General features: G+C 34.8%; 5 protein-coding genes across 5 annotated transcripts; all 5 read left to right on the top strand.

Moving 5' to 3' along the window:
* Nucleotides 1-19,934: 19,934 nt before the first annotated feature.
* LOC111917587 (putative pentatricopeptide repeat-containing protein At3g01580) lies at nt 19,935-23,420 on the top strand. Its single transcript, XM_023913253.3, has 2 exons — nt 19,935-22,056; nt 22,812-23,420. The coding sequence occupies exons 1-2, from the start codon at nt 20,223-20,225 to the stop codon at nt 23,318-23,320; spliced, it is 2,343 nt and encodes a 780-aa protein (XP_023769021.1). The 5' UTR covers nt 19,935-20,222; the 3' UTR covers nt 23,321-23,420.
* A 3,392-nt stretch (nt 23,421-26,812) lies between these two features.
* LOC111917586 (uncharacterized) lies at nt 26,813-37,649 on the top strand. The gene is made up of 24 exons (XM_023913252.3): nt 26,813-27,348; nt 29,061-29,132; nt 29,600-29,643; nt 29,969-30,080; nt 30,194-30,265; nt 30,556-30,618; nt 30,872-30,949; nt 31,043-31,135; nt 31,226-31,345; nt 31,444-31,530; nt 31,618-31,827; nt 31,909-31,956; nt 32,029-32,256; nt 32,369-32,457; nt 32,612-32,856; nt 33,958-34,026; nt 34,121-34,185; nt 34,279-34,448; nt 35,466-35,544; nt 35,640-35,892; nt 36,003-36,048; nt 37,063-37,171; nt 37,257-37,319; nt 37,405-37,649. The coding sequence occupies exons 1-24, from the start codon at nt 27,028-27,030 to the stop codon at nt 37,483-37,485; spliced, it is 2,817 nt and encodes a 938-aa protein (XP_023769020.1). The 5' UTR covers nt 26,813-27,027; the 3' UTR covers nt 37,486-37,649.
* A 7,599-nt stretch (nt 37,650-45,248) lies between these two features.
* LOC111917558 (uncharacterized mitochondrial protein AtMg00810-like) lies at nt 45,249-45,569 on the top strand. Its single transcript, XM_023913230.1, has one exon. The coding sequence runs from the start codon at nt 45,249-45,251 to the stop codon at nt 45,567-45,569; it is 321 nt and encodes a 106-aa protein (XP_023768998.1).
* Nucleotides 45,570-50,795: 5,226 nt separating this feature from the next.
* LOC111917557 (uncharacterized) lies at nt 50,796-51,679 on the top strand. The gene is made up of 2 exons (XM_023913229.1): nt 50,796-51,165; nt 51,264-51,679. Exons 1-2 carry the CDS (start codon nt 50,796-50,798, stop codon nt 51,677-51,679), a joined length of 786 nt encoding a protein of 261 aa, XP_023768997.1.
* A 42-nt stretch (nt 51,680-51,721) lies between these two features.
* On the top strand, nt 51,722-53,046 carry LOC111917556 (uncharacterized). Its single transcript, XM_023913228.1, has 4 exons — nt 51,722-52,073; nt 52,150-52,267; nt 52,388-52,472; nt 52,591-53,046. The coding sequence occupies exons 1-4, from the start codon at nt 51,722-51,724 to the stop codon at nt 53,044-53,046; spliced, it is 1,011 nt and encodes a 336-aa protein (XP_023768996.1).
* Nucleotides 53,047-72,089: the final 19,043 nt, after the last annotated feature.

Below are 72,089 nucleotides of genomic sequence, written 5' to 3'. Positions count from 1 at the left end.
TTAAACATGGGGAGCCTTTCATAAAACCCATCCAAAAGAGGTCAAAAGAGAGATGAGCTAAAGGAATAGCTTAATACCTTCCAGGGAGTGACAACTGATGAACCTCTTAGCTCCCCATGAGTTCCTAGCCTTGATTTCCTTGCTTCCCCAAGTGTTTCCTTCTTCAAAGTTCCTCCTCCAAGCTTGAACACACCAAAAGAACACACACATACACGATTTAGGGCTTGAGAGGGACAAAGGGTAGTAAAGGGGAGGCTGGGGGAGGCCAATGATCCTTTAAATAGGGTGCAAAACCCCGAGATTTAGGGTTTCATCTGCCAACTCCTACTCGTCGAGTCCCTTCTTGAACTCGGCGAGTAGCTCATTAAAATACGTGGCCAACCCGCTGCTACTCGACGAGTAGGGCAATCAACTCGTCGAGTAGCCCTTGAAATCAAGAACTCACACACTAAGTCAATACCTGAGAATCGGGGCGTTACAAGCTTCTTGAGAGTTGTGATTAATTAGGGATAATTGTTGTATGTGTTAGGCGGAGGCTAGACCGGTGATTTGAGTTCAAGATTATCTGATTTCTTGTGAGGTGAGTCTTCTCACTATACTTACCATGAGTGGTATTTTTTGTGAACGAGATGTCTTATGTGCTTACCTGTGTATTGTGATATTCTTCATTATGTCTTTGTGATTTATGTTGAGTATTATTATTATGAGCTTACTGAGTTAGAACCGGGGGGTCCACCCAAGTTGTGGGACCGGAGGGTCTCCACTGAGACACATTGACCAGAGGGTCGATTGAGTTAGCCTTGAGTGGCTAATGTGATGTGTGTGGTAGTTTGGGGAACTCACTAACCTTCGTGCTTAGCGTGTTATGTGTTATGTGTTTCAGGTACCTCTCAGGATCACGGGAAGGCACCGACTTGATTGTACACACACCCGAGTTGGAGATATGTTTTTGGAGAATCCTAGATTTGTGTTATAAACAGTTTTGAGACATATGTTTTGATAACTTGATGTTTGTGTAATTTTGTGATTTTGAAATGATATTATTGGGTTTTTTAATGAAAACTTTTGTTTGAAAATTTACGGTGTTACATAAGAATAATCTTCAATATAACACCCAAAATGAAATATCAAGGCTAGGATCCAATTAAATAATTTACAACTTAGAAAAGGGATGTCATAATCTAATTGTAAATTATATAAAGGTAGGTAATTGACGATTTACCAATTTCACCATAAAAAAACGAAATTTGAACGAATTAGGTTTTTAATGAAATTCCTAAATCTTTAGAGATTCATTGAAACTCTTCAATGGAATGTTAAATCTCGATTATGCTCTTCCATTTGTGACTGAGATACCGAAGATCACAACCAAGATGTGAATAACCATGCAAATTAGTTTGGTACTCTCAATGTCATTTATCATCTCATTTTAATGTGTCGATTAACCACATGCGCTCCATTAATCAATGATAATTTTCGAGACACACATTACTACTCTTTATTAGTCCCTATTAGTGTGTCGGTTAACCACACATGCTCCAATAACGACTTATAAAGTGCAATGTGCAATTTCATGGGTTAGCATACAAATTCACATTTTTCCTAAAGTAACTAAGATTAGGATTTAAAATAAAATATTTAGTTACTTTTAATTGCATTATACTTATTAATGAGAATTAATTTGTCCTATCAAACCTATTAGGCTAATGACCCTCCACCAATCAAGCAAGCGGTAGGTGAGAGTGGACACTCATTCAACCACCATTTTATAGACAGTTTCCTTATGCCCTTATAGATTGGCTTCGTGAATGAGGCGTACTAACGGTTCGACTGAATTAATCTTATAAATATAGTAATAATTAAACATTTAATTCTACATATAGTATAAGGTGTATTTTTAAAACTTTTCAAAAAATACTAGTTCATATTTTAAATTTCAAAAGTTAAACTATTAATTTAAATTTAAAATTAAACCAAATAATATTTGACATTAATTATTAAGTTCAATTAATATGCAATTAAATTATTTATACACTTAAAAAATAATCATATTAATCAACAAATAATTAATCAAGTCAAATACTTATCTCCTAACTTCTAGGCTTTCATATTATCATGAGTATTCAGTAAAATCAGATTTCACAAGCAGATAATTATCATATGTAATCAGACTAGGCAGATAAGCATCAGATTTTTTGGATCTGACCGAGCTCACGTCATGAGCAGTGATTTTTCGAAAAAAAAAATAGTTTCTTTTGTTTGATCAATTCACCAATGTGCAGATACATGAAAGATAGCCATAAGGCTCTGGAAAAAAATAGTTTCTTTTGTTTGATCAAAACATTTGTCACTATTTTTCCATCTCATCTAATTGTATTTGATATCCCAAAACTACCCTTAATAAAACAATTAAAAAAGAAAAAAAATCACGGATCAATCCCCAATTCCCCATTACACTTTATCGTCTATATCCCTTCTTCTTATTCTTCTTCTTTTCATCTGATGTTCCCCACCTGCTGCAATCGACATCTCCCCACCGACTTCAATCGACATCTCTCCACCTGCTTTAGTCAACATCTCCAGCCGGTAGCCAACCACAGCCAACCACAGACCAACGACCATCGATACCTAACTAGCCACGCTACGCCATGACCAGACCATCGCCGATGGTCATCTCCAACAAGAATGTAGCAGGTATCAGCTGGAATCAGTTAGAAATTTATGTGGCAATCTTTCAAATTTCTTTTTGCTTGAAGAAGTTTATTTGGGTTTATTTAGTAGCAAATTGCAATAAGCTAACCTGAGTTTTTCCATTTCTGATATTTGCATAACCTGAGTTTTTCAGTAGCAATTTCCAAGAGCATTACTTGATTTTTCATAAGCAAATTTCAATTTTTTGAGAGAAAATAGAGCATACATTACCTATATTTTGTAAATTGGTTAAAATTTCCACATTTTCCAAAATCTACTATTAGAAATCCAGGGATCATATTGTAGTAGGTGTGTGTAATTACACAAAATTGAACTTCACATTGATCTTTGTTTCATGGTTCCTACTTCAGCTTTTTGAATCCCTTGGTGAATGAGGACTACCCAGAAATAGTGAAAAAAGAATGTAGGAACCCGAATTCCGACTTTTTTCAAACTTTAATCAGAATGGATCAAACATAAAGGGATATTTTGTTTGGTCCTTCTTGGATCTCTTTGAGGCTACTGGTGGCTTTACTTATGGTTTTGGTCGGTTGATCCGGATGATAAGGAGTTTACACGAAGGTGATAAGTTGGAAATCAATTCATAAGAAGACATGGGTAAAATGGTCAATTCGGATTAAGTTTGTTATGAGATGTAGTTATATGAAAAATGTTCTATTCTTATCTTCTGAACCTTGCAATAATCATTATTGAGATTGTTTGATCTTTTACAATGTACTTATATGAAAATGGTTTATATAGCAATGTAGTTTACTTTTGTAAACACTTTACATGAGTTGTATTTTTGCATCTAGAATCAAATGTCCATTAGTTTCATTTCTCATTTAGGACACAAATTCCCTTGAATTTGTTTTTTGTAAACATGGAAAAAAATGTACAAAGCTTCCATTTTGTAAATCTGGACAAAAATGCCCTTGAGTTAGAACGCGCATAACTCAGTCAACTGAAGTCGGATTTACTTGATTTTTTTAGCATGTAGTTTAGAGTTTGTGCTTCCTTTTAGACTGTACAAACACATCTTTTGGTTACATATTGAATCAGATATAGGCCTGGAAAGACTACGTATCAATGTCGTTTAATTTATGTTTCAGCACTTACTTTTTTTTTTGCAATCTGTCCCTTTACTCATCTTCTTGTAACATATATTGATCCTAAATAAAATAAAATCATAATTATTCAATAAATGACCAATGTACCCTTTATTTAGAAAGCAAGAAGTCCAATTCGTAACACTATCACAATGCCATTCGGTTCTTTCAAAATCATTAAATGAAAAATAAATGTAAATAAAAATTAATCTTTTGTCAAAAAAAAAACCTATTTTATACTATTTCCACTTACTCCTTGGTCTTTATCATTCAAACCGGTACATTAAGATCAAACTGGTAGTTTGGCTCGTTATTATAGGAATTTGCTCCATGCTCACGACTTGAATCAGTTTGATCTTGTTGTATGTTGTTCGTTTTTTCACGTACCTAAAAAAACTCGGTTATTATAAACTATATTAACCAAATTAAAAAAATAAAATATCTAAATAGATAAAATATTACATTTTTCTTTGTTTTCTTCTTCATAACTTATTCTACTCTAGATTCCTTTCTCTTTAATGATGGATGACCTTTACTACGCACTTGCAAGGGTGGTAACAACTTTTGTAGTCAAGTCTGAAACACAAACATCTTCAACTACCAAATTGATGTTACTACTACAACCCCAAACTGAATCATTATTTAACTTTTCTTTAGCCATATTTACACAACTTAGCAAGTATTCATACTTTTCGCGGGAAATAGCAATATGCGCAACCTCGTAAAAATTGGAACACAAGTGGTCAAATTGTTTAGCATTTTCACAACTCATCAAATCTTCATAACAATTTATCACTAAGTAGTGTCCATGCTTCACATCTTTCCTCCACCGAGACAAAATATATCGTGGATAGATTTATTTAACATCCTTCTTTATCAATATTTTCACCACATGCCTACGAATAATTCCTCGAAACTCAAACAAATGACAAGAACATTGTATATCCATTCAGTCTCATCATAACTAACGGTATAAACAACTCTTTTTTTAGAATCTCCATGTTTCCCTTCCACAATATCTGTGACATGAAATACATAGCGTGCACCATCCACTTTGACCAATGAAGAATTGCAAAACAACATACCTCGTAACTCATCTTGAAACAGCTTAAATATTGCATTTGTGTATGCTTCCTGAAAGTGTCTCTCAAAATAAAACCCAGTTAAAAGTAATATGAACAGTTAAGAGACTCAAAATCAGGCTTATTTTCTTTTTCAATCTTGCTTTTTAGTGCATTGTCATATTGTTCAACAAATTGTCGTAATGAGGTTTTAAAATTAACATACATATGCATGCTTTCACTTCTTTGCATAGTATACATCCTTGCCCAAAAGTTTTCTTTTACATATATTGGCACCCAACGCATTCAATCATTAAATAAAGAACTTAACCACTCATTTTTTTCAAGTGCGTAATTTTCAATCAGCTTGCACCGCCCATCTTCAAACTCTTGAGTGTCTGTAGACTCATATACAAGGGTTTTTAGAGTCTTCTTTATTACTTTATATTGAGGCAACCTACTTAACTTTTCAGGAATCTTTTTCATAATATGCCAAAGACAATGACGATGATGAGATTCAAGGAATATCTGGGCCACAACTCCTTGCATTGATCGACATTGATATGTTATTATTGCTTTTGGTGCCCGTCCATGCATGCATTCTAACCATAACTTGAATAATCATACATATTCTTATGTGTCCTCTTGTGAAAGAAAACCACATCCAAATAAGATAGATTTCCCATAGTGATTTACTCCAACAAAAGGCGCAAATGGCATATTGTATTTGTTAGTCAAATATGTGTTATCAAACGATATAACATCTCCGAATGACTCGTATGTTGCCCTTGACCTTGCATCTGCCCAAAATACATGCATCTGCCCAAAATACATTTCGCATACGACCTTTATCATACATATCAATCACATAGAAAAAATTTGAACTCCTTTTTTGCATACGGACAAAATAATTACGAAGTGCCTCGGCATCCCCAAGCCTAAGTCTTAGTTGTCTTACTTTTATGATGTAAGATCTACAATCTGTCTCACCAAAAGGCAATTGTCATACCCTTTCGCTTCAACAACTAACGAATGAAAATTTTTATTTAACGGAATTCCAGCATAATCAGTCAATTCAAGTCTTTTCTTAGCATATGAATCCATTTTCTTATGTGATCGTTGGAAACGAGATTTTTTGGGATTTAAAGCATGATTATGTTCAAGAAAAACACTAGAGATGACGCATCTTCCATCACCATATGCAATTACGCAAATTTTTGCCTTACAGTTTGTTTTAGTGGTCTTTTATATGGTTTGCTTGTTTTAGGAACGTATATCCCTCCTTTAGCACATCCAAGTGAATAGTATGTTTTAGCACTAGAATCTTTTGTTCTTGTACTAGACTTCTGTATACCAAATCCTGGAATGCATATGGTTTAAAGTAATGTAAGGCGGCGTTTGGTTTACAGAATGTTTTTGAAGGAATTGGAATCTGTTAAGGAATTTGAATTTGTCTTGAATTGGAATCTAATTCAATATTCTGTTTGGTTAGCAGTAAATGAAATTTGAATCCAATTTTATATTTTGTTTGGTTGGCGGAAAATGGAATTGGAATAGTGTAAAATGACATAACTACCCTTCTAGGTTTTTGCTTATTTTTACTTTGTTTTATAATTATATGTAAATATATATTATATAAATTATAAAAATAGTAAACGGTGGTGGTGGCGGCAGCGATGGTGGCAGAAGCGATGGTGGTGGTATTGGCGGCAGTGTGTGGTGGTGATGAAGGTGGAGGTAGTGGTAGTAGTGGCCTCATTAATGTTGGTGGCTGTGGCGGTGGGTGTTAGTGGCGGCGGTGGTGGTGGTGGATGTCGGTGGTGTTGGTGGTTGTGGGTGCGGGTGGCGGCGACATTGGTGGTCGTGGTGGTGGCAATAGAGGTAGTGGTAGTGATGATAGAGTTAGTAGTAACAACGATAGTGGTAGGGTTGTGGTGTAGGTGGTAACGGAGGTTATGGATGGTGGTGGTGGTGATAGTGACAGTGGTGGTGGTTGTGGTATCAGCGATGGTGATGGTGGTGGTGGTAGTAATGGAATTGGTGGTAGTGGCGGCGACATCAATGGTGACGGAGTGGTGGTGGTGGCGGTGGGTGGCGGAGATGGTGGTGGTGGTGGTGGGTGGTAGTGTAGATGGTGGGTGGTAGTGGTAATGGTGGGTAGTGGTGGCGAAAGTTGTGGTGGAGGTGGCCACGAGTAGTGACAGAGGTTTTTGATATTTAATGTTAAAAATGAAAAAGGTAATATGGTAATCTTCAATATTCCTACTTGAAGGAATTTAAATTTCCTTATCTTTTAGATGAAATTTATTTTCCCTCGATGGAAGGAAAGTTGGACACATTTAAGAATCTAATTTCTTCTCAAAACTTGAACCAAACATAGGAAAGTGATGGAATTAAATTCCAATTCCTTCTGATTCCTTCCAATTCCAGCGAACCAAATGACCCCTAAAGGTCTTCTTCTCAATCAAACTTCATTCCATCTTTAGGGATTTTTTGATCTTGAGGATTAAGAATTGTATTCCCTTCAACTGAATTTGTAGCCTCTTCAACTGAAATTGCAGCATTTTCTACTGAAACTGTAACATTTTCTGCTGAATTTGCAGCCTCTTCAACTGAATTTGAAGCCTCCATATTGATCAAATATCAAATATTTTATTAACAATAAACCAAAGATTTTATCAATAATAAAGCAGCATAACCTACTATAAATTATAATATTAATCAACAAATAAGAGTTATTTTATTAAAAATATAACTATACAGCTATATTATAAATGCAAATATGACAGCCAAATGACACCCAAAAAACACATGATTCACATTTTTTGTATGCTGATTACACACCAACATAAAATAAAGAAGAATTGATATCCAAACCTTTATGATGCAAATTGATTCTCAAGGGAAGACGATTCAGGTGTCCACACCATAACATTAACTTTAATGGGAAGTAGGGTAGTGATCAGACGACAAAGGCAAAGTACATACTTCATGATCAAGATAATCAAGATAATTGCAATAGCATTTTTCAATGATGATATAACACTTGAATAACTAAATATATTTCTATATATTACTTGTTTTCTCATATGATTATGTACAAAAACACCATTACTATGTAGTGCCTTCACATAATTCAAAGAAAAACTACCTGATTGTTGTTGATGGTTTGCCGTTTTGATTGTTGTTGTTGTTGTGATTGTTGATGTTGGCGTTGACTTTGCAATTGTTGTGGGCAACAGAGTAGACGAGAATAAGGGTTTAAAAAGGAATCGGTATCTGCGCACATTCATGTGATCATAGGACGTGATTTTTTTCTTTTTTCTCAATTACCTCATTAAGCGCATTATAGAATATCAAATTAAATTAGAAAAGATGGAATATTGATGACAAATGGCATAATTTTAGTTGGTAGGTATATTAGTAGGAAGAAATAGTAGGAGTAAATTTAATTTCTCTTTATTGCTTGCTATGGTGCATTTTGAAGTCGAGAAGTAATAAGTTGTTCAACAAAATTCACTCTTCCCCCGCTCATATTATGGAAATCGTCATCTCTCTATCGTAATTGTGGTGTAAATATAAAGGAGGATAGACCAATGTTCTTGGGCTTATAGGAATTGTTTCTTTTTCAAATCTATAATTGTCTGTGTAATTTGTACCTTTTTTTTTTTGGTCCCTGGCCTAGTTTCTTGCTAGTCAAGGTACCTTTTCATTTAATATTATTCGATTTCCCCAAAAAACAACATATGTTATAGTAATAAACTAATAACTAAACTCTCCAAATTTACCAAAATGACTTGATTAATATTGAAAACACAATGACCAAAACATGAATTAGTTGTAGTTGCCTATATATTACAATTAATATTAGACAATAATCTCATTCTTGTTTATCGTTGTTAACCATAGAAAGTGCATATGAGGTGGACATGTTGTTATCCATATTTAAAACAAGATACGGCAACCAATATTACGCGTCCACCCAGCTAGCTTCTCTTTATTGGTTTGTGTTAATTTAAAATATCATTAAAAAGATGATAAATCACACTGAACTAACTACGTCAATTCGTAAAAAGTCTAAGGTCAGTCATAGAACATTAACAATATTTGGAATGTGCCAATGTTTAAACATTGGACCTCTTGTGTGAAATTTCATTCCTCAATCGCTAAGTTTCCATCACGAGGACAATTTAAAATATCATATGTATTCAAAGTACTCGTTACAAGTAACAAATACCCAAGTACAAAGTCTTAAGTTGCTAAGGAATTTATCCATATCTATGGTTATTTTTAGGAATCTTATTATATCATATGAACTTTTAATGAACACTATATATCAAGTTGGCCTAGTATGATCATGTGGAAACTACATAATCTAATATAATAGGTTCAAATCTTAATCTTGATGTAGCCATCTAACCAAAAAGCTTACAAAAAAACAATCAAACTTGTATTTAAAGAGTTACAATAAAACATGATTAAGATGAGCATGTTTTCGTCCTAATTGTCATTTCCACCGTCTACTTAGGCTATACGGAGTGGAATCGGAAGGGAACTCGACGTGTCGACGTGGCCTCGGCGCACACCATGCCACAATCTCGAAAATGGTTGTTGGCATACTTCTATCGAGTCTCTCTCCTTCTTGACTTCCTTTCCCCCATTTCTTTTCCCCAACTTGGCAGTTGGCAAACCACCCTCTCTCTTTTTTCCGACCTTCCTCTTCCTTGTTGGAGATGAGGTGGAACTCGATAAGCTCAACACCACTCCTCTTAACCTTAGATAATTGAAGTTGTCGTTGTGTATACCATACATCTATGTTGATAAAAGTTAATTAATAACAATTAGTTATTAAGATATGGTGTTTATGAATTATTAAACGACATTAAAAATACATAAACATTTATTCATATGTAGAAACTAAGTTCCTATGATGGAAGACTTTCGTCATGGTGGTTGAGATGCAAAATTTCAATAAAAAGGTACATTCATAATTCAATACACCCAAAATATTAATAATGTTTTGCGTTTTACCCTATATATGATAAGCCTTGGGACGGATTTAGGTTGAGGTGGTCACATGTTAAAGTTTACCATTTTTATGATACTTAATAAAAATGAATAGATAGGTAAGTGATATGGCAGTGGAGGCATTTGGTTGTTTATTGTAGACATCTAATTGTTTCTCAAAAAGTTAAAATCTTGTATTCCATCACATTATTTTTTTATTATATTTAAGAAATAACAATATATTTTGATTCGTTTGTATATTTGTTATATCTTATATTTATTTTTTTCTATTATATCATTGTACTTCTGATAATTTTATCTTATTCAACATAAGAGACTTTCAAAACCATTACTTGGTGGCTAGCTTGGTAAGACTTTGTTATATCTAAGTTCAAAACTTGGAGGCTTCAATCAATGGTGTGCGAAAGAGGTAATACAACATCATTTGCAAAGCAAGAGATAGCATCATTATATCTTAAATTTTTTATCACATGATGGACCATCTTCGCGAGAGCCTGATCTAACCAGAAATACTTCCTTCTAAAAAAATCTTATTGAGACATAATAGTTTCAGAAGTCAACTCAATATAACATTATAATTCCAACTTTTTCTCTTCTCAACATAATAAATGAAAAATATATCAAATTATAATAGTAAAAAGTTTTTTTTAACAACATTATTTTGTTTTGATAGATTTTTTAAGATACAATGCTGTAACGAAATAAAAGCAAACTGCAATACTAAATACATCAATAAAAATGTATTACTATTTTATAAATCTAAACTTTTTGATTTTGTGGAAAATACATGCCACTAAACAAAGGACCACAAAACCAACAGTTGAGGTAGGCGTGGATTTATGCTCCATGCATGTTACTATGTTAACATATATGGTTGATGTGACCATAAAAAACACGATTAGCACAACCCATTTTTGATGGAATGTTTCCCTGCCAAGAGGCATTTTGTGAAAAATGAAATTACTCTATTGCAGTACAGCTTAACTAGGGCATAATTATCCATTCATAGAATGAAAAGAACTTAAAAAGTTCTGAAAGACAAACTTTAATTTGAAAAAAAAAAGCAAAAGAAGTATTTTTCTTTACATTATATTTAATTGAAACTATAATAATTTTTCTAACTTTCAACTAATTAATCAATATAATTCAAAAGTTTTTTTAACTTATATCTTAAATCATTATTAAATTGAAGAAAAAAAAACTAAATTGCATGAAAGTTTTATTTAAATACTAAAATTCTTCAACTTTCAACCAGTTAATCACTACAACTTAATAATTTTTTAAATTAACGTACTTAATTGTTATTTAGTACACCTAATTGGATAATAGAGATATATATAGTTCATATAAATAGATTATGTTGCTAAAGTTTGGAAAATAATATGAAAAGAAATATGACTTGAAAACACATAAATATATACTTTGGGGTGCATTTAGGTTCATGTATTCGGTTGCGGAGCTAGGTTTTTTGATGTGAAGGTACAAATATAATTGAAATTCAAAATGATGTTTGCACAAAAATGTTTACTATTTAAAATTGTAGATCTCAATAGCATATTGTAAACAAAAATTACAATAAGTCAATCCAGTATTTATTTGTTGAAATTGATCAATTATATCATCACAGAAAACTTATAAAAACACATGATTCTCAAGGAAAATGACCTAACAATCATTTAATTATAAAAGTGAAATTACTTTCATTCATTTTATTTTTTCATTTATAAGTTTTATTTATGTTATTGGATATGCACGATACAATTTAAAATTAAAAAATACCCTGATTATTTTACTTACAAAAAAATAAAGTTATGAACCAAAATTGAATAAACATGCTTTAGTTTAATATAGAAATTTTTGTCTCACTTTCTTTTTTTTTCTTTTTGCATATTTTCTACCGATGTAATAAAATTATCATCAATGAATAAATGATAATGTTCATATATTATGTAACGTGTTTTAATAGGGCTTTCAAAAAAGAGAAACCAATTTTCGTGTGGAATTGACTCCGTGTCTTGGACTGGTGACAGAAAAAGAAATAATGCCGTATACAACTTGATGAGTTAAATGCATGAAACCTTTGTTTTTGGATGCACCGGTGCCCCAAATTAGAGGTGCAGAATACAAACCGGATTTTTAAGATAGAGAAAATTAAAATTAAAATAATTGAATTGGTTAGAACAATTCTGTTAGTTTGGAACCGAATTTTATAAAAATTGAGAATCGTTTTTTTTTTCTAGTGTTTTTACCGTTCTTCTTAAAAAACAAAACCAAACCGGTTAAAAAAATTGAAATAACCAAACCAATTATAACTAAACCGATTGTCCAATAATCATTTTTGAATTGGAACTGGTTTAAAACCGGGGTTTGTGCACCTCTACTACCATAGGGGACGTTGAGTGATGGCAAAGTGGGCAGCTACACAAGGCTTAATTTCTTTTAGGGTCCAATTATATATATATATATATATATATATATATATATATATATATATATATATATATATATATATATATAACGATAAAAGCCTTTTTTTAGCTTGTCCAGGGCATTTGATGATGTTTATATTCGGCGCTTTCTACTACTAATGCACATGTTGCATATGCCACTACATCTATATATATTGAATGAAATCAGAAGATACCGATTTTAGAAGATGTCAATTATTAATCTAAGGGGGGGTTTGTTTTTTCTCTGCAGATCTGTGTGGTCTTTTCTGTCTGCGCGGTGCAGATCACACGTAGACTTAGAGATCTGCAATGCGTTTGTTTTTCTGAAGTGCGCAGACATAAAAACATATGTGCGAGGTCTTCACCACACAGACGTGGGTCAGCGAAGCGATTTTAACCTAAAAAAACGCGTTTCTTTCTTTTGTTTGCGCCTCCATCGTCAAAACATCCCACACTTCCCAACCGATAGAACCTTGACCACTCCATCTTCAATCCATTGTCGACCAACCTCCGATTAGCACTGTCGGTCGCCGCCTTCGATCGTCCAGGCGAGCAGGCGACACATCCGACCAAGCCATCAGCGACCAACAGCGAACAGCAGTGAACAGGTTTGTTTCCTTCAGTTTCTTTATTTATTTATTTTTTTCAATTCCAACATGAAATTGAGGATTATTATTGCTGGAAAACTCACTAATGCACTAATTTGTTGATAAATTGTTGTTAATTGAGGATTATTCTTGCTTCAAATTAGTGCTTCAAATTGTTGGATTATTGTTAATTGTTGATAAATGTTGCTGAAAATTTTAGTGCTTCAATTTGTTGTTAATTGTTGTTAAATGTTATTGAAATTTGTTTCAAATTGTTCAAATTGCTTCAATTTGTTGTTAAATGTTGATGAAAATTGTTATTTGCTAAAATTATCGTTTGATTTTTTTTTTTTTTGCTTAAATGGTTATAAATGTTGCTGAAAGTAATATTTTTTTGCTGAAATTGTTGTTAGAATGTGTTGAATATGTTAAAAATTGTTTCAAATTGTTGAAATAAGAGGCTGGAATTGATAATCAGTTGATGCATAATATATATTGAATTGTTTTAAATGAAATTGTTATTGCAAAACCAAATTTTTACAATTGTATGACTAATTTTATTGCATGAATTTTATTTCCAATGTTATATGACTATTATTATTAAATTTTGGTGTTGACAAATCTTTTTAAATTTGTAAAATCATTTTATTTAAAATTCAGTTTTATTTTAGCAGCCTGCATACGTTAAAAAACAAACAGTCTTCTTATTGCAGACTGCAGACGTTTGGTCCAGTTCTGCTACAGATGCTTGCAGATGTGGTCCGCAGACTACAAACATTTTGACTTCAGAAAAACAAAGAGCACCTAAATCTTTTGTTAATAGTGTGTATTATTGTTAGCGTGTCTTATGATGAAGACTATGACTTCAATAAATGTATTTCTCTTTGTTGTATGAAATATGTAATGTAAAACATGAATATTTTAAATGTAAGCTATTGGTTCATATATCTATTCTTTTGTTAAGAAAAAAAATACAAGTTGAATATGTTTTATTTTCTTTGGTAGATAAATAAATTGTCTTCGTACGCATTAATTTGGCTTTTTAAAATATTAAACTTATTTATAATTCTATTTGTAATACTAACATTTAATCTTTTAACGTAATATATTTAATATATTAATTGAGATATGTTATTACATATAAAATATTATCAACTTTATTTCATTAAGTTTTGAATATTAGATATATTATAGTTCATCTATTAACAAAAATATAATGTTGAAAAAGAAACTTAAATAAAAGTATCAACTAAACTTAAAAGAAAAAAAAACTATTGGGGATTTGATATAAAACATAATTCTAATGTCATTTTAACTAAAAATTGTTCAAAAATTATTTTTTGTGATAATGAAAACATTTTTAGAAAGTATAAAAATAACTAACAATAACTATAATTAAAAGTAACATTAAATCAAAATTATATTGTTATCTTAAAAATAAAAATAAATGTTTGATAATAGAAATAATAAAAAAAGTTGACAAATAAATACAAAAAATGTTTGATGATAGAAATATTAAAATTGATTATTTGTTTGTTAAAATAAGTTATTTCTAAGTTAATTGACAATTACTTAAAATTAACATCAAAACAAATATGATATTTAATTTTATTTACATACAACCTATATTTATAAGCCATTAAGATGATTTGGTTATAATATGTCTATAGAAATTACTTAATCATACCAATGATTAAAAATAACAATATATCGAATATTATATTTTGTTTATTTTCACATCTAACTATAAGGTCGGACGGAATGGAGCTGCGGGGAGGGTGTGGGACGTTTCCCGCATGCAGGAACACCGCACCGTCGATGCGGGATGCGAAGCACGGGAAGAGAGTGAGGGTGGGGGTGAGGATGCCACGTTCTCACTCTTCACCTCATTCGTCCATTATTTTTTTTCTTCTTTGTTTTTTCTTTTTTTGATTCAAACGGCTATATAGCCATTAATATATATTTGTTTTGTTTTTCCTTTTTTTTAAAACTATAAATACCACAACATCAAACCATTTTTTTTAACTCATACCTTATACTTCTCTCCAAAAAATATTAATCAAAATGTCATCATCTTTATCATCCGATTCGACGGCTGTAGAGGTGGCTAAGTTTATCGATTCTGTCATGACGAAAACGGTTGCATACTATCAAAACCGACTAGGCAAAACATCACGTGCACGATCTAAACCAAGAAATCCGCAGTTGCGTAGAAATCACGAAGCCGTACACGATCCTCTTATTGAAGATTACTTTGCAGATGAGACCATCTACATTGTAAAGTTTCGACGTCGGTTCCGGATGAGGAAGAAACTATTCTTATGTATTGTTGGCGATTTGGAAGGCTCTTTCCATATTTCCAATGGAAAATGGATGCAAGGCAGATAAAAGGTTTCTCTCTCATTCAAAAATGCATGGTTGCAATTCGTCAGTTAGCATACGACATGGGCGTAGACAAATGGGACGAGTACTTTAGGATGTTAGAGTGTACCGTGTGGTAGTGTGTGTAGAAGTTCTGCAAAGCGATTTGTTTGGTTTACAGGCAACGATATTTGCGCAAACCAACTATCAACGGTATCCACCAATTGTACATGGTGCATGAAGGCAAGCATGGATTGCCTGGAATGCTTGGTAGTATCGATTGCATGCACTGGGGTTGGTCATTATGCCCCAATGCATGGCGTGGTCAGTACATGAGAGGCGACCACAAAGAGCCGACGATCGTTCTAGAGGCTATCGCATCACATGATCTTTGGATATGACATGCATTGGTCTAGCTGGTGCAAACAATGACATCAATGTGCTAGACCAGTCGCTGGTATTCAACGATATCTACCTTGGAAAGTTGCACGATGCACCTTTTCAAGCAAATGGGGTAGCATATAAAGTGTGGCTACTATCTTACTGATGGTATATATCCTCCCTTGTCTGTTTTTGTGAAATCGTTTACATGTCCTAACAACCCGAAAAGGAAAAAGTTTAAAGAGGCGCAAGAGTCAGCTAGGAAGGATGTGGATCGAACATTTGGTGTACTTAAGAGACGTTGGCAAGTACTAGCAATCGGGACAAGGTCATATGAAGTGAAAATGTTACAGCACGTAATGTATGCATGTATCATATTGCATAATACGATTCTTCAAGACGAATGAAGAATGATAGGTCGGTACAACGAAAATGAAGTTTTGCCAAATGCCGAAGGAGTAGCCGTTGGTACACAAGAGTATAGGGCGAATAGAAGAGAAGTACACAATCGCGACATTCATCACGCCCTTCGTGCTGATTTGGTGGAGCATATTTATAGGGCTCGTATTCAGCTCCCGATAGAGTTCTCTCACGATGATTTGTTTGACGAATCAGACGAGGATTCTGATATGTTCTTCGAGAGCGAAGATTCCGATGACGAGAGTGACATTCGGGAAAATGAGGAAGAATATGAGGTCGATGACGAGGACGATGATTCCGAGTGACGTATTTTAATTTTTTGTTTGATTTTTTTGTGTTTTTTTTTATTTTCTACTTATTTAAATAGTAGGTATAATGTAATTTTTATTTTAATTAATGAAATGTTTTTTTATTTTTAATTAAATTATATGATTAGTATTAATTTAAAAATTATAAATCATAAAAAAAATTTATTTTATTTAAAAAAAATAATGAGGGATTCTCTTCTCACCCATTCCTGGGGTTTTAGGTGAGGGAAAGGAAAGTGAAGGAAAGTGAAGGAAAGTGTGATATAACCCACAAAAAGTGAGGGAAGTTTCCCTTCTATACCCTCCGGTCTAAATAGAGGCGAATAAGATTATATGATCTTAAAATAAATGCAACGTTTTATATCAACTTAGAATAAAAATATTATGTAAAATTAATACATGGTACTTTTAAATTATATATATATATATATATATATATATATATATATATATATATATATATATATATATATATATATATATATATATGTATGCGTGTGTGGGGTTAAATTTAGATCGAATAAATAAAAATACGGTAAAAATAAGAAGAAATTTTGACCATTGGACGGAAAAATCAACGAATTAGACTATTCAGGTGCGTTTATAGTTGGTGACCAAGCGGTTAGCCCCCCTACCAATTACAATAGTCTCAGTGCCGAAAAAAATTTGAGACCAAATCAGTCTTAAAATGATACGGGACAAATTAAGAGAGGTCTAGAAAAAAATTGGACCAAGACCGACAACGATCTATCTTGAAAAAAAAAATCTAGATCATTCTAAGATCAGTCCTAAAATATATCGGACCGGTCTAATACCGGACTCGAGTCCGGAATGAAAAAAAGATCAAAAGCCAAAGTTTATATACATATCATTTTTGTGTTTATTACACATTTGTTAATCACAGGTTATCCAACTTTTTTCTTTTATTTTTTATTAAATTTTAATATATCATTTTTAGTAAATTTAAGTATATTATTTTGATGTTGATTGTATATTTGTTAATAGAAAGACTCAGAATCAAAACCTAAAAACCGAAAAATGCTAAAATCAAACCAAAAAAACATAAAAATAAACCAAAACGTTGCCCAACAACCAAGGGATTAGACCAAAAAAAAATAATAATCCTTTCTCATAAATAAAGGTTTTTTTTGTCACTTGTCAATCTCTCATGAGTTTTGACACTTGTCATCTTGTGGTATTTTTGAAAAAAAAAAATATTATCCGGTTGTCAATTTCTGATTTGTTTCAATTTTTAAAATTAAAGTCATAATTTATATATATAAAATATTAAATATAATATATATAAAATTAAATTGCAATGAATATGTTTCTTTATTTTATATTAAAAATATACGGGTCTTACAACTAGTAATAAATAAATCATTGATCGCGGATGCAAAAAAAAAGGGATAAATAAACAGACGGAGACCAAGGGCTAAACCTGTTGGGCCAGCTCGCTTGGTGGGTTGTCCGCATTTGAGCCTTGCCAGTTGCTGCAAAGTGGGCCACTGAGCCTGACAACTTACAAATAAATGTGACATGGAATCATAACATTTTACAAGCCCACATTTTAAAAACTCATATGACACTTAAAAACTCGTTGAGACATGCTAACATGCTACAACAAGTCAACAACAAAAAAAGAATTTTATGGCCTTCTTAGCTTTACTCTATACTTGGAGCTTCAAAGTTCAACCTACCAAAATATCTAAATAGTATGCTAGAAATACCTAAGCTAATGCTTTGGGGGATTGAAGGTCTTTTTTTTTTTTTTTCTAACAATGTCCTTAAAAATGATATTTGGGGAAACATATGCATTACATGCTTACAATTTTTTATAAATATATTTGCTTTTCAAATATACCTTTCATTAACAATGGTTTTTATGCAACTTTTCTGAGCATCATATGCTTTTAGAAGGCTCTGCAAAACAATATGCATGTTTGACGTTTTTCTTTTTCAAAAAATTTGTTTGCATATGATATGCAACAACGGAGTTAGTAAGGGGGCTGCCGGATGCTTGGCCCCCCTCAACGATTTTGTAAACTTTGTATATATTAATAATATAGTTACCAAGCCCACATGGGATGTATGTATAAACATTATAACCCCCTCTATTTTTATTTATATTCAATGTGTATCCTATAATTCACTTAAAAGTTTTACTAATGATTTAACTTTTACTTATTTATTACACCACTCCCGTAAATTCCCATAAATACATGATCATATTCAATTAGAAATCAGCGATAACATCTTCGCTACAGTTTCCATTTCAAGTCTACATTAATAATGTTATTTCTTATTGTTATTTTACTTTTAACAATTTCTTAATTTATAATTAATTATATTATTACGATTGACAATTTGGTTTTTTTATAATCATATAGTAAATCATTAGTAAAAAAACATATTATCCAACTTCATCTTTTCAAACGAATTGAAAATATGATTTGGATAATATGAATCAATGTTTATAGTCGGTTAAATTTTGTTGATCGATTAATATAATGATCGATGTAGATTCTATTAGATGAGTTTTTCCTTGTTAATTTCTATTTTAAAATTTTAGACCCTATGACTTTTATTCAGGTATAATATTATATTTTCATATATTATTATGGTGTAAGACTCTCGGCCCCCCTTATTCTTAAATTCTGACTCTGTCCCTGATGATGTGCAATTTGTCACGCAAGATACATCCATGAGTGCTCAATATTCTATAAAGTAACTTCATATACTATCCAAAAATAAAATATTTTCACTCTCCTTGATATAGAGCTTTCAATAAAACTTCTTGCTTTAAGGTTTAAACCACATCAATAAAATCTAACACAATCATGCCTATTGCTTCTAACACAACCTGACAACATTGTAAAATCTAGGGGTGGTAAATTTGACAGTAGTGTCGTGTTTTTAGCCAACACGATAATTTTTATATAACGCGAACACGACACGACACAGTGTCGTATTTTAATTTACTAACACGACATACATGAAAACGATAAAATAAAATAAACTTTTAGTTTCTTTTGTTAAAATATAATCTTACAAAACACGACTAACACGATAAACATGACAAAGATAAAATAAAATAAACCTTTAGTTCGTTTTATTAAAATTAATTTTACAAAACACGACTAATACAATAAACATGACAAATATATGTTAATTTCATGTGGAATCTTCAATATATGTTAATTTCATGCACCCTAATTTTAAACTTGCTTACACGACTCAATCATAACTAATAATGCCCTATTATAAAAATTGAGTATAACCACGGATTTATCAAACATATATAGGCCATTAATTGTTTTTAAAAAAATTTAAAAAATTTAAAAAATAAAAAAAAAAACAAATAACTCTCAATTAACAACGACGGATATAATACAATTCTCAAACTTCTTATGAAATATACATTTCCATTGTTTATTTAACAAAGATAAAGCAAATAAGAATCCATTTTTAAGAACTTTTTACATAAAATGAGCTAACATATTCATCTAGGGTTTATACCTACACTAGTTTCTTTCTTGTTTTATTTATTTACAAAAGATTAAACAAATAAAATAATTACGTATTTTTTTTGTTCTATCGCTATGGATAATATATTTAGTTATAATAATGTCTTTATATATTTTTTACTTATAATAACAAAGTATTTATATTTAGTTGTGGATAATATCACTATATTATTATTCTCTGTCGCGGACAAGAAAAAACTGAAGATTACTGTCCATGGCAATTTCCGACGTACCTTAACGGATTTTGATGGTTAGATTTTTCCCGCCACTTCCGACTCCAAAGAAACCCCATCACATGAATGAACCTCCTAATCAAATCTTTCTGCCAAAGCCGCCGATACTTACAATCCCTTTTTCTTTACAAGAAACTCCTATCCATTTCAAAACCCGAAATTTCTACGTTTTCTTCAATTCTCAAATCATGTTCTTCTCTGCCATCTCTTGATTCCGGACTCGTGAATCATGGGTACTTGATCAAATGCGGTGTTTTAGATAGCTGTGTTGATGTTGGGAATGATCTAGTGTTGATGTATTTGAAGCTTGGAGAATTTCGTGACGCTCATAAGGTGTTCGATGAAATGCCAATGAGAAGCAACAAGGACGTGTTTGATCATATGATACATGATCTTGGAAGCAACCACGCGTATAATGATGTAGTGATTGCTTTTGAGAACATGGTGGAGTTTTCTATCTTCCCAAATGTACATTCTCTATGTCACGTAATCAAAGCTTGTAGCAATTTAAACAGTATCAAAAAAGGGAATTTTGTACACGATTTCATCAAACAAAATGGGTTCGAAAATCATCTCCTCATAATGAATTCCTTGATATCAATGTACGCCAAAATGGGGAGACTGGATCTTGCTCAAAACGTTTTCAACAATATGATTCATAAAGATATAGTCTCATGGAACTCATTGATTACAGGATTCTCACAAAACCACAACTCTCCAAAAGTCTTTAACCTTTTTAAATCCCTAAAACAAGCCAAAAATCCAATCCCAAATGTTGTCACATTCTTAGCTTTACTTTCAAGTGTCAGAGAAGTTACTATTGGAACAACTATTCACAGCCACTTGATCACTATTGGTTTATACTCCAATCTCCAATTAGGAACTGCTATTTTCAACATGTATGCAAAATGTGAAAGGCTTGATTATGCCCTAATTGTATTTGAACAAATAAACAAGACTTTAGTATCATGGAACACTTTAATTTCAGCCTACAAACAAAAAGGGTATGCACAAGAAGCTGTAGATATCTATGAACACATGTTAATGGAACCCGATATGAAACCAGATTCTTTCTCATTTGCTAATGTGCTTCCTGCTTATGCGAGTCTTGGAAACCTTAAAAGAATCAAATTGATCCATTCGATGATTATCAAACAGGGTGTAAACATAGATCAAGATGTTGTTTTATGTACTTCAATCTTGGATGCATATGGAAAGTGTTCAGATGTGAAAGCAGCCGAGTTTTTATTTTTATTCCATTGCATTCAGAAACCAAATACTGCATCATGGAATGCAATGATATCTGTATATAATTCAAACAACAAAATCAAGAACTCAATGGTTGTTTTTCAAGAAATGATTTGTAGTAAAGTGTTAATGGATTGTATAACAATGGTGACAATCTTTCAATCATGTGGACAAATGGGATTAGTAAAAGAAGGTAATATGATCCATAAATTTAGTCTCATGAAAGGGTTTTGTTCATATCTTATTGTTGGGAATGCTTTGATAGATATGTATATGAGATGTGGAAGCATAAAAAGCGCTGAAATTTTCTTTGATTTGATGTCTTTAAGGAATATTGTGACATGGAATACTATGATTTATGGTTATATGAAAGGTGGATGTTTTTCCATGGGTGTTAGATTCTTTCATCATATGCAATTAGAGTATAAGCCGGATTCTGTAACGATTATTTCTTTACTTCAGGGTAACTCGGGTAGTTTTCTTGAGATGTTTCATGGTTATATATTGAAACTTGGGTTGGATTTTGAGACACAAATTATCAACATTTTGATTGATTCATATGCAAAGATTGGAAATGTAGACAAGGCTCAAGAATTGTTTGAAAGAAATGATTTCAAGCGAGATCAAACCTCATGGAACATTATGATTGCAGGTTTGTTATTGTTATTGTTATTGTTATTGTATATATTATACTTCGAAAAATCCACCTATTTATAGCAATCAAAATTGCTTTGTATATGGATGATATTGCTATAGTTAGGTAGATATAATTTTTTTAGTAAGAAAAAAAATCAAATTGCAATGCTATAATTGGGTAGTGTTTTCAAAGTATAATGCTCTAATAAGAAAAAAAGTGGAAGTGCAATGCTATAATTGGGTAAAGTTTTTAAATTACAATGCTTTAATAAGAAAAAGAAAACTATAAGTACAATGTTGTGATCGAAAGAATTGATAGTAGCATGTTATAATTCAGACAACTATGTAAATCTTAGGGTTTTTTCGAAAAAAAAAAACTTAAAAAGCTAAGTTTTTCCCGGAAACAGTTAGAAGGTTGAAGGTTTTTTCGGAAAAAAAAAAAAAATTACAAAGTTGAGAGTTTTTTCAGAAAAAATGAAAAAAAAAATACAAGGTTTTTTTCACGAAAAAAATAAAGTTTGAGGTTTAACCCAGAAAAAGCACAAAATATAAGGTTTTGTATCTAAAAAATCCACCCAACTATAGCAGTAAAAATCGACATTGCTATCATAAACTAGATTTTCTCAAAATACAATGTTGTAAAATAGAAAGAAATGAAAGTAAGATACTATAATAAACAAACAATCAAAACTACATTGCTATTTCTTTCATTTTACCCTCATTGTAATTCTAACTCCAACTTTAACTATTTAATGATTGCAACGATTGCAGCATATGGAATGAATGGTCAAGGGATCGAATCTTGTAAACTTTTCACCAAAATGCACGAAAACGGATACAGACCGGATACAATTACATTCACCTCTCTCCTCTCAGCTTGCAGTCACTCTGGACTAATTGAAGAGGGGTGTAAGTTTTTTGACCTAATGGTCACCAAATACAAGATTCAACCAAGCATGGAACATTTGACTTGCGTTATAGACATGTTAGGACGCGCTAATAGTTTAAAAGAAGCGTATGATTTAATGAAAAATATGAATTATCAAAAACCCGTATTGGGAGCTCTCTTGAGTGCGTGTAGAACTAACATGAACATAGAGGTTGGGGAGCTTGTGGGGAGGAAATTGTTGGAAATGGAGTCGGATAGTTTTGAGTATCACTCATTGCTTTCGAATTTGTACTCGTTGAATGATAAATGGGATGAAGTAGTGGAAATTCGGAGGGTTTTTGGAAATGGGAAAGTGGTGAAGAAGTTGGGGTTGAGTAGTTTGAATAGTTGATGGAATTGGGAATTTGTAGAATCGATTGTAAAATATTGATTGGATTTGACATATAGATTTTTAGATATTTCAAAAAAACATATCGAGTTGTTCTTGGAAACGAGCTTCACATATTTTCTTGACATGAAGTATAGTATAACGAGGAAGTACAAAAGAAGCACGTGCTTGCTTTCGTCATTTTATTGATTTAGTTATTTAACTATTTTTTCCGTGATGGAAGTATTATTATATTAAGAGTAAATTACAAATTTGGTCCCTATGCTTTACTCAAAATCTCAATTTCGGTCAAAAAGTTGAAATTGTCCCAATGGCTTCCTTAATTTTCTTATTTCGTTGCGTATATGGTCTTATAGTTTACTTAAAATCGCAAGTTTAGTCTAAATTTTGAAGACCATTATCTGCAACAAAATGAATATTTAAGGACAGCAATGGGACATTTTCAAAATTTAGATTGAACTTGTGATTCTAGGTAAAATACAATGACAAAATGCTATGAATTTATGTATTTTTTCCCCCTTAGTTACTTAAATTGTGGTCTATTTTTTTTTTCAGAAAATTCAAAAATTTTGAAATCAGAAAATTAATAACCACATATGACATGTGTAGGACTAACGGATATATTGATAAATTTCTTAAAATAATAATAGGAATAATTTTCAAAATCGAGTAATGGAAAGTTTGTAGTGTATATAAAACAAACAATAAGGTCAATACTTTGGATATTTGGAATAAATGAATTGGAATTTATATGTAAAAGATAATTGGTTTAATTGATAATTGTAAATAGTTGGACGGCCAATTAAATTAGAGAAGAATCTAAATAGTTGTTGCTTGCTACAAGTTAAAAATATTCTCTCTTAATTAATAAAATCAAATGAAAAAATAAATTATACTTTATGAAAATTCAAAATTATCCAAATTACTTTTTGTGTTCATTAATATTTGGACTTAGGCTATACTGTTTTATAATAGTTTAAATTAATCTACACAGCTTAATTACTTGTAAACCCTGAATTTGATTCAGTTTTCATGTGTATTTAGTAACTTCTTTTTACTAAATATTTTTTTATTTGATTATTAATTATGAAAACTTATATTACACTATATATGGACATATGGATTTACTTTAATTTTAAAAAATGGGGAGTATGTGTTTTGAGATCAGATGGATGAAAATTTTATATTTAGTAACTACCAAAAAAAGTTCGAGGATTATTTTGTTGGTTTGTTTTTTTAACAGCTACAATTTTATAATATCCATTAACAAGAGGTTAGAGGAAAAAAATTACAGAAAGAAAGAAAGCAATAGGTTTTATAACCATAAAGTCCAAGTTACACTAACTCTATTGTTCTTATTCGAAAACCAATCAAAATAATTAATGACAATATTTTTAAAAATATTGTTTCTTGAGCTGACTGATTACTGAAAAATGACATTGTTTCTATACCGCTAAAACATCCATATCTTGGTCAAAACAATGAGCTCAAGAACTCTTATCCTTGTCACCACAACTCTAATCGTGCCTAAGCTAAAAGATTAGCAACACTCGAAAAAGGAGGAAATGACAAATCTAACTTCACAATCTTCAACAAAATATGAGCAGTTACTGCGCACGCCACAAACAGATGACTTGAGTCTTCCAGATGCAAAAGGTAAGTAGGCATGTCAATGCCACTATCCACCAACTTCACCTAGGGCATGTAAAATGTTTACCTTCATTGGGACCAACTTACACCATTTAATACCATTGTCGTCCGAACATAAAATTAAGGAAACATCATCAATGTAGCATCTAGCACTACTAACTGTAATCAGAATCTTTACTCCCCTTCCCATTTGTCATTATCAACACCAAATTGCACTTGATCGAGCATATAATCAAAGTTGAGAGTTGCTCTTGCTCAACATTAGCACCTCCCCAAATTTATCTATTCTAGTTTCAGCTCCAAACTCTATCTCTCCATTTATCCTTAATAAGAATATATTTTTTTTCCATTTCTAATGCATAAAACATAGGAAACTGGTTCAACTTGCCCAACCACACTTCATCCCAAAAACGATTATGACTATCATTCTCTATTCTTTTATACAAAAACGAATGATGAATAATATGTTTGTCATACAAATTATCAAAAACATTCACTAACGTCGACCACACACACCCTCCCTTCAGTTTGGACCCAAAACCTCCCACGTCCCATCTAAGCCATAAATATTTTTTGATAACTTTCAATCTTTCATACAAATCGAATGTGACATTCATCCTTTTATAAAATAATAATTACTATAGGTTTAAAAATATTTTCCCATTTTAAACATAGTTATCAACATGCGATTTCAGAAAAACCTAGATATTTTGCTTTAGTTTCAAAACAACTACACGTGTACAACTGATAATTCACAAAACTCTTCAATATATATACAAAAGAAACTAAGTTCATTCCCTTCAAAATCTTGTTGCTAGTCTGCCTACTTCTGTGTACCCTGCGATACATGGCATTAAATAAAACATACATAAGACAATAATGTCTCGTGAGTCATATGTGTTTAGACCCAAAGCTCATGCAACATTTGATAACAAAATCATTTCATAAACTTTAGAACTACTTCGAGGCTATGTAATGAATGTCCTCACACAAATGCAAGCTTACAGACCATCCGTAATCTTTCATCATTTCTTTAACTCACGGCTACATGTCAAATTTGGTGTCCAAAAGGACCTAACTCATGACAATATGTCAAATATGTCTTACCATGATAGAAAAACAAATCAATCTATCATAATATCTAATTTCTAGACAACTACTTTGTAATGGGAGGTACCACGCCGATAATGTTTTCCTAATCTGGTCTGGGAAATTGTGGCTAACATGGTATTCATTTACTATGCACAAACATATTGTTAAACCTTTTCACATTAGGAACATACAATTCAAATTACTTTTTAAACTCATATCATAATCAAATATCACATATCACATATCACATATGAACATTCTTATCTTAAGATACCTTTAAGTAAATTCTTAATTATTAAGCCATGTATCCCTATTGAAAAGCTCCTTACAACTCACCTTAATAGTTAGTGAATACTAACTAAAACCTTGGCTTTAACTCTTGATTTTGTATGCTTGTAAGTGTTTAACCATTAAATTTATATATAGTGTTCAAAAAGTAAAGTATGACTAGTAGATTTCCGACGACCAATAAACTTAGGAGGGTAATGAAGTTTTGTAATTGTCACATTTAGTCATTTTTTCTGTATGTATTTCACCAATAAACTTAACAATTTTTAAACATTTAAGTAAGTTTAACCTTTAATAATAGTTATAATAATACTTTTTAAACACTTTAAATAAATTTATTGGTCAAACATATAAAAAAATACTAAAAATAAACAAAAATAACAATTAGTTATTCTTGTAATAAGCTATTTTATGGCATTGATAAAGAGATAAAAATGCGTAAATAAGCATTTAACTAATGAATAGAAGAAGACCCAACAACAAATGACAACAGAAAGCGAACGAAGAAGACGCAACAAATGACAACTGAAAGCGAATCACTTCGTTCTTCTCTGAAAATCCAAAATGGATTCTTCCTTTTCCCTGGCCGGCCACCACCGCATAAATACATCACTTCCATCATCTCCACCACCTGCTTTTATTATTCTTACTCATCAGAAACATAACTTCTCTCACTCCAAATGCGTACTTCTTCTACTCTCTCAAGTAAACCTCGATTTGATTCTTCTTCTATCTTCCCCAGAATTCAGTCCCCGGATATTATCTTACCTGCCAGTGTAGCTGTCAATAGGATGAGTTCAGGACAAAATAGGTTTCGTGGAATTGGAGTTGTTCATTCGAGCAGTGAAGTGGTAGCCATTGATGATCGGGAAGTGGAGGGAGTTGGTGAGAAGAAGAGAGAAAAACCGAGGGTTTTAAAAGTCGGGTTAATTTGCGGAGGCCCATCTGCTGAGCGAGGGATTTCGCTTAATTCCGCGAGATCAGTGCTTGATCATATTCAGGTATGAATATTGGTAAAGTAATTCAATCAGCTCAATTAGTGAATCTGTGTTTCTCATTTCAGAGTTCAAATTACTTTCTATGATTTCCCGTAACTGCAACGATTGAAAATTTACTGCGTTCCTTGTCAACCGCCATATGCTTTTATGCTCATGAACTATCAGATTCTTACAGATAAATCTTGCCATGGAATCTTCCAACTCTTGTGTTTACACGCAGTTCATGCCATGGCTCAATATATTAAGGAAACAGACAAATCTTAATATCAGAAACCATTTGGAAATCAGTTGCTCTATTGTCAAGGATATTTCTTTTTTATGATACATGAATATTCCCTTTTGACATTCAACCACCACAATACCTAGGAAGCATTTGAGACTTCCTAGACCTTTCATCTAAAATTATTATTGAATGAATAACTTCAAATCTACATTCTTCTATATCAATGGGGGTATGTATATGAATACAAGACTAGTTTGATTCCCATGCTTCTTATTACAGAAAAAATATATAGGAATGATTATGTGCTCTCATATGAGAGTTATCCTTAGTTACTAGACAAGCTCTAAGATCTGACCAATTTACATCCAACAATGTCTTTCATAATGGAAGGATAAACAAGACTTCAAAATCTCATTGTTGTATATCACAAACATTTCCTATGCATACTTTTCTCCTATTACCATTAGGATGAGCTAGAATCTTTGATACTTTTGGAGGAATAAGATAACTACTCTAATACAAAGGCATAATGACTTAAGAAAAGTTGAGGGTAGTTACATCCATAAAAATGGATTAACACATGTGATCAATAGGCTAACCAAAACACATGTTCTTAGATTTCTTTGAGCACACGATACGGAAAAAAGATACCAAAAAAACTGACTAAAAAAGGAAGGGGTATAATTGGAAAGCTTTATGTAAAACCAAGGGGGTAAAATACTAAACATAATACATATTTTTTATTATGTGTTTATAGTTGATTAAGTTTAATATATTGAAATGAGTAAGGGTATATAACAGAAACTGAAAAAAGAAGGGGTATGATTGGAAAGCTTTATGTAAAACCAAGGGGGTAAAATGAAACTTCAAATTGAATTTAAATGATGCATGAAGTTGGGTTTTAAAAAACTTGGATAGCTTCATGCCAGTTGACTTTGAACCTAGACTCTGCTATACTATTTAGTAACATCAAATTTGGTGTTAAAGTTTCCTTTGTACAAATTAGTCCTTCAACTTTGAATTTATGCATTTTTAGTTTCTTATTTGTATAATAATATTCTGTATGTACTATTTGTATCTTGTGATGTAATATCATAAATTAAATTGACATTAATTCATTATGTATATTAAAATATAATTTTTTTTACATCAAACTTATTTAAAGTTTTAGACTTTTTCAATAAAATATCTGTTAGTCTATTACTGATGAAGTTATATTGTAAAAAGTCAATAAAAACAAGGGTTGTCTTCATTTCTTTTAATATGCACTCATCTATGATATGACTTGTAGAATTTATGTATGTATGTTTCTTTTCTTTTATTAATTTGTTTCATACTACACTTGCAAGCAGCTTTAAAAACATGACATGTGTCCATTCATGTGCTAATTTAATTTAGTAAATGTAATTCTTTACAAATCTTTCAAACACACATATAAATACATTATACATATACATACATACTCAAATTTTGTGTGTTTTGTTTGTATCAGGGGGATGACCTTCATGTTAGCTGCTATTACATTGATCCAAATCTCAATGCATATGCAATATCATCTGCCCAGGTTTGACAGTTTATTTTACTTGTTTGACTGATAATAAAATGCCTAAAATGCCCTCGAATAACGACAACTTAATGGAATCTTGTGGACCAAAATGAAAAGCTTTAATAAGTAGCAATGATTGCAATGTGTAAATACATAACTTTAGCTTTAATGTTGTATTTTATGCAACAAATTTACTCTTTTCTTAACAATCTATGCAACTGACACGAATTTTGCTCCTAAAATGAATTCTTGTTGCATAATTCGTATAAAAACAATTTTGTTGAATAAATTGGCAAAAAAGTGACATGTTGTATAAATATGCATTTTAACCCTTTGTAAAAGTACAATTTCTAACAAATTCCTGTCGTTAGTTTATTGCTTCATCATCATATAGAGTCACCTACATTCTTTTTTAAGCTAAAAAGAAAAATGAAATTGTTAATTCATTTAACCCTTTTGTTCTCAATCTATTTTCTATTTTTCAGGTTTATTCAAATACTCCTGCTGATTTTGACTTCAAACTTGAGAGGTAAATAAATTGTCAGTGAGAATTCTAATTTCTCTCTTTCAAATTTCATTCTTTAGGGTACACTAAAGTTTCATAACACAACAATAAAAATATAAATCATGAAGAAGATATTTTGATAAAGTTTCACAATATAATTCTAAAAATTTACATCAAACAACACATTACACAACTAACTTAGAGCTCAATATGGAAACTAGAAATATCTTATCTTAAATAATTAATCAAGTAAGGAACTTATATATGTTACAAAAACAGGATTGTATTAACTATTAACATAAGATAACTAACCTTAAATTTTCATTTTTTATTTTTTAAAAATTGCCAGTCTGGCACAAGGATTCGAGACTTTAACTGACTTTGCAGAACACCTGGCTGCTTATGTGGACATAGTTTTCCCTGTTATACATGGTCGATTTGGTGAAGATGGAGGCATTCAGGTTAAAAGTTAAAACCATTGTTGCTAAATGTTTTATCATATAAATATTTGGAATCATTTTTTTTTTGTGGTTATAAACTTATAATTATATTTTGCTCTTTATCAACTCTTCAGGAGCTTCTAGAAAAATCAAATGTTCCATTTATTGGCACAAGATCAAAAGAATGTCGAACTGCATTTGACAAGGTAAGATTATTTTTCAATGTACTTTCATTTTTTTTTTTTTACTATTATACCATTTTACTTTGAAAAAGCTATCCAATTATAGCATATTTTTTACTATTAAAGTATAATGTCTAAATAAGAAAAAAGTAAAAGTACCATGGTATAATTAGATTGAGTTTTTCAAAGTACAATGTCTTAAGTCTTAACAAGAAAAGAAAATTGAAAGCACAAATAATATAAATAAATGAACTTATATATTATGATGATTAGTGCTCACTTTTTATTTTTTTTTGTTCCATTTTCATTTGCAGTATGATGCTTCCTTGGAGCTTAAGAGACAAGGATTCATAACAGTTCCCAATTTTGTACTTCAGGTATTTTTCCTTGAATTCAATAATCATTATTAGCTTTCTCAAAACTTCATTACTTTCTCTATATTAAGAATATCTTACACATTTGACCAATAGTCAAAAGTCAAAACACTTCCCATAAACTATATTTCAAGTCATATGTTTATAGCTTCATAACCTCCACTCCATATGGAAGAAAAGAATCCAATGTTTTCACTTAAGATATTATGAAAACATTTTTTTTTGTTTGTGTTAATTGTTTAGAAATCTATTTCAGGGAAATGAATTGGATGAATCTGGTTTATCAAGATGGTTTTCCAACAATCAACTAGATGCTAACTCAGGGAAAGTTGTGGTATATATCTATTACCCCTTCACTTTATTTTTTAATACAAGGAGGGCATTTATGTCTTTTTCACATACAAGAGATCAATATTTGTTTACTCAGGTGAAACCAACAAGAGCAGGATCAAGTATTGGAGTTACAGTTGCATATGGTGTTGATGATTCTCTAACCAAAGTTAGAGAAATCATGTCTGAGGTTCTTTTCATCTTTTACACCATGGTTTCTCTTTCATTTCTCTTTAAGTTAAAACTTATTCCTTAAGTTTTTATTTCTTTTACTTTTAAGGGGATTGATGATAAGGTTATAGTTGAAATTTTTCTTGGAGGAGGAAAAGAGTTTACAGCTATTGTTCTTGATGTTGGTTCTGATTCTATCCAACAACCAGTTGTTTTTCTTCCAACTGAGGTAATAATTAACATCTAAACTCCTGATATTTTTATATGTTTCTCTTCATTCTCCATTTTGTGGGTCCCATATTCATTTATAACATAATTTCTAATCAGGTGGAGCTTCAAACAAGCAACAGTGGTGACATAAGTGAGAAAGATGCAATATTTAACTACAGGAGGAAGTATCTTCCCACTCAACAGGTACTAATTCTTTTTAACACAAAAGGGTAAATTTAAATTACACCAAATTATACTTTTTTTTTTTTTTTTTTTTTTTTCTTTTTTCAGGTTGTTTATCACACTCCACCTCGTTTTCCATTAGATGTAATTAACAAAATTCGAGAAGGGGCTTCTATTTTATTCAAAAAGCTTGGTTTAAGGGATTTTGCAAGAATTGATGGTTGGTTTTTACCTCCTTCTGCTGCCATGTCAGCATCAGAAGCAAATGATTTTGGGAAAACAGAATCAGGAACTGTTATATTTACTGATATTAACTTGGTAGTAATTTTATTTATTCCTTTTTATAACTAGTGTACTTTTTGCTCTATTATATTAACATATCATTGTTTTTTTTTTTAGATTAGTGGAATGGAGCAAACAAGTTTCCTATTTCAACAAGCTTCAAAGGTAACTATTTTTTGTTGTTCAAATTTTCTTTCACTATGCTTCTAATAACATAGAAATTTTGTTGTTTTCTAGGTTGGATTTTCACACTCCAATATCCTAAGAACAATCATTCAGCATGCTTGTATTCAGTTCCCAAATCTTGCTTCATTTTGTAATAAATCATCATCAAGAACATCAAATCCTTCAAAACATGAAGGTTTACAAAAGGTGTTTGTAATATTTGGTGGAGATACTTCTGAACGCCAGGTGTCCCTTATGAGTGGGACTAATGTTTGGCTCAATCTTCAAGTATCTGGTGATGTGAGCTTTCTTCTTTACACCTCTTATTTCATGGTTTAAGCTTTAAAAACATAAACACTTTTAAGCCCCACATAATATAATTAAATAATTTTGGATTGTTTTCACTTTTCAGCTTGAAGTAACTCCTTGTTTGCTTGCTCCTGGAAATGATGATTCACCAGAGGCGACTGATGTTGGCTCAAGGGCAGTTTGGTCATTACCGTAAGTGTAGTTTGATATTATATAACACATTTTTATGTCTCATAAAATACAAATCAATGCACTCTAAAGCTAATTCTTGTTATTAAAAAGTTAATTATGCAACAATGTTTCATGTTTTTAGAAATAAAATGGTTTTGTTTTTTATCCCATATAGTTACTCTCTTGTTCTGAGACATACAACAGAAGAAGTTCTTGATGCATGCACAGAGGCACTTGACCCTACACGTGCTGAATTGACTTCCAAATTGAGAAAAAAAGTGATGGATGAAATAGAAAATGGTTTAAAGAAACACAATTGGTTCACAGGTTTTGATATATCAGATCAACAACCAATCAAATTCACACTAAATAAATGGATAAAGTTAGCCAAAAAAGTTCAAGCAACTGTTTTCATTGCAGGTTTGCATATTTTTCACCCCTTGATAAATTCTTTTGGGATAATTCATAATATATAACTTTGAAATTAATAAATATGTGGAAAGTTTTAGATAAATCAAGTTAGATATAAGTAATTTGTCATATACTTATAAATGGATAATTGGATCAAAATTTCAAAGTACAATGCTCTAACAAGAAAAAGATTGAAAGTTTGATGTTGTAACTGAGTAGATTTTTCAAAGTACAATGTTTTTTTTAATAAGAAAAAAAAAAGGGTTTTAATCTCATAAAAGACCTTATATTTTGTGTTTTTTCTGGATTAAATCTCAAAAAAGACCTTGTACTTTTTCATTTTTTCCGAAAAACCCTCAACTTTGTTTTTTTTTTTTTTTTTTTTTTTTTTTTTTTCTGAAAAAAACCCTCAACCTTCTAACTGCTTCGAAATAAACTCTCAAATTTTTTTGTTTTTCTCGAAAGGGTTAATCTCATAAAAGACCTTATATTTTGTATTTTCTCTGGATTAAACCTAAAATTTAATTTTTGCCTGAAGAAGACTTTGTATTTTTTTCATTTTTACCGATCTGGCCCTTTTAGTCCTTTTTCCAAAAAAAAAACTGTAAAATGTGAGAGTTTTTTCGAGTAAACTAAAAAAGTTGAGGGTTTATTTGAAAGCAGTTAGAAGGTTGAGGGGGTTTTCGGAAAAATAGACAAAGTTGAGGGTTTTTTTCGGAAAAAAAAATACAAGGTATTTTTTAGATAAAAAGTTAAAGTTGAGGTTTATTCCTAAAAAAAACACAAAATATAAGCTCTTTTATGAGATTAACCCTTCTCGAAAAAACCCTCACTTTTTACAATTTTATTTTTTGGAAAAAAAAAACTAAAAAGGGCCGGATCGGAAAAAATGAAAAAAAATACAAGGTCTTTTTCAGGCAAAAAACAAATTTGAGGTTTAATCGGAGAAAAACACAAACTATAAGGTCTTTTATGAGATTAAAACTGAAAATATGATGTAATAGGAAAAAAAATAAAAAACCAAAATTAAGATGCTATAAATATAATAAACAAATAAATGTAAGTACATTGCTATTTCCACAATTTGATTTTCATTGACATGGACAACAGTGCATGGAGGCATAGGTGAAGATGGAACACTTCAGTCATTGCTGGAAGCTGAAAAAGTACCTTACACAGGTGGCATTTAATATTTTTAACCAATATTATTAAAAAAGAAAAAAAAAGTTATATTTTTAATTTTTTATTCAGTTGAATCCATTTATTTATACAGGTCCTGGATTTTCAGCTTCAAAGATATGTATGGACAAAGTTGCAACTTCTCTCTCAGTTAATCATGTATGTCAAAGTTCACAGACAAAATTGTAATTTTTTTTTTGTCTTGTATGTGGAAAAGACGTAAATACCCTCGTCCTGATGTTTTGTGAACAGCTTACTAGCTTTGGGGTTCTTACAATAAATAAAGATGTTAGGAGAAAAGAAGATCTTTTGAATTCATCTTGTTTTGATGTTTGGGGTGAAGTGACATCAAAGCTGAAATGTGAAACTTTGTGTATTAAACCAGCAAGAGATGGATGCTCCACTGGAGTTGCAAGAATCTGGTAACTATAAAATATAAAATGCAACAAATAGCAACCTACTTTCACTTTCTTTTATTTCTTCATTATATTTTATAGCATAAAAGACATCATATATTGTTGTTGTTGTTGTTTTTTCGAATTTTAGCCTCCACTTTGTTTTTGTTTCCTGAAAAAGACTTTGTATTTTTTATTTTTTCGGGAAAAAAAATCCTTAACTTTTTTTTTTTTTTTTTTCCGAGAAAGGCCTCATATTTGACAAGTTTTTTTTCATAAAAAAAAAACTCCTAAAAGGGCCAAATCGAAAAAAAGGGTTAATCTCATGAAAGAGCTTGTATTTTGTGTTTTTTCTGGATGAAAAACCTCAAATTTATTATTATTATTTTTTTTTTCCTGAAAAAGACCTTGGATTTTTTCATTTTTTCGATCTGGCCCTTGTAGTCTTTTTTTTTTTCCGAAAAAACTTGTAAAATGTGATGGTTTTTTTCGGAAAAAACTAAAAAGTTTTAGGACTTTTCCAGAAAGAGTCAGAAGGTTGAGGGTTATTTTTGGAAAAAATGAAAAAAATACAAGGTCTTTTTCAGGAAAAAAAATTGAGGTTTAATCTGGAAAAAACACAAAATATAAAGTCTTTTATGAGATTAACCCTAAAAAAATTGCTAAAAGGACCAATCCAAAAAAAAAGGAAAAATATAAGGTATTTTTCAAGAAAAAAATAAAATTGAGGTTTAATCCTGAAAAAAAAACATAATATATAAAGTCTTTTATGATATTAACCTTTCTTTTTTTTTTTTACTAAAATACTTCCAAAGATATTATTGTACTTTGAAAAAACTGCATATTTAAATTTTATACTACCATTGTACTTTCAAATTTATGTTATTAGAGCATATTGTATGTTGAAATATCTACCCTATTATAGCAGTTGAAAATTTGCTATAATTGGCTCTATTTTGCAAATTACGATAGTGTAATTGGAAGAAATGAAAGTAGGATACTATAATAAACTTTTTTTTTTTTTTTTTTCTTTTGAATACTCAGCTGTGCTAGTGACCTTGGTGTTTATGTAAAAGCATTAGAAGATTGTCTTCCTCGAATTCCTCCAAATAGTTTGAATAAGGTACATTAAAATATCATATAAGTTTCCAAAATAAAAAAAATGCATTTTATTGAAATGGTTATAATTTATGAATGTTTGTTATTAACTTTTGATAGGCACATGGTGTGATTGAGATGCCAGTTCCTCCACCCGAGTTTTTAATCTTTGAACCTTTTATTGAAACGGATGAAATTACAATTATACCCAAATCAAAAACCAAAAACGAAGGGCTTTTATGGAAAGGAAAAAGTCGATGGGTTGAAATAACAGTTGGAGTAATTGGGAAACGAGGCTCCATGCGTTCTTTAATGCCTAGTGTCACTGTTAAAGAAAGTGGTGACATTTTATCACTTGAAGAGAAATTTCAAGGTACTGAAAGCAAAGGTCAAAGATGTAATTTCACTTTTCATAAAAGGAAAAGCAAGAAGTTGAATTTACTTTCGTATCTTTTAATGTATCAAGCAATTAATTCATTGCAGGTGGAACAGGGATTAATCTTACCCCACCCCCACTCTCAATAATGAGGTTACTTATATATTATATAATATACTATTTATTTGTTATTTTCTTTTTGATAACTCATATTATGTGCTAAATATACTCGAAACTAATTTCTATAAATAAAATTTCGACAAAATTCTTATACAATGTACTTTTACCATTTTATTCATTTAGCCACTTGACTATTTTCTATATATTTTTTGGGTTAATCTCATAAAAAACCTTATATTCTGTATTTTTATCCGGATTAAACCTCAAATTTATTTTATTTTCCTGTATTTTTTTCATTTTTTCCGATTTGACCCTTTTAGTCATTTTTTTCCAAAAAAAAATTGTAAAATGTGAGGGTTTTTTCCAGAAAAAATAAAAAAGTTGAGGGTTTATTTGGATGCGGTTAGAAGTGAGGGTTTTTTTTGGAAAAAAATACAAAGTTGAGGGTTTCTTCGGAAAAATGAAAAAATACAAGGTCTTTTTCAGGCAAAAAATAAAGTTGAGGTTTAATCTGAAAAAAAACACAAAATATAAGGTCTTTTATGAGATTAACTTTTATATATATATATATATATATATATATATATATATATATATATATATATATATATATATATATATATATATATATATATATATATATATATATTCACTACTTGAAAAACCTTTTTTGATAAAGTCAAAATAAACTACTTTTACCATTTTATCAATTTAGCCACTGAATCATTATAATTTGTGATTATTATATATTAATTCAGTGGATAACGTATGCTTTGTGGTATTTTTTTTTTTTTGAAAGAGAGCTTTGTTGTACTTTGTCATGGGAAAAATGGTTTTTTTAAAAAGCAAAAAATATAAAGGTTTAATCACTTTAGAAAATAGTCAAGTTGCTAAAATCAATAAAACGGTGGAAGTACAACTTTACAAGAGCTTTTTTTTTTTTTTTTTTTTTTTCATTTTCTACAACTGAGTTACCATTAAAGTTGTCTTTTTGGAATTTCTTTTTCTTTACCATTTTCTTGTTTTATTTAATTACTCATGAATTAGCACCGAGGCATTGATGAAATGTAAAGAACGCATTGAGCTAATAGCCAACACCCTGGAGCTTGAAGGATTTTCTCGTATTGATGCATTTGTTAATGTTGATAATGGCGAGGTAAATTTACCTATTTACCCTTGGGCTTAGGTTATCATTTTAAGATCTAAATGCATGCAACTTATGTTATGACTTATGACTGCAGGTTTTAGTTATTGAAGTGAATACTGTGCCCGGAATGACGCCTTCAACTGTCTTGATTCATCAGGTATTTATTATTTCCAACTTATTTTGTGTTTATTGAATTTTTGAAAGGGTGTTTTGGTAATTTTAACATTTGTGAAATGTTGTAGGCGCTTGCAGAGGAGCCTCCGGTGTACCCTCATGTGTTTTTCCGTACACTATTGGATTTGGGTTCCCAAAGATTCATGTAAATGTAAATCTCAAGAGAATATTAATATCTTCTTCTTGCGAGTTGATATTTTGTTAAACACGTTAAATCTTTAATGCTTTTGTTTTCTATATTTATTTATGTAATTTTCATAAATATGCTTCCGCAATTAAGTAAAGGGATGATTCAACTTGTTAACGTCATAAATGGTTGATGAACTATTTTTTTTTTTCATAAAATATTATTAAAAAATAAAGGTATATTGTGAACGCAAAGTTCCCAATTGCTTACCTTCTCATACAACTTTTATTATTATTATTATTATTATTATTATTATTATTATTATTATTATTATTATTATTATTATTATTTTAATAATGGTGTTTTATGAAAAACAAACTAGTTCATTACCCATTTTTGGCATTAGCCTTGTTTTTAAAGGTATGATGATGAGGATGAAGTTGGTATTTATGTCTTTCACATGAGTTTTTGTCTCACATTGTTTTATTTTGGGTTTGACAAAAAATCATTAGTTTATCTTATTGACCATCATATTCTAAGGTTATTTTCAATATGGAGGGCATTTTTTTCTTTATGCAAGAAAACGTTTCTTTCCACTTGTTTCATCTAGTTGGATGTAATAAAAAAAATTAATTTTTGTCTTGTTGACATTAATCATATTCTATGCTATGTTGAAAACAGTATGAATTATAAAATATTCATATTTGTTTTGACTAACAATCTCTGTCGGGTTATTTTTTTATATAGAGGGTGAGGTTTTTTTTTTATTTATGTATTTTACACATTCTTAAGTTGTTCCATTTTTTTGGTTGGACAAAAATTATAATTGTCATATTGGTAGTAATCAAATACATATCAAATGAATATAAAATATAAAATCAACATGTTTTATTCCATTTTATTATGCCAATAATCATAAACAAGAATGAATAGTGTTGGTCGGTGATAATAATGAAGCTAAATGCCCCAATAATCATCGATATATGCATCATGTGCATCAATAATTAATCACCTTATATTTTAATAAAGTCATTAACATAATTAAAATGATGAATCAACAAATTAATCAACAACTCTATGATCAGGTTTAGAATGATCAAATACACATGATTTTATAATAAAACATCTCATCTTGTTTGCGGGGTATTGTATGGGTCTAGGGCTTTTTGGATCAACAAAGTTGATGTGAAATTTAATCTCGTCTCTCCTTGTCGTAAAAAATAACAATTTAATATAACAATTTAATTATTTTTGTATGCTACATGAAAACATAAAAAGAAAATGTATATAAAATACTAAAAAATGATAAGTTGATAAATCAATAAATTAATCAATGAGACCCATGTACTATACAGATATAAAAAAACATGGATTTTTTCAAAAAAATAAAAATAAATATAAAAATCTAAATATTTAGAAAGTTTGAATTTATAAAGAAAAAGAGAGCAAAAATATTTAACTATTAAAATTGAAATGCTCATTTCTCTTTTAAATTTAAACAAATAATTTAAATAAATAAACAATTAAAATAATTAGATTCAACTTAGAAATTTAGAAATTATAAGAAAAGTTGCATTAATGAAAATTGATATGCATTTATTATTATTACTTTTACCATATTTAAATATGATATGAAATTTAATAAATTAGAAAAAAAAAAAAAAAAAGAACTCACAAAAAGACATATGGATATAATTTAATCTAAATTTACTACAAAATGAAATGTGATATAATGAATGAGAGTACTACAAGTGACAAATGATTTTTATTTATTAGAGTAAATAATATTACAATAACGTTTACCCCGATCAACTTCACATGCAATTTTTCCATTTTTATTATAGAACAACTCACATTGTTTGCAGGAGATTATGTTAGTCCAATGTTTTTTTAGGTCAACAAAGTTGATATGAAATTTACTTTTGTTTGTTGTAATTGAAAGTATAACATTTCAATGTAACACACTAACTATTGTTTAATACTTATGTATGTTACATAAAAATAACAGCTCATGTGGTTTGCAAGGTATTGTGTCTGAGAAAAAAAAAAATTCTGGATCAACAAAAGTTGATGTGAAGTTACTCTCGTCCCTTGTTATCGCAAATATAACAATGCAACGTAACAAACTAAATATTGTTTAATATCCCGTTTATATGTTACATAAAAAGATGACAAAATGTATGCGAAGGTTACTCTCGTCCCTCATTATCGTAAATACTATAATAATTCAATGTAACCAACTAACTATTGTTGGCTATTTTTATGTTACATAAAAGATATAAAAATGTGTAATACTAAACAATGATAAGTTGATAAATTAATAAATTAATCAACAACATACTAATAAAGCAACTTCACGTACAATTTTGCCATTTTTATTATTAAATAGTTCCGCGGTTTGTAGAATATTATATGGGTTCAAGATTTTTTTAGATCAACAAAGTTAAAGTAAAATTTATTTTCATAAAAAGATGAAAAGATATAAAAAAAAAATAATAATAATAATTCAATATAACAAACTGACTATTTTATATTTTATGTATGTTCCATAAAAAAGATAAAAAAAATTGTATATGAAATGCTAAAAAGGATAAGTTTATCACTTGGGTAAGTTTTACATAAAATGTTTAAAATGGTAGTCTCCTACTTTCCTACCACTTTCATGATATTTTCTATGACTTGATCCATTTCACATACATATATTTCTTATGTATTGGTAAATTATCACCTCTAGTCATTAATAAAGTTTGCATTTTATGAATTTTGCATTGCATCATTTGCCATCTTTTAAACATTTGCACGTTAGTTGTGTAGGAGATTAAATTAAGGGGATAAGATTCCTACGGGATTTAAGCTTTTCAAAAAGTTGCACAAAAAGAGGTAAAGGCAACGAATAAAGAAAATACATAAAACACAAACAAATAATATAGATAATGATGCATAAACAGATACAAATAGCAGACGAACTTAAGATTCCAACTAAGAAAAACGAATTTTTGTATGATAGTAGCATTCAACAATATGCGATGTCTAAAAGACATATTTTTTTTCTGATATGAGAGGATACAACTATCAGTCAAATATAAACTTGAATAAAATATTTAAATAAAATGTCTTCACGATGAAGCAAAGGAAAAACATGAATAAGAAATTAGAATATGGAGTGAATTATGTTAACCAAAAATCTGTAAAATGAAGTGGTATCTGTAAGCTCTTATTGACAGTATATTGTTATAACCCAAAATCTGAATTAATTAATTACAATTTAAGTTCAAAATTAAATTAAAAATATATTAATCACCTCTATGGTGAATTGACGTGCATCGGTATGTTAATGATATTGATATGGAATATGAGTATTAACGATATGGAACATGTTCTATTTCAATAGATTTATGTTAGCAAAGAACATTTTGTTGCTAATTCCCCTTTCTCCTGTAAATACATAATTAAGTGGGTGTTTGACATTGCTTTTTAAACAACTTTTAGACTTTTTATTTTTACAAAAACTCAAAAAAATCTAAAAGTTATTTGGGAAGTTATAAAATATCTTTTGAAGTGACTTTTGGCAAAGAACAAAATTTTTCTCTTTCAAAAGTCATGTAAACTGACTTTTGAAATAAATAGAAAGTAAATTACATTAATATCTTTTTGTGACTTTTGAAATAAATAGAAAGTAAATTACATTAATACCTTTAAACTTACCAATCATTAAACAATTAATACCTTTAAACTTACCAATCATTAAACACTCTCTCCACTCAACAACAATAAATATCATTTTTGCCTCTCAAAAGCTAATCCAAACATAATTTAAAAAACTTCTTTTAGCAAAAGTCCTTTTACAAAAAGAACTTTTGAAGCTAAAAAGTAATCCCAAACACCCTCTAACTATCATTTTATTTTAACATTCTATTCATTTCGCCTTCAATATTTTAAATATATTATCACATACAAATGTCATCATTTTCTCCGTTATCTTCGGTCTTCTTCATCAGATGATTGCGCAAAGAAGGCAACAATCTTTGTTGCAACAATGGTAAAGAAAACCGATATTTTGGTTGATAAAACTGAAAATTCACGTAGGAGAATGAGAAAATCTTATTTACATAGAAATCGTGAAGTTCCATACACTCGGTACGTACATGACTACTTTGTCGAGAATGTCATATATGAAGCGTACTAGTTTCAACAACGGATCCAGATAAGCAAACAATTATTCGTTTGTTGATGATATATAGAGAATGTTTCCATTTTTCCAAACAAAATGGGATTTGAGAATATTAGTCGATATATAATTAGAAGGTTTAGAGTGTATATATATATATATATATATATATATATATATATATATATATATATATATATATATATATATATATATATATATATTGTAATCGCGACTTATCATAACCAATACAATTACCAAGTTTCACTTAGTATCAGAGCCTAACCCTAATTCTCATATTGCTGCCACAACTCAGTCGATCTCCCTCTCTTCATCTTTTTTCTTCTTCTTCTTTTTTAGATAATAGCCACACATGACACCTATTACTGCATTTCTTACAACCGAGAAAACATCCCACAATTCACACAAGTTTGGTTTCACTCTGTCTCCTACAAATTATGGGTATTGGAAGACGATGCTACAACCGTTCCTGATTACAAACAACTTGTTTTTCTATGTTGACAACACAATCCCATGTCCTCCGACCATAATTGTTTCCACTACCACATCAGGTAAAGATGGTCAAGAAGTTACTGCTACTCAACCAAATCCAGAAAATGAAGCATGGGTTACCAACGATGCTCACGTCCGAATGCTAATCTTATCTACTATCTTTGAAGCATCGTTCCATCATGTCCAGGGCAATACCTCTCGTGAACTTTGGCTATCTCTTGAACCTACCTACACTCCCCACACCTCCTCACGAGAATACATACTTAAAACACAACTCTTAAAAATATCAATGAAAGGTGATGAATCTTCTTCTGCATATTTGACTCGTGCTCAAGAATACTCCGATGCTTTAGCCAACATCGGTGAACCTACCAAGGAAAAAGATATTGTTATGCTTGTTATCTCAGGCCTACAGGATGGATACAATGGACTAAAATCCACTATTCTCTATTGGCTGATCATGACTTCATGGTCAAGAAAACATCCACCGATGTACCACCAGCTCAATCCTTTTTGGCTACCTCCTCCCCTCATACATCTACCTTAGCACCCACTGATACCCTTCACGCCATTCCACAACTTGCCCAACAATTGGGGTTTCAACTACAACCACTGGGAAATCCACCAATGACTCAAGCACACTTTACATAGAGATTAGGTAATAATCAAGAACGTAATTTCAATAACAAGTCAAGTCGTGCGTTGGGTAATCGACAAAAAAGGAGGGGGAGGAGGCACTCGAGCTCAATTCAGTTGGATATCCAACCAAAACACAATATATGGCACTTGCAACACTATGTGTTATTGGTCATGTCCCGTCTTAATGCCCTAACCGTGACCCATCAACCATATACCGTGACCCATCAACCATATGCACAAAACCTCAGCCCATTACAAACTTTGCTGATTTTCGATCACATACATCCAATTCTTGGCTGCCAGGCAATAGTTCCAGTCATCATGTTGCTCCAGATCTATCGAGTTTTTTTAGTATGAAGCGTATCATGGCGAAGATAACATCTACGTTGGAAGCGGTAAAGGTTTACCCATCATTCATATTGGTTCTTCCAAACTTTACTATCCGAATATATCTTTTTCTCTCAAAAATATTCTTCATGTTCCAGAAATTAAACAAAATCTTCTCTATGTTCAAATTTTTTTTGTCAAGACAACAATATCTATTTTAAATCTCACTCTTCTTTCTTTACCATGAAGGACGAAGTTACTCACACTATCCTCCTCATGGGTCCAAGTAATGGCGGTCTTTACTCCTTTTAGCTTCCGCAGATAGAACCTGTTTCCAAAGTTGCTTTCTCTGCTACCCATGCTTCTTCCATCACTTGGCATCAACATTTGGGACATCCTCATTCTCAGTTATTGAAGTCAATTCTCTCTAAATATCATTTACCTTTATCATATACTTTTAATGTTTCTAGTTGTGATTCCTATTCTATAGGAAAGTTATAAACACTTCATTTGTTACCTTCTTTTTATAAAAGTATAGCCTTTTAGATCTATTGTTTTGTGATGTTTGGGGACTTTCCCCTGTTAGTTCTTTTGATAGTCATCGATATTTCTTGTTATGTGTTGATCATTTTTCAAGATACATGTGGTTCTTTCCTTTAAAATCTAAATCTGATGTTTATGACACATTCAAATCATTCATGGTTACAGTTGAATGCCAATTCCAAACTCAAATCAAATATATTCAAACTGACTGGGGGGAGAATTCAGTAATCATTCTTAGTTTTTTTCACAGCTTGGTATAACTCATCAGCTCTCATGTCCACACACAAGTGAACAAAACAGTTTTCTTGAGCGTCGTCACCATCATGTGGTTGAAATTGGTCTCACTTTGATTGCTCAATGTCATGCCCCACAACATTTTTGGCATTTTGATTTTGATACGACTGTCTATCTTATCAACCGTATGCCATCTTGATCAAACTCCAACACCTCTCCCTTCGAAATCGTTTTTAAACATACCCCAAATTTCTCAGTTCTTTGGGTTTTTGGTTGTATATGTTATCCACATCTTTGTCCTTACAACAGACATAAAATGGATTTCAGATCCATACCTTGTGTGTTTTTTGGCTATAGCATTTCTCACCACGGGTATCACTGTTATGACCCTCAGTCTGAAAAAATCTACATTGCTAGACATGTCCGCTTCCATGAGCAATCTTTCCCATACCACATTATGCCTTCTCCCACACCACCCATACCAACATATAACCCTTATGTCTCATCTTAGCCTACACCACCACTCAATACGGATAACCCAAATACCATAACCCCGCCTACATTGACACAACAACCATCTACCCACACTGAGACCGCCCCATCCTTGGATCCGTCAACACCTCCTCCAAGGCCACCTTTGCTTCACACATATCAACCACCTTTCATACAGACTCCACTTTACCCAGTTCCCCACCTCCTCATTCTCGTCCGTCAAACCTACGCCCTAATCCTAAACCAAATCCAAAATTCCACACAACTACAAATCACACCCATTCCACTATTGAAACCAAACATGCTACCTTCAAAGTTGCTCACGCTGATCTAAAATGGAAATCTGCCATGGTTGACAAATACTCAACTCTAGTTCAAAATGGAAACTGGACACTAGTACCACTTCCACCTAATTCCAATATCATTGTTTGCAAATGGGTTTACAAACTCAAACGAGATCAAACATGGAAGTTAATAAGGTATAAATCACGTCTGGTTGCCAAGGGGTTTTGACAACAACATGGGATCAATTATCAAGAAACTTTTAGTCCCGTGGTAAATTCAACTACCATTTGTGTCATTTATCTCTCACTGTCACACAACAGTGGCAACTACACCATCTTGATATACAAAATGCTTTTCTGCATGGTGACTTTCATGAAATTTTTTATCTGTGTCGACTAGAGGATTTTGTTGATCCTGCTAAACTAGACCATGTATGCCTCCTTCATAAATCCCTTTATGGATTAAAGCAATTTCCACGCGTATGGTTTCACTGGCTCTCTACTGCCCTACAAACCCTTGGTTTTCATGCATCCAAGACCGATCCATCATTGTTTATTTACTCTTCCAAGGGTATCCTTGTATACATGTTGGTATACGTGGATGATATTATTCTTATGGGAAATAGTTCCAGTGCTATCGAGAATGTCGTTCATACTCTTAGCCATACTTTTGCACTTCAAGATAAGGGTCCTCTATCGTATTTTTTAGGGATTGAAATTGTCAAACAAGGGCATGATCTTCTTCTATCTCAAAAGAAGTACATTCTTGAAATATTACAGCGATCAGGATTATCTCATGCCAAACCAGTTCTAAACCCGATCACCACAACTACAAATCAATCTCTTGGTGACAGTCCAGAGTTTGATAATCCAGTTAAATATCGCCAAATTGTCGAAACTCTTTAGTATGTGACCCTATCACATCCAGATCTTACTTTTGCTGTTAACAAGGCCAGCAAATTCATGAATTCTCCAACTAAAAACCATTGGTCAGCTGTCAAGCGTATTTTAAAATATCTTCAAGGAACTATTTCTCATGGATTTTTGATCAAGCATGACTCTGCCACACTTTTGCATGCCTATACAGATGCAACCTACACTCGTTTGACAACCTTCTCTGATGCTGATTAGGCAAGTTGCCCGGATGACTGTCGATCCACAGGGGGATATGCCATTTATCTTGGCTCTAATCTTGCTTCCTGGTATGCTCGTAAACAAAAGACTGCAACAACAATTTGTCAAACAACATCTAACGATGCCTCCGATTTATGGGATGAGTATTTGAATATGTCTTCGCAGACTGCACGTGAAAGTTTTTATAAGTTTTATAAAGGTTTCGTTAAGATTTATGATAAATGATATTTACATAAACCTATGTTCAATGACATCCGCTAATTGTATGTGACACATATATACATACATGACTTTCTTGTAGTGCCAGGAAGCATTGATTGTATGCATTGGATGTGATAATACTAAAAGCAGTGGTGTCAAATGATATATGGTTTTGGAATGCATTTTTTTTAGTTTTTTTCGAGTCCAACAATGACATTAATGTTCTTGAATAGTCATCGATATTCAACAACACTTGTCTTGGAATAGCATGTGAGTGTATGATGAAGTGAATGGAGCACAATACAAACATGTGTATTATCTTGCTAGTGGGATATATCATGATTATTCTATATTTTTCAAAGCATTTAGATGTCCAATAGATTGGGAAAAAATTTAAGGCAACTCAAAAATCAGCAAGGAAGGATACAAAACGAGTATTTGGTGTGCTTAAGAAACGTTAGCACATAATCCACTACCCAATATGAGGATGAGATACTAAAAGAATAACAGATGCAATGTATGTGTAAATTATAGACAAGATTGTAAAAATGTTCCATATGTTTGTCAAAATTATGTGGTTTTGGTCCAAAAAAGTTGTGTGGTGTAACAACGGTCCAATTTTGAGTACCTTGTGTGGTTTTGGTCCCTATGGTTATCATTTTTTGTGCTTTTGGTTCATACCCTACCTGAAATGATGGATATGCCCTTAATTGATTCTTTTTTTTTAATTTCTTTTAATTATCCTATTATTTTATTTAAGAAAACCAGAAAAACCCACCCCATCCCTCTTAAGTCAACACCCCATCCCCACCTCTCCCTCTCTCTCTCCCTCTCTCTCTCTCTCTCCAATGCTGGTAATGACCCACCATCGAACTTTAACTCACCGCCTCCACCATCCTGCGACCATCGTTGACCTTCAACCCACCGCCTCCACCACATGTACCGACTTCTTCCGCACCACCACTATCTCTTTATCCCATTCTTTTTAATTTTAGATTTTGGACACCACCACCACCACCATCGGACCGTCGCCCTCATTGTTGAAAATATGCCCAAACTATAGCTTCAGCTACCCCCTTTTACTCTATCTCTCTACCATCACAACCTGAACCCCACTCACATCGTTACCTTCCCATTTACATATTCAGATATTGAGAATCAGAAAAACCACCAGTGAAGCTAAGGTTCCCTCATACTATTATTATCGCTGCCAAATCCATCTACCCTTCATCATCGATGAGAATGGTGGGTTGTAGTGGTAATGTTGGTGATATTTTAAGGTTTCACAATGGAGGTTTTAAGAGGGAGAGGCTTTTGAAAACCCTATATATGGCGAGACAGGCGACAACTTCATTGAGTTACAGTGTTCATTGAGTCCCGGTGGTTGGTCGAGTTACAACGTCACCGTCAAGTTACAACATCCTCTTTGTGTTTCAGATCTATATTGGAGGTGGTTTAGGTAGTCCAACAAAAATGAGAGCTCATCCAGCTACAACGAGCTCCGAAAACCTAGCTTCAACGACAAGAGTGGTGTTTTGGCGGCTGGTAGATTTTTCGGCTGAAAACTAGTGCACGGTGGTGTTGTGGTTGATGGTAACGTTTCACCTAGTTAAGGAATGAAATATGGGGGATGGTGACGGGGGTGGTTGTTGTGGCATTTATATTTTTTAATTACAGATAAATAAAATATTATAACAATATTTTTAATCTAAAAACTAGAAATATAAATACAAGGGGTATAATAGTTTTTCAAATTGATATGGACCAAAATCTCTAAAAAGATCCAAAATTAGACCAGTGGTGCATGTCCAAACCTTTTTGGACCAAACCATATAATTTTGACATGCACAAGGACCATTTTTTCAAATTTGTCTAAATTGTATTACGTAATATAGTATGATTAAGGAAGATGAAGAAGTTACGATCTATACATATGAAATTTTATCGTCATAACTCATATGAACTGAAGAAATGGTAAAAATTTAGTAAACCTAGACTAGAATAGTCCAAGTGTTGAAAATACTGAAACAGAGTTTCAGAATCATCAAGTGGAAAGTAATGTAGAAAATAAAGGGTTGTGAATCACCAAGTTAATGATAAAAACGTTTTTTATATGTTCAATATTAATGATTCAAAAGTGTCTCATATTCATCAAAATTCAATTACAAGTGTTTGAATGGTAGATAAGCTAAAACACTCAAATGGATCTCTATAAACTAGTCTAAACAATAATTGTGCAGAAATGGCCAGAAATTGAGCAAGGAAGAGCAACTTTATAATGGATCCCAAGGGGTCTATTTATAGGCTTTGGAAAAGGTCATGACATGGATTGACCAATCAGGTGTTGACACGTCATCATGACTTAGTCATCAGTTGACACCTTTTCCCTACTTAAAAGAGAATATATGGAATATTCCAATTCCTTTAGTATTCCGTTAGGGTTCCATCCAAGTTATGAGTCTTCATAATTCTTGAGCCTTTTTGATCAACATTGAAAATGTGATGAGCAACATGCGCATCATGTTGCTCAATTCTCTTCTTAGATGTCGTCAACTTCCATAAGTGTTGTTGATCAAGTTGAGTTGTTTCTTGAGTGTTGGAATATGTCTTGAACTTGAAGATGTACCACCATATGTTCATGATGGACCATGGACGAAATTCATGTGCCTTTGAGCATTTCGACACACCTTCATTGTACAAGATGCGTCATGTGCAACCTTGTTGAGCCATCAATGTGATCATGTTGATCCATTGACTTGACTTGAGCCACCAAGCATTCATGTTGATCCATCAATGTCTTGATGTTCCACATATGAACTAGATGTGACATCTGAGATCATGATGATCCAACTTGCTTTCTTTAAGTGCTCCATGTCAACAACAAGTGCTCCAACATCTGATTCTTCAAACACTTGTTGAATCTTCAACATCTTTCCAACCTGGAACATTCTGATAATGTTTGTTAGAGAGATATATATAAAAAGACTCAACTTATTTCAAGTGAAAATCACATACAAATATTTTCCAATAGTTTCCCCTTATGTGATGGTTACTGAAATAATGAGTAAAAATAAAAGAAAAAGTAAAAGTAATAACATGCAAGATGAATTTTAACAAAAAGATGAATTATTAGTAGCAAAAAGAAAACAACATCCACATGTTTTTAAATACAAAACAAAAGCGCACAATCTAAACTTTGTTTCTCAAGTTAATTAACCACTGTTCGAAAACTTAAAAACCAAGTAAGTTCTTCAATGATCTTCACCTTGGTTTAAAAATGCACCTACTAGGCGCGCTTAAAGCGCTAGGCGCCAATGCAATCAGCATAAGCGCTCCAGATCTAGTATTACGATGTGATTCCTTAAGGCGCTCGACTCAGACCGATTTTAGCGCTTTTTGGTGACATGGTAAGCGGTGCTTAAGCGTGCCTTATTGAGTAACGGGCTTTTAATTAGATGGTGGGCCATTAGGTTTAAATAAATGGATAAAAAAACTCTTTGAAACCAAGAGTCGCACATCACACAACAAAGATTCAGAGGCGGCAACAAAAAAAATCTTCATCCATCTTTTCCAACCGTTTTCTCCCCGAATTCAAAATCTTCATCCATCTTCTTCAACTCAACTGTACTTCTAGTGTTCCAGTGTTCCACTAAACATCAAGGTACGTTTCTTTCTTTCATTCTACTCTGATTCTACTCTTATATCAACTCTTAAATTTTCATTATGCATTCATGAATGATGATCACATATGTAACAGTAAGTTAGTAACTATATAGTATATAATATATTATTTAATGATGCAGAAAGTGTTATATACATCTCTTTTTATCTTTCTTTCCCCCTGTAATATAACTTATTGTTTAATTCAATGTATCATGTTTGTTTCCAGTTACATCTATTTCATATATGTGACTTACTTTTTAATCTAATGTGCTCTTTCTTCATAATATCATATATGATATATTATATATGTACTATGTAACATTCTTTTTCCCCTGTAAATGTATTAATGATTATGATGTAATCGATAAATGTATTAATGACGTAAATATGTAATTTGTATGACTGTATCTGTGCTGTTAAATTGTTATTTGTTAAATAAAGTGTCAAACTGTCAATTAAGTGCTTTAATTGTTCTGAAATTATGTTGTGATCTGTGAATCTGTAATGTTGTTAAAGACTTAAAGTGTTAACCGCTAAACTGATAATTAAGTGTTACTTAACTTTGGTTTTGTTACTATTTACACAATGGTTTCAAATGACCCGCATAGGAGATATGGTGTTCAAGATCGAAATAATAAAAACAATTTTACGTGCTCTTTTTGTGGACAAGTTACGAAAGGAGGAGTATACCGCCTCAAAATACACTTAATTGGTGGTCATAAAGACGAAAAGAAATGCCCAAATTGTCTGGAGCATGTTCGAGAAGAATGTAGGGCATACATGCAAAAGAAGGGTGAAATAAAGGCACAACAACATATGGAAGCAAATTTTCGGATGCAACAACAAGCTTATGGATATGAGGGCACTGAAAATGAGGAGGAATATGTTATTGAAGTAGGCGGTAGTAGCAAGATGCCCCTCCCAAAAAACCAAGAACAAAAAGCCAAATTGACATGTACTATACTCCTAACCTACAAGACACGATGAAAGGTAAGAAGAAGTATGGGAAACAAAAAACCATCAATGAAGTTTGTCGAAAGGACCTAAGAGATAAAGTTTGTCGTCACATTAGGAGATGGTTTTTTCGATGCATGCATTCCTTTCAATGCCGCGACGTATGATGGCTTCAAAATTATGATTGAAGCTATTGGACAATTTGGTCCCGGGTTGAAACCACCATCTATGTATGAGTTAAGAGTATCTATATTGAATAACAAAGTAAAAGATGTTCAGAAACAACTTTTGGAGCATGAAGAAGAATGGGCTGATAAAGGTTGCTCTATATTATCCGATGGATGGCGCGATTTGGTGGTGCGAAAAGACATCATCAACTTCATGGTGAACTCCCCAAAAGGTTCGATATTCAAGAGGTCACTTGATGTTTCCGATATTTCAAAAGATGCAGATTTGTGGTTTCGTGTTCTTGATAAAATGGTGGAGGAAATTGGTGAAAAGAATGTGGTGCAAGTGGTGACCGATAATGCATCAGCTAATGTGAAGGTGGGTAAAATTTTTAACTTTTAAACTTAATCTCTTATCTTTTATGAATGCTAATATCTTGTTTATCTAATGTCATCTACTTTTTATGTGTGGACTTTGTAGGGAAGTTGTTGGAAGCTAAAATACCAATTTTATATTGGACACCATGTGCCGCACATTATATAGATTTGATGTTGGAATTTATTGGTAAACAAGTTCCAAAGGTGAAAAGTGAATTAAAGAAGTCGATTTTAGCAATTGGGTATATATATAGCCATGTGCCTCTTGTAAACATGATGAGAAAGTTCACAAACCAAAGAATCTTACATAGGTCAGCTATAACAAGAATTGCAACATCTTTCATCACTCTTTCCCAAATCCACAAACAGAGAGTCAATTTGAGGAATATGGTGGTTTCTAAAGAGTGGGAAGCATCTAAGTGGTCTTTAGACGGGAGGGGGATAAAAGTTAAAAGCTACTTTATGCATGACATGTTTTGGAGAAATGTGCATTATGCTCTTAAGTTGATGGGCCCCTAGTTACGGTTCTTAGGATTGTTGATGGGGGAAAAATATCCGGCCATGAGCTTCATTTATGAGGCCATGGATAGGGCTAAGGAGGCCATTCGTGATAGCTTTTCGAGACCAGATGACTACAAGACAACTTTTGAAATTATAGATTGCAGGTGGGAATGTCAATTACATAGACCTTTGCATGCGGCGGGACACTTCTTGAACCCGAGAATATTTTATAAAGATGTTAGTGGGGTAGCTTGTGAAGAAGTGGAAAAAGGTTTGTATGATTGCATTACGAGGCTTGTTCCCGAGCAACAAGTTCAAGACAAGATTTCGGAAGAGTTGGACAAATATCGGAATGCACAAGGACTCTTTGGTAATCGTATGGCTGTTAGACATAGGGAGACAAAATCACCAGGTAAATTCCAACTTATTTTTTCTTCTAAATTCTAATTTATAATATGACTTTATGTTTTTGTTTTTGTTTTTTATAGTTGATTGGTGGGGAGCATATGGATCTTCAACTCCTAATCTAAAATTTTTTGCTATAAAGGTTCTTAGTCTCACTTGTAGTGCTACAAGTTGTGAAAAAATTGGAGTGTTTTTCAACATGTAAGTCTTTTTTTACATGTTTTTTAATTTTTACAAAATAATCTGTTTTTTACAAGAAAAAAGTTTTTATATAGAAAAAGTTTTTTTTACAGAAAAACTGTTTTCTTTTTATTTTTCTAGAAAAAGCTATTTTTTTTTGCTGGAATATGTTTATTATTGCTGGAAAATGCTAGAAAAAAAGTTGTTTTTGCAGAAAAAAAATACTGTTTTACATAAAAGTTGTTTTTTTTTTGCTGGAATTTGTTTGTTATTGCTGAAAAATCTATTTTTTTTATAAAAATTCAGCTTCGTGTTCCTATTTTCTTTGATTATCTTACTTGCAGCTTCATACAAAGAAACGGAATAGATTGGCACAAGAGAGATTGAATGACATGGTGTTTGTCAAATTCAATCGGTCCTTGGAGCGACGGGCAAAAGACAAAGAGAACGATCACCTTATCCTACAAGAGATTGATGAAAGCATCGATTGGTTAATAGGAAGAATGGAAGATGAGAGTGATGATGAGGTGGTATTTGTTGGTGAAGATTTAACTTGGAGAGATGTAGCTCATGCCTCTGGTGCTTATGAGCCTAGTTATCGAACTAGAGCATCAAGAGTACAAAATGATGGAACCAGAACATCGGACATTAATAAGGGAAAAACAACCGTTCAACCATCTCATAGACATTTGGTAGATGAAGATGTGGAAGAAGATATCGGTGTCTATAGTGATGATGAAGGAGGAGATGGTGTCGTCCAAGTTGTCGATGAAGATGATGATAGTTTAGACGATCTCTAGTTATAACTTATTAGTATTTACGATCTAATATGATACTACTATGAAACTATGATTTTTGGATATTTTAAGTATTTAAAACTATTTTTAAGTGTTTACATATTTTTTATATATATTTTTTAAATTCTTAGTGCATCGTGTGCTCTAGGCGAGCGCTTTTGCTTAACGCTTAGAGCACCGGCCCCCAAAGGCTTTAGCGCTTTAGGGCGCATTACGCTTTTTAGAACTAAGATCTTCACTCTCAACGACTCATCTTGATCTCTTGTTCTCTTCAATAAACCGATGATACCTTGAATAAATTCAGATGAGAATAGATGTTTTTAAGAAATTCTCATGAATTTCAGTCGACCTTTAGAAGAGAATACAACACTTCTGTGTGGTTTCTTTAGAATGTTCCCAGGTGACTCATTTTTCCTATTTAGATCCAAGTATGGTTCCTCATTTTCCTTTTCTCCTAGCTGTCCAATCTCCCAGTCAACGCTGAAATCAATAACCATGTCGAGCACATATTGCCTTAGGCGTTGTAGGACATCTGCATAAGCTTTATTTGTACTCACCCTTTGTTTCAACCAAATGATTAGTGATCTGATATCAACTTGATTTATTCTAGGGAAATCAGCTTCAGTAAACATGAATTTAGAGTTGTCTGTCCTTTTTCCTTGAAAGAATGCATATGGCATCTTTCTAATTTTTTGTATGTCAATTTTGTTGATTGAAGCAATCTTGAATTTTGACCATATAGAGACAACTTGAATTGGTTTCTTTAGGAAGAATCTTTTCTTCACCTCTTTAATGTCTACATCAGGCTCAATTGGATATATTGCACTTGGCCATAAATTGAAATTCATACCATTCGGGGGAGCAGGAATATCCCAATTTTCTTTAGTGAGGTTTGAAGGAGGTGTGAAGGAATTTGTGGGCTTGATGACCTTGATCTTCTGATAAGAATCTCTATTAGGATTGAAGAAGATGGTTCTTTTAGGAGATGGTGCTCGAAATGATTCACCATGCCATGTACTTCTTCCTTCAGGCGAGATCTTAGATGATTTCCTTTTGAGAAGCACCTCTTGTTTAGACTTTAATTCCTTAGCCTTAAGTTGCTTAGCTAATTCTTCATCTATTTGCATTTGCGGTTCTTTAGCTAATTCTTTCTTAGACTTGAAGACAATCTTCTATTTTCCCTTATCCTTGGGATCAGTTTGAGGAAGCTTTGCTTGAGCAATTGGTTTTGATATGGTGACAGATTTGGTGATGTAAAGATCTTTCCTTCTTGGAACTTTTAGAGATGGATCCTTGATCCCTTGCTGTCGAACAAGTTCCTTTTCTTTCTCTGCCATCTTTGCTCTGTTCTATTGAGCTTTTAATCGTGCATCAGCAACCATTTTGTTGAGTGACTCTAGTTTCTCTTGTTTTCTTTTCTCAAACTCATTTGGTGAGTCTGGAATTTTATGTATGACAAGAAACTGGCTTGATCTACTCTTGATGACCTTTTCCCCTTCTGGTTCAGGTGTCTTGTCATTTGAACCAGATAGCTTTGCTAAGATCAAGTCAAGCTTGGAATCAGTCGATTCAACTTTTTGATGAAGTTCACGTATGTCAGAAGTAGAAGATTGTGTCTTGATAGCCTCAAAATCATTGAATACCAATTGAATAGTCTTCTGAAGAGAAGATATTTCACCTAAGGACTTATTTTCTTTCTAGGAATTGGATTTTGAGAGATTTGCAATGTTCGATCATAATGAATCCAATTGGTATTAAACTTGCTCATTAAATGCTTGAAATGGAGAGGTGGAGGATGATATAGAAGCTTTAGATAGTTCTGCAATGAACTTCTCAAGAGTGGAGACATACCGGTCTTGAGTAGTAACATGATTCTGCAAATAATCCATTTTGGCTTCATAGATAGACTCTAGATTGGATAAGGATTGAATAAAGTCATCTATCTTTTGATACATCTGTAACGACCCAATTTTCACGACCAAAAATTTCGTTTTAAAAACATTATTTTAGAAAATATTAATAACTAAAAACATTGTCTGATCAAATTATAACACAAAGTGAACCATGTCCAAAAGCCAATTCATACATTCAATCAAAATATCAGAGTACAAATCCCAGTGAAGCTCGTAAATGCGGAAACCGAAGAGTGTGTGTGTGACATGCTGCTACCGCGCCGGCTCCTTTCCCCTAGCTGAGGAGGTACCTGAAACCAAAAATGAAAACTGTAAGCACAAAGCTTAGTGAGTTCCCCCATCGTACCACATACCAAATAATCTCATAACATAAATATATCGTCAGGCATATCTGGGTGCCCTACCTTCCCCTTCGGCCTTCGCGATCGGACATTGCCTAGCATATCTGGGTGATGGCCTCCCCTTCGGTCCTTTCGACCGGATACTGCCTAGCATATCTGGGTGTTGGCCTCCCCTTCGGTCCTACCGACCGGATACTGCCTAGCATATCTGGGTGCTGGCCTCCCCTTCGGTCCTACCGACCGGATACTTCGGGGACTATCTCCCCTCTACTGTCACTAGCACATAACATCATAACATGCTAGCACATAACATAACACAGGCAATACCTAGATGAATATCACAGAGACAAACATCTACGAAGGTAACTCCTACTGGTGGGTCGACATTGTGGCCGTAGACCCACCGCTACTGTTGCTGCTGCTGCTCCGGAAATCCTCCGGCTGCAATTCCCACAACATACTCAATCAAACACTGCTCGCTGACCTTTGGGTAAAATGACCATTTTACCCCTGACCACGCCCTAAGTCAAAGTCAGAGTCAACTTTCAGTTGACCCGACTCGCCGAGTTGGCTTTCCAACTCGCCGAGTCCCTACCCAAACGACTGCCCTGAATCCCGATCCTACCCGTCGAGTTAGGCGACGACTCGACGGGTTCACCTTCTTAACCAATATTCAAGTCCTTCATCCTACTCACCGAGTTGTATGAACAACTCGTCGAGTTCATCTTCATCCGAAGAACACTTATGCTGCGACTCGCCGAGTTGTATGAACAACTCGCCGAGTCTGTTCTTGATCTAAGGAGATTGCCTTGAACTCACCGAGTCAGGGCATTGACTCGCCGAGTACCTCCATAGATGAGTTTAGCTTCCGAATCACTGAGTCACACCCCGTGACTCACTGCTCACTCGACACTACGAAAAGGGGACAAACTCGGAGACTCGCTAACAGACTCGCCGAGTCATATGAACGACTCGCAGAGTCGTTGCCATGCACCCTCTAAATACACAGATTTGCTCGATTCCAGTCCATGCCATTCACAGATCTGAACCTCTAGGACACGAATCAAACGTAAAGTTTCCAACTTTACGTGTGGATATTCACCAATATGGATTTTAGGGCTCAAAATGCCTCAAAAGGGTAGATCTAGGGTGAACAAGCAACATGGGGCCATAAAGCTAACAGATCTGAGCTCCTGGAGCTCAATCTTGCCTAGATCTAAGGGCCAATCAGTCTATTACGAAGTAATTTGCACATACAACTTGGGGTTTGGCTCAAGATTGACTTACATGAAGTAATAAGCATAGAAACAGGGGAAAAACGGATTATACCTCAAAGGAACTGCTGAAAGAGTGCAAAGATGCCTGGATTCCTTTCCTTCCTCTTGATCTACTTCCCCTTTTTCCTCAAAACCTTCAAGAACACACACAATAGCCTCAAACTCTCAAGGAACAAGCTTAGAACAAGGGTTGGGAGCTCTGGGGAGAGAATGGGGGCTGGCCTGGGCGGATAAGTCCTTTAAATAGGGTGCAAACCCCTGAAACTTAGGGTTTCTTCCAACAGCTGTGACTCGCCGAGTCCAGGATATGGACTCGCCGAGTCACCAACTTAAACGTGTCCTGGGTCCCGCATCCACTCGGCGAGTCGGACCTATGACTCGCCGAGTCCAAGGCTAAAAGAAAGGAATACTCAAATAACATTTACGTACCAGGAATCGGGTGCTACGAATCTCCCCCACTTATTTTAGACTTCGTCCTCGAAGTCTGCTGCTCGATCCTGAAACAGCTCGGGATAATGCTCCATCATCTCGTCCACCGGCTCCCAAGTCCATTCCGAACCCTTGCGGTGCTGCCATTGCACCTTCACTAGCTCCACCTTCTTGTTCCTCAAATCCTTCGACTTCCTGTCGAGGGTTGCGACTGGGCACTCAATGTAATTCAGGCTATCATCAACCTGAATATCCTCCAAAGGTACCACTGCAGAATCGTCCACTAGGCACTTTCGCAACTGAGAAACATGGAAAGTGCTGTGGATCTGGCTGAGCTCGGCTGGCAGATCTAACCTATACGCTACCTTGCCCACCCGGGCTACGACCCTGAACGGTCCGATGAATCGCGGGCCCAACTTGCCCCGCTTCCTGAATCGAATGACGCCTTTCCAGGGCGACACCTTCAGGAGAACCATATCCCCGACTTGGAACTCCAAATCGGATCGACGCTTGTCGGCATAACTTTTCTGCCGACTCTGAGCAGTCTGAAGCCTGCTCCGGACCTGCTGGATCCTCTCGGTCATCTTGAGCACCACTTCGGTGCTCCCCATGACCCTCTGGCCAACTTCACCCCAACATATCAGGGTCCTACACCTCCGTCCGTACAACATCTCGAAGGGAGGGCGGTCGATACTCGCGTGATAGCTGTTGTTGTAGGAGAACTCGGCCAGGGGAAGATAGGTATCCCAGCTACCACCAAAGTCTAGCACGCACGCCCGCAGCATATCCTCCAGAGTCTGGATGGTCCGCTCGCTCTGCCCATCCGTCTGTGGGTGAAAGGCAGTGCTAAAATGCAGATGAGTGCCCAAATCGTCATGGAATCTCTTCCAAAATCTGGAAGTAAAACGCACATCCCTGTCCGAGATCAACGATACTGGCACCCCATGCCGTGCCACAATCTCCCTGATATAGATGTCGGCCAATTTCTCGGCCGATATGCTCTCCTAAATCGGAATAAAGTGAGCACTCTTGGTCAATCTATCCACGATGACCCAAATCGAATCCACTCCACGTGCGGTCCTGGGAAGCTTCGTGATAAAAATCCATCGTGATATCTTCCCATTTCCACAGTGGAATATCCAACGGCTGCATCTTGCCATGCGGCCTCTGATGTTCGGCCTTGACCTTCCTGCAGGTCAAACATCGCTCAACATACCATGCCACATCCCGCTTCATGCAGGGCCACCAATAGTCTAGACGAAGATCCCTATACATCTTCGTCGCCCCGGGATGAATAGAGAATCGGGACTTGTGCGCCTCCTCCATCAAAATCTGGCGCACGCCTCCGTGACACGGCACCCACACCCTACAGGGTAGTGTCAATAGTCCTCGGCTATCTTAATCAAAGGAGGAAACCTGACCCACCACATGCTCGCTCTTCCGATGCTCCTCCTTGATAGCCTCCTGTTGAGCCTCCCGAATCTGCTCCAACAGGGGAGTTACCACGGTCATCCTCATACAAACGTCCCTGATTGGCGCCGCCTTGCGGCTAAGCGCATCGGCCACCACATTGGCCTTCCCCGGGTGGTAAAGGATCTCACAATCATAGTCCTTCACCACGTCCAACCATCGACGTTGCCTCATGTTCAGATTCGGCTGATCCATGAGGTACCTCAAACTCTTGTGGTTTGTGTAGATGGTACATCGAACCCCGTAGAGGTAATGCCGCCAAATCTTGAGGGCAAAGACCACCGCCCCCAACTCCAAATCGTGCGTCGGGTAGTTCGCCTTGTGAGGCTTGAGCTGCCTCGAAGCGTAGACAATGACATGCCCCCTCTGCATCAGTACCGCGCCCAACCCAGAAATGGACGCATCACAATAAACCACAAAATCCTCTACGCCCTCTGGCAGGGCTAAGATCGGCGCCTCACACAATCTCTGCCTCAGCGTCTCAAATGCAGCCTGCTGCTCGGGTCCCCACCGAAAAACCACGGCTTTCTTCGTCAGCCGCGTCAGGGGTACGGCTATCTTGGAGAAATCCTGGATAAATCTCCAATAGTAGCCTGCCAATCCCAGGAAACTACGAATCTCAGATGGAGACTTCGGAACCTCCCATCTCATCACGGCCTCGACCTCGGCCGGATCGACCAGAATCCTGTTCTGGTTGACGAGGTGTCCAAGAAATTGCACCTCGCGCAACCAAAACTCACACTTGGAGAACTTGGCATACAAGCTCTCCCTCCTCAGGGTTTCTAACACCTCTCGCAGATGCTCCTCATGTTCCTCCCGAGTCTTGGAATAAACCAAGATATCATCGATAAAGACTATCACAGACCGGTCCAGCATCGGTCTGCATACGCGGTTCATGAGGTCCATGAACGCGGCAGGAGCATTGGTGAGCCCAAACGGCATCACCACGAACTCATAATGGCCATAGCGCATCCGAAACGCGGTCTTCTGCATATCCTCCTCCCTGACCCTCATCTGATGATAACCCGAACGCAAATCAATCTTGGAGAACCAAGATGCTCCCTGAAGCTGGTCAAAGAGGTCATCAATCCTCGGAAGCGGGTAACGGTTCTTCACCGTTACCTTGTTCAGCTCCCGGTAATCTATACACATCCGATGCGACCCGTCCTTCTTCTTCACAAACAGAATCGGGGCTCCCCAGGGCGAACTACTCGGACGAATAAATCCCTTGTCTAGCAACTCCTTCAGCTGCGTAGACAACTCCTGCATCTCGGGAGGAGCCAACCGATACGGTGCCTTGGCTATCGGAGCCGCACCAGGAACAAGGTCAATGCTAAACTCGACCTGTCGCTCAGGAGGTATCCCAGGAAGCTACTCTGGAAAAACATCTGCGAAATCTCAGACCACCGGAACCCCACTCACTGTCGCCTTACCCGCCTCCCGGGTATCCATCACATACGCGACATATCCTGTGCATCCCTGCTGAAGGTAGCGCCTAGCCCTCGCTGCTGAACATACAACGGGTCCATACTGGGGCCTCTCACCATGAATCACTAACTCTCCCCCACTTGGGATCCTGACCCGCACTAGCTGTTGCGCGCAATCTATCACAACCCCATTAGGGCTCAGCCAATCCATGCCTATAATCACCTTGTTCCCACGCAACGGTATGGGAACCAAATCTACCAAATAGTGCTCCTCGAACAAACGCAACACGCAATCTCGAAAAACCATCGATGCTCGCACCGATCGATCATCAGCAATCTCCACCTCCAAAGGGCAATCTAACTCGCCTGATGGCTCATGAAACTTCTTGCTAAGCGCAAGGGAAACGAATGATCGGGATGCACCCGAATCAAATAACACCTGAACTGGGAGGCCGTTCACATGGAACGATCCTAATGCATACATATACATACAGAGCACATATCAATAACATAACATCATAAAAATAAGATAGAGGGAAAGAATCATACCCGTCACCACATCAAGTGCGGCGCGTGCCTCCTCGGTAGTCAGCTGGAATGCTCGGCTCCTCACCACTGGAGCCTCTGCCTTGCCCTGCCGGCCATCCGTGATCCGTAGGGTCGCTGGAGCTGGCGCCTTCACCGGCATTGAAACTATCAACTGGGGGCAATTGGCCTTCTTGTGGCCCCTCTGGTTGCAGTGAAAACACAACAACTCTGATGTCTAAATAACTGCTGTCGGAGCAGTGCAATCCCTGCTGATGTGCCCAGACTTGCCGCACTTGTAGCAGCCTGATGATCCCATCATACATGCCCCTTCGTGCGCCTTGCCGCATTTCCTGCAGTGTCCCCGTCCCTGTTGGCCTTTCGGCCCCACATCAAATCCCTTGGGCTTCTTCCCCGAAGCCCCTCCTGCCTGACCCTCCTCTAATTTCCGTTTCCGGATGTGCTCCAAATCTATCTCCCTCTCCCTTGCCCTGGCAATCATAGAGTCCAAGGTAGGGCAAGCCGAAAAGCTAACATGCTTCCGGATGTCAGCTCGTAGCATATCATGATAACGAGTCCTCTTCATGTCCTCGTCACCAGCATACTGGGGCACCAATAAAGCCCTCTCCCGGAACTTGGCGGTGATCTCTGCCACAGTCTCCGTCGTCTGCCTCATGTCTAGAAACTCCCTGGCCAGATGCTGAAGCTCGACAGCCGGCGCAAACTCTGCCCTGAACCAGGTCACAAAGTCCGACTAGGTCATAGCCTCGATAGCTGAGGCTCCCAACGAGTCACCCACTGACTCCCACCAATCCCGGGCTCGGTCCCGTAAACACCCTGCTGCATACCTCACCTTCGACCCCTCGGGGCAGAAGCTAGTCAACTGGGCAGACTCGATGTCCGCAATCCATCGCCTGGCAGCAATGGGGTTTTTCACCCCATGGAAATCCGGCGCGCCACTGCCCCTGAAATCCTTGAAGGACAGTGTGCGAGATCCTGACTGGCTAGATGCCATATCACTCCTGAATGCCCGAAGGCAATCCTCCATCAACTCCATAATCCCTTCCTTGATCGACCCAAAGATAATGCGGGTCGAATCAAGGATGCCTCTGGTAATCTCTGACGCGATGAACTCGCGCAGTCCCTCATCAACCGGCTCGGAACCTGATCCCGAACCTGACCCCTCTCCTGAACCGCCATCTACCGGCCTCGATCAAAGTACCACCATTCTGCAATACATCACAATAATCATTAGTGATACTGATACTTCCTGGGGGATCACAACTACTTACAAGTTCCCTGGTCTTATCTTGGCCTTCCTTGGTTTGGGTACGGATCCTCTGCTTTCAGTAGTACGGGCCCATACTACCTTCCACATCTATCCGTACCTTCTTCAAGGAATGCTTCGACTCCACCAGATCCCTTTCACTACTGCTGATCACTGCTATACTCATCCTAGGCTTGCCCTAGGGAAATCTCTAATTCCACTCTAACCAGTCCTCAGCTGCTGCAGGCCTCCTTGTAATGCCAATTAGCCATTACCCGAATACCATCACACGTGACGAGGCTCAGATAATCCTTCGAGTACCCGACTCGTCCCTACAACGGTTGGACTCAAACAAGAGCTGCGCAGTAGGATCAAATCCGGCACTCTAAGATTATTCAACCCTGATCACATGTGACGTGACACATTTGCCTAATGGCTAACTCCCATTATTCAGAGTCGCACGTAGCACGTAGCAAGCAACATTCAGATAAGGGTAACAATTTCAATTAACTCAATCTACTTTCAGGAACTGAGCTAGCATAAAGTGCTAAGCTCATACTACCAGGCATAACCTCAGGCTATCCTACTTACTGTCTACTCAATAACTAGCATGCAAGTTCTCATACAACTGAAACACATTAAGCAGGCACATAAGGCATCACTCCTAGATCCTTGGTCCTATTCTAGCATGCTGTTCTACAAAAGCTGATAAACATAACATAAACTTGTATGGGTACTTTGGGGATACTTACTTGAGCTCGGCCGGTCGCGCACATCACACACTTCGTTCTTTCTCAAAACTCTTTTCTCAATTTTAGAAAACATTTTTCCTTTTGAAAATCTTTTAATCCCTCGATTTGAGTTCAGACACTCCCGAGGGTGTGTCCGCATCCCTCAAATCAGGGCTCTGATACCAACTTGTAACGACCCAATTTTCACGACCAAAAATTTCGTTTTAAAAACATTATTTTAGAAAATATTAATAACTAAAAACATTGTCTGATTAAATTATAACACAAAGTGAACCATGTCCAAAAGCCAATTCATACATTCAATCAAAATATCAGAGTACAAATCCCAGTGAAGCTCGTAAATGCGGAAACCGGAGAGTGTGTGTGTGACATGCTGCTACCGTGCCGACTCCTTTCCCCTAGCCGAGGAGGTACCTGAAACCAAAACTGAAAACTGTAAGCACAAAGCTTAGTGAGTTCCCCCATCGTACCACATACCAAATAATCTCATAACATACATATATCGTTAGGCATATCTGGGTGCCCGACCTTCCCTATCGGCCCTCGCGACCGGACATTGCCTAGCATATCTGGGTGTTGGCCTCCCCTTCGGTCCTTTCGACCGGATACTGCCTAGCATATCTGGGTGCTGGCCTCCCCTTCGGTCCTACCGACCGGATACTGCCTAGCATATCTGGGTGCTGGCCTCCCCTTCGGTCCTACCGACCGGATACTTCGGGGACTATCTCCCCTCTACTGTCACTAGCACATAACATCATAACATGCTAGCACATAACATAACGCAGGCAATACCTAGATGAATATCACAGAGACAAACATCTACGAATAACTCCTTCTGGTGGGCCGACATTGTGGCCGTAGACCCACCGCTACTGGAAGGTAACTCACCTCGAAGTAGCTGCTGATCTGATCGGGAACTGACTGCCTACTGCTGCTGCTGCTGCTCCGGAAATCCTTCGGCTGCAATTCCCACAACATACTCAATCAAACACTGCTCGCTGACCTTTGGTTAAAATGACCATTTTACCCCTGACCACGCCCTAAGTCAAAGTCAGAGTCAACTTTCAGTTGACCCGACTCGCCGAGTTGGCTTTCCAACTCGCCGAGTCCCTACCCAAACGACTGCCCTGAATCCCGATCCTACCTGTCGAGTTAGGCGACGACTCGACGGGTTCACCTTCTTAACCGATATTCAAGTCCTTCATCCTACTCGCCGAGTTGTATGAACAACTCGTCAAGTTCATCTTCATCCGAAGAACACTTATGTTGCGACTCGCCGAGTTGTATGAACAACTCGCCGAGTCTGTTCTTGATCTAAGGAGATTGCCTTGAACTCGCCGAGTCAGGGTATTGACTCGCCGAGTACCTCCATAGATGAGTTTAGCTTCCGACTCACTGAGTCACACCCCGTGACTCACTGCTCACTCGACACTACGAAAAGGGGACAAACTCGGAGACTCGCGAACAGACTCGCCGAGTCATATGAACGACTCGCCGAGTTGTTGCCATGCACCCACTAAATACACAGATTTGCTCGATTCCAGTCCATTCCATTCACAGATCTGGACCTCTAGGACACGAATTACACGTAAAGTTTCCAACTTTACGTGTGGATATTCACCAATATGGATTTTAGGGCTCAAAATGCCTCAAAAGGGTAGATCTAGGGTGAACAAGCAACATGGGGCCATAAAGCTAACAGATCTGAGCTCCTGGAGCTCAATCTTGCCTAGATCTAAGGGCCAATCAGTCTATTACGAAGTAATTTGCACATACAACTTGGGGTTTGGCTCAAGATTGACTTACATGAAGTAATAAGCATAGAAACAGGGGAAAAACGGATTATACCTCAAAGGAACTGCTGAAAGAGTGCAAAGATGCCTGGATTCCTTTCCTTCCTCTTGATCTACTTCCCCTTTTTCCTCAAAACCTTCAAGAACACACACAATAGCCTCAAACTCTCAAGGAACAAGCTTAGAACGAGGGTTGGGAGCTCTGGGGAGAGAATGGGGGCTGGCCTGGGCGGATAAGTCCTTTAAATAGGGTGCAAACCCCTAAAACTTAGGGTTTCTTCCAACAGCTGTGACTCGCCGAGTCCAGGATATGGACTCACCGAGTCGCCAACTTAAACGTGTCCCGGGTCCCGCATCCACTCGGCGAGTCGGACCTATGACTCGCCGAGTCCAAGGCTAAAAGAAAGGAATACTCAAATAACATTTACGTACCAGGAACCGGGTGCTACAACATCAGAGATAGACGATCTTCAATGGTGTTGTGAATTTTTTGATCTTGAGTTTCGATCCTCCGCAAGTTATGAGAAACTTGTCCCTTAATATAAGTAGTTGTGCCTTCAAAGTCTTCAATAGTGATCTGAAGTTTTTTGATCTGTGCTTTTGTTTCCTCGTTAAGAATATACACATTGCTACTCTTGAAAATTATCCAAATATTCAGTGTGAGAAGATGTGTAAAATTAAATATCCTCAATAGCATCAGCTACCATCTAAGTAGTTAGTCTAATACGTTCAGGCTCCGGTTCCTATGTATTTGCTTCATTTGTATCTGTTAGATTACCATCGTCTTGGGAAGGATCAGGTGGAAAAGAAGAGAACTTAGCTTCTTGAGTATCATCATGTTCTTGATACTCTTTTTGAGGTGAGGGAGAGTACTCATCAAGATCAATGCTGAGTGTCCTGGTAGATGGCTTGGAGTAAAGGAAAATGGACATGTTGTGTGGTTCATCATCAACTATCGGTCCTTCACTGGTAGGTATGTCTACCGTTTGAATTGGAGTATCTTCATCTTGATTATCTTGTACCGGAGAGCTTTTAGGAACATCTTCAGGTTCAGATTGCTTTTCACCATCTTGGTCATCGTCCTCAAGTGAGTCATAATACAAGGAAACATGATTTCTTGGTCTTTCTAGAACTAACTGAAAGCCTAGTGGTGAAACTGGAGTTGGGGAGGATAGTTCATCATAATCAGATGGAGCCTGAAACAAGGAATCTAAGAAAGAGGGTGGCTTAAAGGATGTACCAAATTTAGGAGGAGATGTGGGCTCATCTAAATCTGCTCCAAGATTATCATCAGAGACTGCTTGAGATGGGATAAGAGGCGGTTGATTTGACTTTGATCGCTTCTTATTCTTTGCCGACTCCTTGGATGCATGAGCTGAGTGCTTCCTATTCGTTTTAGGAGGCGAAGTAGTTCCATGGATGTATTTTTGATAAGAGCGTAGAGAGGCACTATTTTCATCCCGCTCTGCAAGAATAACTTCTGGAATGATGTATGGATGTGAAGACTCAGATTCAGATGCAATATGCATCATATATGGTGTTACACGCAAGAAATGTGGATGTGGGCCTTTTGGAGTCCCATCTGGTGTAAGATTACTATTATTGATGACATCATCAATAATGATAGACCACCAACGAGGATGATGAATCCTAAACTTATTCTTTGAGACAGGGAGAAATGTAAGGAAATCTTCCCAAAGAATGGATGTATAGTCAACATTCATGTCATTGAAAAGCCCATACATGATAACCCAAAGGTCTGTTTTACCGCGAATGCGTCCACCAACTGATCCAAAAAAACATCGAGTGAGGAAGGAACTGAGTAAGTGCCATGGTGTGGGAAGGCAAGATTTCTTAATTCTTGAAAGACGTGGTTCAGTGTTTTATTCAAATTTGTATCCCATTTCCTTGAACATTATCAGCAGTTGAGCATAAGACGGTGTGAAAAATGTCTTAGGTTGACAAGAATCATCGCTCAGACCTAAACTGATTGCAACTCTTCTGTAGTTAGAATCAAGTTAGTTTGAAAAAGATCAAATTCAATATCAAGTTGTTTTGACTTTGCTCTTAGGGAGATGGCTGCAGATTGAAAGACTTCTGAGATAAGAGACTGTGGGGTTGAAGAAGTAGAAAGGAGTGCATATGCCAATGGACACTTTTGAAAATATTCAACTATAACACTGACTTCTTTAGGTTGTTCTTGAGTTTTAGGAAGTGCAATATAGTTGGATGCAGCAATTACAATTGTAGGTGTTGATGAGTTTGTCACAATAGAAGGTCCAATTGCATGAGATTTGGACGCCTTATGAGAAGCCTTTGCTGTAGAAGGCTGTCCATATTCTTTTGAACCCATGTCTTGAGAGAACAAAAGAAGAACAAAAATTTGAATGAATTGTTAGTTAAAGAGACATGGCTAGAGAGTAGTAGCATATAATCTTAACGAAATTCAAAAAAAAAGGGGGGGGGGGGGTTGGTGAAGAAAAAAATGTGTGAATTTGTATTAACTAAAGAAGGTTGTGACTTGAGTAGTATTGTTGATTCACCTATGGACAAGAGGAATATGGAAATTCATTTTTACTAGGTATAGGCCCAGAATGTAAATAACATGACAAGTAGGAATAGAAAAGAAAGGACTTGATGTCATATAAAACAAAAAAATGATGTTACTAAATCATAGCAAAAGTTCAAAGATCAAGTAAAACTGCTAAGTCATGGCCTATGATGACTATGCCATATCAAATAAAGATGTCTTTAGAAGCTAATAGAAAATTAGGTATCATAGAGACGGTAAGTGACAACTATTTATGTAAATCCAAGAACACATAGAATAGTGAATGGATTTAGATAAAGTTGAAAAAACATATGTTGATCTTTAAAAGAACATATAAAAGACACGAAATTGAAGATCACACAAGATTAAGAGAAGAGTCATTACCTTAAAGAAGAAGAGTGAATGTAATACACTTGTGAGTATGAAAAGTAAGATATGCACCAATAAGTATAATGCTCACATGAGAGATTTGATCAAAGGATCAACACTAAATAACCTAAGCATGGTATGTAAAGGTGAATCAATGATCAATAATAAAAAGAAAATAAAAAAATTAAAAAATAATTGATTCTCACCCAATATGATTTCAACAAGAAGAGGTGTGCATAAAAAATGATAGCCAATACTAGGGGGACCTTACCAAAGGAACATATGTATAGACAAGTGAGTGCACGAAATCATCAGCAATGGAAAGACAACATTATCACGTTAGGATGTGTGAAGAAGTAAGAGAGGTATGACTTACCAGTTGATGTTTTGTTGAATCAATAAGCATCACAAAGAGAAAAGACAACACTTTTGACAATGAAACTTGAGATGTTCAAATCTATGTTATGTCAAGAGAAGAGATTTTTTTAGAAAGTGTACATCGTGATCATCATAGAGTGTAAAGAAGAAGAATGAGCACTTACCTACAGTGATCAAGGAATATGATGCTCAACACAAAATGATGATGGACCACCTGATGATAAACACTAAAGACATGATGAGTCAATAATCAATGTTGAGTTGACTATGATGTACATGAAAATAAAAAGAAAAATATATATACACGCAACATATGATAATGATCATGAAGCTAACTTGTGACAAGTAGGGTTTCATAAAAGAATTTTGATGCTTACCTAGACTTTGGAGATGATCCACACAAGAAATAAGGTTGGATAATGATGCTCCAAGAAATGTTTGATTATGCTCCATAAAAAAACTAGGGTTTGAAAAAAAAAACGATCAAGGGTTTAAACAAAAAAGAAAAAAATGTGTATTAGGGTTTTGGAAAAAAACTGATGATGCTCACCCAGGGTTTGTGAATGTCGACAGAAGTGATGATGTGATCAAGTGATGTTTCTCCAAGACTTTGATGCTCACAAGGGTTTCGAAACGTGGGTATGGAGCAAGTAGGGTTTGCATATGCTTGGTTCTTGCTTGGTGAGCACAATGGAAGGATGATGGCGCAAGATGGTAGTCACGAAGTCACTTGTTGATCACAAAGGCCAATTGATGATCAAGAAGGCTGTTGATGATCAAGTAATGATCACGAAGATTATTAATTGTGAAAGAGGGTGGTCACGAAGTCACTTGTTGATCACAAAGGGCTATTGATGATCAAAAGGGTTGTTGATCATCAAGTGATGACCAAAGTTGCTGTTGCTCAAGATGGTTGATGCACAAGTGATGATCATGAAGAGGGTATGGTGCAAGAGTGTGACTTGACACAAGGGTGTTGCTTACGAGGGAAATTGATCAATATAGTTATTAATGGAGCAAGAAGGAGTTGATTTTTTATTATGGTGGAAGAGGGGGTTGTTTCGTTTTTGGAACAATAGGGTGATGAAAGAGGGAGTTGCGCCAAGGGTATTTAGATATCACAACTAGGGTTTGAAGAAGTGTTGCACAAGAAGTCAAAAAGAAAAAAAGTGTGTCTCTAGAAGGTTGGTGCAAGAAGGATGGGGCAAGAAGTGTTGCTCAAGAAAAAAATTGGTTCAAGAAGGATGGCACAAGAAGTGCTGTCGACTTTGGATGAAGAAGGTGGAGAATGAAGAAGTTGCGCCAAGTGTTGTCTATATAGATCATGATTGAAGTGTTTCTCAAGAAAAGATATGTGGTGCAAGTAGGGTTGATCAATGTGAGGTTGTTGTGCCAAATTAGGGTTTCAGTTAGGGTAAAAAAATGGCGCAAGAGGCTTGATGTGTTTGAGTAATGCGCAAGAGGAAATAGTGCAAGAGGAGATGTTTTGAGATTAGGTTGTTGAGTAAAAAGATTAGTATTATGTTTAGGGTAATGGTGCAATAAAGATTATGGTTGAGTGTGAGGCAAGAAAGGCTTGTGGCGCAAGAGAAGAAAAGAAGAGAGGTGGCGCAAGAAGGGAAGGAAAGAAGTAAGGTAGTTGGCTCAAGAAGGGAAAGAGTAAGGGTCAAGGTAGTCTTGATGCACAAGGTAAGGAAAAAAAGGATGGCACAATAGATGTTGATGGTTTAGAAGTGTCACACCCCCGAACCAGACGGTGGAAACGTCTGGGGGCGAGAGACTTCATCTTGTAATATCATCACAGTGTATATAATTGAATCAAAGACAACATCATCATCACACTTGAAATATAACAACCATCATAGTTTACATAAGTGTGTTGGTTTACAAATTAGATTCCAAATGTTAAATGTATGATGATAACAAAAATACAACAAAAATCCACGTGTTCTTGATGACCAACCTGCTTAACGAGTCCCTGAGAATACAAGTTATTTTGAAAACGTCAACATATATAATGTTGGTGAGTTCATAAGCATTTTTGTATGAAAAGTTTTGTATCATTTGTAAACACCAGAAAATCCGATATTTTCTGTAAAAATGGTTTGTGAGTTTTTTTTTTCAAATCTTGTGTTATAGCATGTGTGTTCATATTTTTGAAAATGTATAAAGAGAGAGTTCAAGAAAATCCTATATTTTCTGTTGTAAGTAAAATGTAATGTATAGTGCTTGTTTCCCAGAAAATCTGATATTTTCTGTCTGTAAAAGAGTTGTAGTCTTTAAACTATAAGACCCGAGTGTTATAGAAATGAATAGCTCGTACATGTATCAAAAGTATAGTATATGTATTCTGTAAATTTATTGTTTTGTTAATCTCTATGTGAGTCGTTATAACCATGCTTAATGTGACTGATATGCCTGTCATGACGTTCTTCAGGTGTCGCTTGTTTAAGGTAAGATATTTGTCAACCTAGATTGGCCTAGTCTAGCTGTAGCGAACAACTCAGGTGTAGGGTGTAAACCCCATATAGATCTATACAAAAACTCTTGATCTCCCTCCAGGAGACTCTGCTTATAACTACAGGACTTATGGTGTACACTAGGTAGGTACAAATGAAGAAAATGCTTCACAAGAGCCTTAACTAAATCTACGTGAACAGTGTATCACATTATTTGATGTTTTAAATAATGTTTCGAGTAAGTATTTTGACTGCAACGCATCGGTGATAAAAATATATTTGTTTGTATCGAGAATGCCAAATATTTAATGTTTTCGACCCAGTTAACATAAAATGTGTTGTAAGGCCCAATAAGAAAGTCAATTGGGCATATAAGACCCAATGAACATGTAATGAGAAAACAAGGCCCAATAAGTATGTAAATGGGTATTTAAGGCCCAGTAAACATGAAATGAATATTCAAGGCTCATTAAGCATGTAAATGGGCATATAAGGCCCAATAAACATGAATGAATATACAAGGCCCAATAAACATGTAAATGGGTATTTAAGGCCCATTTTGATAAAAATGACATTTTTAAGTCCATTTTTGGTAAAAATGACATTTTCGGTCCATCAAGTCGAGGATTTACATTTTAGGCCCATTTTTGTTAAAAATGACAATTTAAGTCCATAAAGGCCAAAAATTACATTTTAGGCCCATGAAACCGTGAATTTCCAAATAAGGCCCATTTTTATGAAAAATGACCATTTTAGCCCATTAGAACCGAGAAGGCCCAAAAGAAACCCATCTTGTAAAAAATAACACTTTTGACCCATACAAAACCGTGAATGTCATAAAAACCCATTTTTATCCAAAAATGACTCTTTTGGTCCCCTCAAAACTGTGAGCATCATAAAAGGCTCACTTTTTGTTTATTTACCAAATATGGTCCCTCATTAGGTTTTCTTTAGTTTTCAAGTATCCTTAACATATTTTATCTTTTCAACCTCATAATGAATTACATATAATAACTTTTTTTTCCTAATATCTTCAAGTCTTGAAAGATATATCGAGTTCATGAGTATTAAACATAGTTTCATAACATATATACACGACATATCATGAAAATACACACAAGCATGCATTAATACTTAGATTTAACACAAAACCAACTTGTATTCTCCCCCTAAAGTTAGTAAATCACGAAAAAGGAGGGGTAAGAAGCTCACCTTGGGTGATGGATCGGTTTTGATGAAGAAATGAAAGAAAGTGAAGGTGTTTTCAACCTTGGATGCTTCTTTGAGATGAGTTTTCGAATCTTAGAGGGTTCTAGGAGCATGATCACAAAAATAAAGTGTTCATGAGGAATGATCTATCATAAAATGGGATATAACATCTTGAATATGAAGTAACTTACTAAGAATGTGAAGCTTGAAGTGATTTTCTTGAGCTAACCCACACACCCTATGGTTTTTTGACGAGGAAAAAGGAAGGATTCCTTTGTGTGTTCTTGAGAGATATTAGAGGAATTTAGTGATCGAAAAATGGATGAAATGAGGAGCGGTGTAGGGGATCTTCGGCCGAGTTGAAGGAGAAAAGAGAGAGAGAGAGATAGAGGATCAAATGGTTACTACATAAAAGTTTTAGGGGTATTGATTCTAGAAACATGAGGGATAATGTGCATGGATTACCATTAAACAATAATGAGGTGTAAACACACTAATCTCTCATTATCTTTTTTTTTAAATAGGGCCAAGAATTAGGAGGGTATTGGCCCAATAAGGCCCATTAAGAATGTCTTAGCCCTATAATAATGCTAAATGGAGTATTGGGCCCACTATGCCCTAAGAAAGGTATTCATGACGCAATAAGGCCCACTAAGAGTCTCATGGCCCAAAATATTATTGCTTAGTGAATTTCGGACCAATTAGGGCCTAAATGTGGATTCTTGGCCTAAAAGAACCAAGTTGAGGGTTTACTGGCCCATCAGGCCCAATAAGAGGATCCTGGCCCAACAATAGGTTTGAACTGGGAAGTTAGGGTTTCAAGCCCAAAGTTGAGTGAATGCAGCGTATTGAATTAGGTTTAGGGCTTGCATAAGTGAATTTTGTT

The sequence above is a fragment of the Lactuca sativa genome, chromosome 8, assembly GCF_002870075.4.
Source record: "Lactuca sativa cultivar Salinas chromosome 8, Lsat_Salinas_v11, whole genome shotgun sequence".
NCBI lineage: Eukaryota > Viridiplantae > Streptophyta > Magnoliopsida > Asterales > Asteraceae > Lactuca > Lactuca sativa.
Note: the sequence above shows the minus strand (reverse complement) of the source record. Positions and strands in the feature narration are given on the sequence as shown.

Coding starts and splice junctions, on each gene's coding strand:
- LOC111917587 (XM_023913253.3), top strand. CDS start 20,223: ATGAACCTCCTAATCAAATCTTTCTGCCAAAGCCGCCGATACTTACAA. Junction 22,057..22,811: donor ATGGAACATTATGATTGCAG/GTTTGTTATTGT, acceptor CAACGATTGCAG/CATATGGAATGAATGGTCAA.
- LOC111917586 (XM_023913252.3), top strand. CDS start 27,028: ATGCGTACTTCTTCTACTCTCTCAAGTAAACCTCGATTTGATTCTTCT. Junction 31,346..31,443: donor TTGTTTTTCTTCCAACTGAG/GTAATAATTAAC, acceptor ATTTCTAATCAG/GTGGAGCTTCAAACAAGCAA. Junction 34,027..34,120: donor TGAAAAAGTACCTTACACAG/GTGGCATTTAAT, acceptor TTATTTATACAG/GTCCTGGATTTTCAGCTTCA.
- LOC111917558 (XM_023913230.1), top strand. CDS start 45,249: ATGTTGGTATACGTGGATGATATTATTCTTATGGGAAATAGTTCCAGT.
- LOC111917557 (XM_023913229.1), top strand. CDS start 50,796: ATGATTGAAGCTATTGGACAATTTGGTCCCGGGTTGAAACCACCATCT. Junction 51,166..51,263: donor ATCAGCTAATGTGAAGGTGG/GTAAAATTTTTA, acceptor TGGACTTTGTAG/GGAAGTTGTTGGAAGCTAAA.
- LOC111917556 (XM_023913228.1), top strand. CDS start 51,722: ATGAGCTTCATTTATGAGGCCATGGATAGGGCTAAGGAGGCCATTCGT. Junction 52,074..52,149: donor TAGGGAGACAAAATCACCAG/GTAAATTCCAAC, acceptor TGTTTTTTATAG/TTGATTGGTGGGGAGCATAT. Junction 52,268..52,387: donor ATTGGAGTGTTTTTCAACAT/GTAAGTCTTTTT, acceptor TTATTTTTCTAG/AAAAAGCTATTTTTTTTTGC.